General features: G+C 38.8%; 4 protein-coding genes, 1 long non-coding RNA gene and 1 pseudogene across 14 annotated transcripts in view; 3 read left to right on the forward strand and 3 right to left on the reverse strand.

Annotated features, from left to right (window-relative positions):
• Positions 1-10,452, reverse strand: part of LOC104592398 (putative ethanolamine kinase) — a 16,302-nt gene extending 5,850 nt beyond the window's left edge. The window contains exons 1-6 of one of the 5 annotated variants that reach the window (XM_088893297.1): positions 10,123-10,448; positions 9,551-9,642; positions 8,799-8,905; positions 8,085-8,190; positions 5,593-5,715; positions 4,786-4,877 (exon numbers count right to left, since the gene is read on the reverse strand). In XM_088893297.1, the coding sequence (XP_088749423.1) occupies positions 4,786-4,877; positions 5,593-5,715; positions 8,085-8,190; positions 8,799-8,905; positions 9,551-9,642; positions 10,123-10,256 (654 nt within the window). In that variant the 5' untranslated portion in view covers positions 10,257-10,448. Of the gene's footprint in view, positions 1-4,785; positions 4,878-5,592; positions 5,716-8,084; positions 8,191-8,798; positions 8,906-9,550 lie in introns of all 5 variants that reach the window. The other 4 variants (XM_088893295.1, XM_088893298.1, XM_088893296.1 and 1 more) reach the window with 4 other exon arrangements.
• A 7,125-nt stretch (positions 10,453-17,577) lies between these two features.
• Positions 17,578-21,195, reverse strand: LOC148789644 (uncharacterized). 4 transcript variants are annotated; one of them, XR_016079333.1, is made up of 4 exons: positions 20,258-21,195; positions 18,737-18,795; positions 18,495-18,606; positions 17,578-17,883 (listed from the first exon to the last, which is right to left on the reverse strand). It is a non-coding gene; the product is annotated as an uncharacterized LOC148789644 (long non-coding RNA). The 4 variants fall into 4 exon arrangements; XR_016079335.1 differs by having other exon boundaries at positions 17,603-17,883; positions 18,444-18,606; positions 20,258-21,193; XR_016079336.1 differs by lacking the exon at positions 18,737-18,795 and having other exon boundaries at positions 17,669-17,883; positions 20,258-21,189.
• An 18,957-nt stretch (positions 21,196-40,152) lies between these two features.
• Positions 40,153-40,833, forward strand: LOC148789645 (secreted RxLR effector protein 161 pseudogene; annotated as a pseudogene).
• A 5,301-nt stretch (positions 40,834-46,134) lies between these two features.
• LOC104592400 (DEAD-box ATP-dependent RNA helicase 37-like) lies at positions 46,135-51,025 on the forward strand. Of its 2 annotated transcripts, none has more exons than XM_010251753.3 (6): positions 46,135-47,322; positions 47,413-47,496; positions 48,451-48,693; positions 48,995-49,162; positions 49,359-49,472; positions 50,343-51,025. In XM_010251753.3, the coding sequence occupies exons 1-6, from the start codon at positions 46,657-46,659 to the stop codon at positions 50,931-50,933; spliced, it is 1,866 nt and encodes a 621-aa protein (XP_010250055.1). In that variant the 5' UTR covers positions 46,135-46,656; the 3' UTR covers positions 50,934-51,025. The 2 variants fall into 2 exon arrangements, with proteins under 2 accessions (XP_010250055.1, XP_010250056.1); XM_010251754.3 differs by having other exon boundaries at positions 48,995-49,141.
• Positions 51,026-55,349: 4,324 nt separating this feature from the next.
• On the forward strand, positions 55,350-60,204 carry LOC104592401 (uncharacterized protein At2g34160-like). Of its 2 annotated transcripts, XM_010251756.3 has the most exons (6): positions 55,350-55,487; positions 55,595-55,758; positions 56,298-56,346; positions 59,558-59,620; positions 59,712-59,776; positions 59,880-60,204. In XM_010251756.3, exons 2-6 carry the CDS (start codon positions 55,642-55,644, stop codon positions 59,973-59,975), a joined length of 390 nt encoding a protein of 129 aa, XP_010250058.1. In that variant the 5' UTR covers positions 55,350-55,487; positions 55,595-55,641; the 3' UTR covers positions 59,976-60,204. The 2 variants fall into 2 exon arrangements, with proteins under 2 accessions (XP_010250058.1, XP_010250057.1); XM_010251755.2 differs by lacking the exon at positions 55,350-55,487 and having other exon boundaries at positions 55,506-55,758.
• A 1,549-nt stretch (positions 60,205-61,753) lies between these two features.
• Positions 61,754-69,729, reverse strand: part of SHS1 (Mitochondrial substrate carrier family protein) — a 9,199-nt gene continuing 1,223 nt past the window's right edge. Inside the window, exons 2-3 of the mRNA XM_010251757.3 lie at positions 62,536-62,697; positions 61,754-62,446 (exon numbers count right to left, since the gene is read on the reverse strand). Of these exons, the coding sequence (XP_010250059.1) occupies positions 61,973-62,446; positions 62,536-62,697 (636 nt within the window). The 3' untranslated portion in view covers positions 61,754-61,972. The remainder of the gene's footprint in view (positions 62,447-62,535; positions 62,698-69,729) is intronic.

Below are 69,729 nucleotides of genomic sequence, written 5' to 3' on the forward strand. Positions count from 1 at the left end.
CCACAACCATTTCCCTAATAGAGCTTGATTCTTTCTAGTTACCCTCCCAATTCCCAAACCCCCCTCTTCTTTACTTCTGCACACAATTTCCCAATTAACCAAGTGATCCTTTCTCTCTTGTCCCGGCTCCCATAAGAAGTACCTCATCAACTTCTCCAGCTTCCTAGCTTCCCTAACTGGTATCCTAAAGACAGACAAATAATAGGTAGGTAAGTTAGCCAAGGTAGCTCTTATTAGGGTAATTCTTCCTCCTAAAGAGATATAGTTCCTCTTCCATGAGACTAATCTCTTCTCAAACTTTTCTAACACGGGTCCAAAATCTACTCTCCCTAGGATTTGCCCCTAAAGGAAGCCCTAAATAAGACATAGGCCAAGCAGAGGTGGAACACTCAAGACACTCCGCAATAGCCTCGACCTCCCCTACCTCCAAATTTATACCTGCTACGCAACTCTTTTCCAGATTTATTCTCAAATTAGAGACACTTTCAAATCCTTTTATTAGCTCCTTTAGGTTTGCTACCTTTTCACTAAGACCTCCTTCACAAAAAATCATTAGGTCGTCTGCAAACTGAAGGTGGGTGACGGGGACTTGGTGTCTCCCTATTCTCCAACCCCTAATGGCATCTTCGCTGTCAGTCTTAGTAATGATCCTACTAATCACATCAGTTACTAAGGTAAAAAGGAAGGGTGAAAGTGGATCCCCTTACCTGACACCCCTGCAAGCTGGAAAAAAATCCCTCACTGTACCATTTACCAGAATAGAGTAGTGACAAGTACTGATACACCAAAGATCCAACTACACTACTTGTACCCAAATCCACCATTTCGCATAACCTCTAATAGAAACTCCCAGTCCACTAAATCATAGGCCTTTTCAAGATCCAATTTACAAATGAATCCTTTCCTACTAGACCTTTTCATTTCCTCCACACACTCATTTGAAATTAAGATCTGATCTGTTATTTGTTGCCCTTGAATGAAAGCCCCCTGAGTTTCACTAATGATGGTAGGGAGGGCTGTTTTGATCCTCAATGAGAGCACTTTAGCCAAAATTTTATAGATGCTTGTCACCAGACTAATAGGCCTATAATCTTTTGGGTGGTTGGCATCATTCTTCTTAGGTATCAAGGCCAAAAAGGTGGCATTAATTCCAGGGTTTATAGTGTGATTGTCTGCAAATTCCTTAAAGACTTCAGCTAGATCCTCTTTCAACACCTCCCAACAGTCTTGATAAAAACCCATTGTAAAGCCATCTGGACCCGGAGCCTTGGATCTATCCATTAGAAAGACACCTTTCTTAATCTCTTCTTCCTCGAAATTCCTTTCCAGCCACCTTGCCACTCCATCAATTCTTGGCCAATCCACTCTTTCCATGACTGTTCTCTCACTCAAAGGCCTTCTATAAATCGATTTGAAGTGGTCCACAAATTTTCTGGCTATGTCATCCTGGTTGGTAATCACCTCCTCTCCTATCTCTAGCTTGGTCACAAAATTCTTTCTCCGTCTCCCATTTGCCAAATCATGGAAGAATCTAGTATTCCCATCGCCTTCCTTAATCCACTTGTGTCTAGATTTTTGTCTCCAACTAATTTCTTCCCTCAATAACACTTCTTCCAACTCCTTTTTTAATTGTCTCCTTAACACTCTGTCCTCCTCGGTCAGCCCATTGTGAGATTCCTTTACATCCAAATTCTCTATTCGAGAGATTAGGCCCAATTTTTGCTCCTCAATTCTACCAAACTGATCTCCATTCCACTCTTTTATTTTGGCTCTCAACCTTTTTAATTTCTTATGGAACTTGATCCCCTTCCATCTTACCCCCCTCTCCTCCTCACCCCACCACTCCTTCACTTTTTTCACAAAATCTAGATGAATAAGCCACATATTTTTGAATCTAAAAGGTTTGGGTCCTATAGGAAAATACTCAGTTCCTATTTGGATAGGACAGTGATCGGAGGTGACCCTGGGTAATGCCCTAGCAACGAAGTTTTCCAAATTATTCTCCCAGGCAAGGTTAAAAAGGAATCTATCCAACTTCGAGCACAAAGGGGTTTCCTGAAGGTTGGACCAAGTGTAACTAGCTTGCAACAGAGGTATTTCCTTCAGTTCACAATCTTCAATAAAACCATTAAATTTCCTCATGCTTGTTGAGATTACCTGTTGGGGATTACTAGTTTCATCAGAGAATCTAATGATGTTAAAATCCCCGCCCAGGCACCAAGGACCATCCCATAGCCCCTTGATTGCATATAATTCCTCCCACATCTCATTCCTCTCTCTATAGGAATTAGGGCCATAAACATTGGTTAAGACCCATACACACCCACTTTCTACATTCTTGCACTTAATGGAAACTGAGAATCTGCCTATCAATTCTTCCACTACTTCCACCACATCCTCCCTCCACAGTGTTACAATCCCCCCCGAGGCTCCCCAAGAAGGAGATGAGCTCCAACCTAAACCTCTAGACCTCCAAAAACTCCTAACCCATCTCCCATCTAATTCCATCAGTTTGGATTCTTGTAACAGCACAATATCAGGTTTTTTCCTTCGGAGTAGGTCTTTGATCGCCCTTCTCTTCCTTGCACTCCCTAACCCTCTTACATTCCAGCTAATAATTTTCATCGATACAAAAAAGCAAAGGAACCCAATAATAGGCCATATTCTCCTCATTTTAGGCCCTTCCTCCTATCCCCTCTACCACTGAATTCTAAATCCCCCTCAATGTCTGAAATTAGCCTTTCCACTTCAGATCTTTTTTTCTTATTTGTTCCTCTTTTCCCCCCCTTCCCAATTTCTCCATCCTTTCTAGCCAATGTTTGAAAAAGAATTTTACCCTTCTCACACTTATTTTAGCTACAACATCTTTCTACGAGTCCTTCCTTTTTATTTTGTTCCTCCATCATTGTACAGATTAACTCCCAAATTCTATCCGCCTCCCCCTTACTACTTCCTTCCAACACCCTCTCTCCTCCTTCCACTATCACCCTCTCTCTTGCATCATAAACTCCTGGATGGGAAGCTGGGATATCTGTTACAGGCGTAGCAAACAAGTCAGTACCTAAAACAGAATTGACACCCATACCTGATAGAACGGGGGTAGGACTGGAATCACTGGAAATGACTTGCTGACAGGCGGCAAATGGTTTTAAGGCCTTTCCCCTTTTTGGACAAGGTTGTGAAGTAGACATGGTGAAAGAATCACTTCCTGACGACCTACCCACTTGGAAAACCTTTCTCTGTGTTTCCGACACTGGAGTACCCGCATCCATCCTCATGGCCGATTCTTGTCCCTCTCCACCAACATCCTGTAATTCATTAGACTCAGGGTCAGCTCCCTCGACGAAGGGAGGAGGAGTTTTCACAGCTTTAGAACCAATTTCTTCACCATTCCTAGTCTTCCCGCCAGCTGCCTCTTCAGTCTCTTCCTCTAAAAACACCAACTCTGTATGCAAACTTTCTGTTTCAAGAAGATCATTGTTGCTTTTCGGAGACAAACTTCCCAGATTTAGCATTTCGTCTCTATCAGAATTGCCATTGCTGTTTTGTTCACTCAACCAATCTTCAAGCACTGTTCTGTTCTCATCACTAGACTTCAGGTATCTCGGGTTGCGCCTATCTGGTGAGAGACGGTTCGCCAGGTTGGAAGGGACCCACAAATTGTTGCCGCAAGGCCTTGATGATAATGATGGTATCACAAATCATGGTACCAAAATATAAACATAAGCTACTCAACAAAGCCTTATCTCAAATCAGCTACATGAATCCTGTTTCACCACTCTACGCTATCAAGGGATACATCCCTATGAACATATGAGTCAAGATAAATAAAATTGCATAGGGATAATCACAAATGTAGGTCACCAAACAGCAGATAGGCTTGAGTTATTTAAGCATTTATTGGAAGAGACCTACCAATTAAACCATCTAATATAACCAATTATTTTGAAAAAGGAAAAAAAAAAGAATAATTCTGATTCAATTGCCTGTATCACCTATATATGCCTGAGAGTTTCAGACTATAAAAGTTATCTAGAAAGAGGTTGACTACTGAAGATAAATGTTTTGTAGGCAATCGAGTTTAAATTTCATTATCAACATTTTCTTTACATGGTTACCTACTGAAGATACATAAATTAAAAATGGAAAAAAGCATGTTTCCATGCTGTTTCTTCCTGTCCTAAGAACTGTTGAAGTTGGAAAATTGATCAGTGATTCATCCCATCTACCATGTGGACTACTTTTTCAAAACCATGGTCTCTGCAGAGTCTGCAGAAAAAATGACATGAACTATTTGTTGCATTCATATTTCATCAACTACTAGCATAAGTATGGAAAAATAAGCGCCACCATTCTGAACAAAAATGGTTACCACAAAAGGCAGAATTACTTTTTCACAGCTATAAAAAAATTAAAAAGAACTTGATTGATTCACATTTTCAATGAGTGACACAATACATAAATTTTATGACATTCCATTTCTTGATGGATATCTAATCTAGATACAAGCATGGAAACGAAATTTCCACCTGCCTCTTTTGCATGTGGAACATAATAAGCACATTTTAGGACCCCCACTAGTTGATGGATCTTATTAAAAGAAATTCTAGGCAAAAATTAAAACTTTCCAGGCCCATGTTCTGGATGCGTAATATGTAAGCTGGACAAAGGATGGTCTCTTACCATTCTAATCTAAAGATGTTTGACCTTCAAATATAATGACCAAAAAGTTGTTAATAATAATCACAATATACATGCACGTAATTCCAGAACAAGAAGTACCACCTTGAGTTCAACAATCGCATCATGAACTTCCTTGAATGAAATCGTATCATATTGTCTCTGCTTCTCAATTTCATCAAATTTAAGGACAGAAGCTGCAAAAATAAAGTGGAAATAAGAGCATGAAATGCATAACAACACTTTTCTACAATGTTTAAATGATAAAGGTCAAAATTAAAGAAGTCAATTTGCCAATTCAAGGAAGGTAAGAAATGAATGAAATATGCACATACATATAATGGAACTTATCTGAATGTGTCTTCCAGATATTTTTCCTCCCTACCCCATGTGTTGACTAAGAGACATAACTATGTATTTGCTTGAAGAGAAATGGGTTTTCTAAAGGTGGTGTCTAGATGCAATTGCTATCCTCACCTCCCCCCCTCCCTTCAGCCACATGGAAGGAAGGATGATACAGAAGCCAATACAGATTTTTCAGGAATACTTATCAGCAGAAAGAAACCCTCTAGATTTGCCACATGTCATTTCAGCTCTATTTCCTAAACATTTAAGACTCTTCCCCAAGCAGTGTCAGACATTGAAGTTCCAAATTTCTTCAAACAAAGAAAGACCAACAAGGGGCATTCTTTGGCCACGTTGCAGGATGCTATTTTGCTGAAAGTTGCCACATGAGAATGATGTGGCGATCACTGGAGCCCTTTTGGACTGCCACCTAAATTTACTCATTAAGGTTTCAAGGTCCTGCATATCCCTGTGCTAATTTGTCTAGAAAGCCCATCCAAGTATACATGTAAAATGAACAATATTCGGACTGAAATATGCTAGGAATAGGACTAATCAATGAAGGACCTTTCTCAAAAAACTTGAAGATGTCATTCCACAGTTGAGGTTCTTTAGAGCCCGGAATCTCCACCTCGTGGAACTTACGAAGTTGCCTTGCAATTTCAGCAGCCAACTTTGGTTTCCTCATATCTGCAAATAAATAATAGAAAAAATTCACGTCAATAAACAGGTGGGGTACCTATAAGAAGATTGTAGAATTGCATATGCTTAATTGTTCAAAAAAAAAAGTTCTTTGTCGGATTATTGCACAACCTCCACCTTCTGCCTAGTACTGGCTGATCACTGAAGGCAATACCATTTGGCCATCAGGTAGGGGGAAAAAAGTACCTTGAATGTTCAATATGTTTTATTGCTCTTTTATCCTAGTTGGAAACCACTCCTCATTCATAGTAACATAGACTGAAATGCAATAGCTGGAAAAAATCAGAATATTTACTAGGATTAATAGTTCATCTATGTTAACCTTAGTTATAGAAGGACTGAGTTGAAGCCTGAAACAAGTGCTTCATAAATAAAGCAGGAAAAGAAACAACTTATGAATATACTAGCAGGGACCCATGTGCTGCACGGGCTTTGTTAAAAGAATTTGAGGCAAAAGAAGCTAGGAGTGCAACTTGGGTGGCCCCAACCTGGCTCAACCAAAGATTTTGCACAGGTTGGGCTTGAGCTTTTGAACTTCAAGTTGGGGCTTTGGCCAAAAAACTCAGGCCTAACTCAAACTCAGGTTGGGCATGTGTTGAGGTCTTGAGCAGCTTGGGCCCAACCTGACCCAATTTGAGCCCACCAAAATGATATACATATCTACATATTATCAATCTATTCTACTTGTAAATTGGGCTACAAAGCTCAACACGCCCAAGCCCAAGCCCAGCCCAAGATGTTGGGTCAAGCTCAGGTTGGGCCTGGGTTGGTAAACTTGGGCTTAACCTTGAGTTGGGCCAAGCCTGAGCTCAAGATTTAAGACTTAGGGCTGGGCTTGGGTTGACTCTCAACCTGACTCAACCCACCGAAGTTGCACCCCAAGAAGGAGCATTGTGGCATTCCTAGTTGTACTTTTTATTAAATTGTTTTAACTTTTACTAAATTTTTATTTAGTATTAATTTTTGTTATTTTTAACTGGATTAGGGGATTTAAAATTAATAATAATTAAGATTAAAACTAATAACTTTGTTATTTTTTTATTTTATCAAAAAAAAATGTAGTATCATTTTATTTTTTAAATGAAATTTAAATGGATATCAAATTATAAGATTTAATTTTGAAACTAAAATTATATAATCATTTTCTAAGTTAACTAAATCTGTTAATTTAATTAATGTAATTAAGAAACTTAATTAATATTTTCCTACTTTAACTAATAAAAGTAACTAATTAAATAACCATATACAAGTTAGGCATACACAAAGTTAACTAATAACTAATTAATTTAATTTAATTAAGGTAATGAAGTTAATTAATTAAAGTAATCACTTTAAATCAATGAAATAAATTGAGTTAAAACTTATTTATTTTTTAAGTTAACTAATTGAAGAATTATGTAATTAAAGACTTAATTATGTTATCATTAATTAACTAAGTAGTTTAATACTTTAAAAATAGTCAAAAAGGTCACTTGTATGGGTGATTGGGTTGGCCCTCATTTGTCGTTAAATGGGTAAATATTAACCTAAAATGGAAATAATGTATAAAACTATAGATAGCATATCAGTTAGTTGGGTTGACCTTCGTGTTAGCCAAATCAAATTTTACTAAATAGGGCCTAATTTTTACAGAAAAGTGGAGAGAATAAAGAGGAGTTTGAGATAATTTAGAAGTTCCTATAAACCAGGAGTGTAAATGGGTGGGGCTCTAGTGAAGGGAGAGGATAAATAGGAATTAGAGATAATTTAGGAGAGAAAAATGAGTCTGTTTTTTTGGAGATATGGTAGGAGGAGAGAATATAGGGGAATTGGAGTATATGTTCGTTGTTTGTAAAAATGACATGGAATAAAAAATCAAAAATTCAAAAAAAAAAGAGAAAAAAGCAGGCACTTCCTTGTTTTATGAAAAAAAAATCAAAATGAGATAGTGTGGTAAGATTTTTTAGAGAAAATCAAGATGAACCCTTAGCATAAAACTTAGATATTACATAATAACATAAACTCCTAGCATCAAAGGTGAATAGAAGTATCAAGAACAACCAACAGCTAGTTGGAGTGTCAAAAGGGACCAGAAGAATCACTTAGAGAAAAAACTTCCAACAAGAATTAATAAATTCTAGATGTCTCAAAGAAAAAACTCCCTCTCTTCCTCCCTCTGCATGGGTGGTGTGTTTGCTCCAATACTACTAGAAAATTTAGTGTAAAGAACATATTGGAAAACATCTACTAAGATCCATCAATAGAGTCTATAACTAGCATCTAAAGTAAATTACGAGGTTGGCTTTAAATAAATCCTTCATTTCCGGAAAAACTCCATCATTTTCCATACGTGGATCTAGGAACTTTTCAATGTCTACCTGATGGTGAAAGAGTACGAGCATTGATGAAAGATTGCACCATGCCATTTCCAAACACTCCATGCAACTTAGCACCAAATCCTGCAGCCGAGAGATACCCAATTGCCTAAGAATGATAAAAGATAATCAATTAAACATGAGAAGCAAATTAAGTTAAAAGGACACAAAGACTACAAATAGAAAAAGAAATAACTAGGAGACAGGCATTAGTAGAAAGTAGAAACTCATCCTAAGTTTTAGAACAAACATAGTCTAAAATAATTTAGATTTTCGTAATTGAATGACAGTGTTGAAACATGAATGGTAAATTATACTACTGAAAGTGTTGATAAGGGCATGTCTAATTATATCATTTTCTTTGCAGTTCTATCTAAGAGGCCATTACCCAAAGTGGCTATTTTCAGACTTGAACCCATGTTCTCACACTTGTCATCCCAAGATTTTACTATTAAACTAAGCAATGGACTCATTTTCTTGGAAGTTTCGATTAAACAAATAGCTTTTCAGCTTATACTACTAGTACAAAATATATTTGACTTATATGTTCCACAAATATAGGTAGCAACAATAGGAACACAACAGAGCTACAGATTGTTAGCTTCAAAGAGCCTGAAGATTTGGAATAAATCTGATTGAAAACTAATTAAACTACACTTGCAGGATCCATGTTATAACACTTTGGCAATTACGACCACCAAGAACAAGGAAATTCACCTGTAGTTCCCGCTCACGATCAATCACATACTCAGTATTTGGACCATATAGGCGAACTGTCAGAGGAACATCACTTCCGTTGTCTTCTCTCACAGATATCTTGAGCACTGCAAGGATGAATAATAAACTTTGTTTAAATTCTGCATCAACTGAAAAGATGACACAAACACATTTAATAATAAACAGCCGCAATTTATATATATATATATATATATATAGTGGCTCCATTTGTTTCACTTTAAAGGGCAGGGTTTTTCGATCTGAAAATTTCATTTATATCTGCCCCCTTTTACAGAAATTATGTTTTCAACCTCTTTCTTAAGACTAAGATACCCGGATACCTGTACAAGGGTAGTGTCAGATACTTCAATTTTTTGTGTAATTTTCGTATCTGATACTACATCCACCCATGTCCTTGCCATATTCAGGTAACTTAGCTCCTTTCACATGGAAATAAACGAAGCTAATAGAAAAGGGCAAATAGGTATCAAAAAGCAGGGTTACTCTCTTCCACTGAAAGGGAAACTGGAAGCGGGAAAACAAAGTGGCATATCTTCACTCTCTTGATTAAAAATTAATATTCCCTAAAAACAATGACAGAGAATCAGAACAATCAAAAACTACACGAGGAGAATTAAAAAAATGCACATTCGGAACCAGAAAGAAAAGGTAGCCAGGATGTAATTCAACCCAGTACACTGATCAAGTTTCCTTTTTGCTACAAAGTAAACTTTTGTGTGAAATTCACTTACGGAGATTCGTTATGCCACCAGAAACTGTCTCAACTGAAAAACGAGACTCATCTAAGTGCGACCACTTCTTGAATAGATCTTTACACAACCCTCGATCGAAAGCAAACCAGACAAAAATCGTTAATAACTCTCTTGAAAAGGCTAAAATGAAAATGTTCTCCATAAACAATAATGACTAGAACAAATAAAAAAAAAATCATTTTATATATAATCAAGGCCAAACAACAAAAGCATGTAGCATGTTGTTGCATCTATATACATACATACAGGGAGAGAGAGAAGAGAGAGAGAGAGAACATGACAATAGCAGAACACAGAAGCGCTAATTCCAGCAGTCAATGAAATGTTATAGGGACCGTGGAAACAGAAAATTTATATATAATAGAACAACAGATTCGAAACAGATAAAAAAAAAAAAAAACAGAAGAAGAAGAAGAAATAAAGAAAGAAAGAAAGAAAACCGCCGATTCCAGTTAGCTGCCAAGCTAAGGACATCAAAACAGCGCTTCTAAAAAAAATACTTCTGACAAAGAGAACAAGACAGAAACAAGCAGAGATCAGTAATAACGAACATAATTCGAGGTTTCAGTTGAGGCAGAGGGAGAGATGTATCCACAGTGAGAGACGAAGATGGCATATCTGAGCAGCAAGTTTCTCCATTTTCCCCTGTTCCTTCCATGCCGTTCCAGATCTTTACTGCTCCCATTTTCTCCCGTCTTCCTTGCCTTGATCTCTCTCTCCCCTTCACGGCTTCACGAAATTAAGCGAAGCTAAGCTTTTGGAGATTCCGTAATTCCGTTAGTGCTGGAACATTTGAGTGGGGAATTGGGATTTGGCCATTTGGGATCTCTCTTATTCTCTCATATGAATAATAAATATAAACTAGTGAATGACACTGTAATCGGGAAGTTAATTATATATATATATATAAACATTAATGATTTTTATTATCACTTTTTATTACTATTTATAAATCGCCATTTTTTAAGACATTCGTAAAGTCTACGCGTTATATAAATTGACCCTCATATGTCAAACCAATAAAATTATACGGGTCATTAAATTCAATTTGAACCGTTTATTACTTTAATTTAATCATTTTTATTATTATTATTAATTTATTTTAGTATTTAATTTGAAATTTTTGTTATATAGTAATAATAATAACTAAATTTGTAATTATTTAAATATTTACTTAAAATAATTTTTTCCCAACCGAGTATAATTATTACATAATAGATTTGTTAATTTATATTTTGAATTTAAGAATAAACATTAATGATTTGGCTTAACAATTTTAATGACTGTTAATAAATATTGATTCTTATTTAAGGTTTAATTAATATATTCGGTAGTTATAATGAGGCATGCTTTGAATAAACATTAATGATAACTGATGATTGTTATTTCATTTTTTATTATTTACTTAATTAAGTACTTGATGATTGTTATTATTATTAATTATTTTTATAAATAATTGATTGCTATTATTATTTACTTAATCCAGTAATTTTCAGCAAGTAATTATTTGATTTAATTTGAATTATTTTATTTTTAATTATTTATAATAGACATTTAGGGGGGGCTCTTTATTTGATTTAAGAGACTTACCATGTTTTATCTAGACAATGACCCCATAGTAGTAAGGGCAATTACAGTATGATTTAATTTGAAATTTACTATTTAACAATAAAAAATCAATGTCTTGTTGAGCAACACACCCCAAAAAACAGTATCAATAACTTTGAAATCATTAATATATTTATAAAATAGTAAAATTAGATGGATGTTTACAACAATATCACCAATACTGGTTAATATTTAGGGATATATGAATGGATAAAAAGCATTTAAATGATATCCATTCAAAAAGGCAAAGAATGAAGAAAATCATTCAAAGAGCTACTAAGAAAAATAATCCATGCCAAACAACATTTACAGATGCATTCATCCTCTGAAGTAAGAGATGAAAAATATATTACTACAATCAAATCATCATCATGTATGACTACAATCAACTGATAATATATTCAGGACTCCAAAGCCCATCCAACAAAAGAAACATGAAAGAAAGGAGAATAATGAGACCATCCTGAGTATGAAAGTCACATCCAAGTTAGGTGGCAACACTTCTTTTAGTCAATCATGGTTAGACCTGTTCATGGGCTGGGTAGCCCGGTGGCCCGGCCTGCACCCCGGTCGGGGTTGGTCATGTAATTAGGCCCGCGGGCCTAACCTCGGGCCTAACACAATAAGCTCAACTGTGTTTCGGACCAGGCTCGGGACTTGTCAAAAAAGCCCGGCCCAAGCCGACTCAGCATTATAAAATATATAATATGTATTTTATATATTATATAAAATATATAAATAATATAATATTATTAAAATATATATTTATAATTTAATATATACATTTTTTTATTCTTTTCTTTATAATCTCTCCCTCCCTCCCTCCCTCCCTCTCTCTCTCTCTCTCTCTATTCAGCCGCTAACAGTATGGGCTAAATTTTGGGCTCGGGCCCAGGCCCGGGCTTCGGGTTTTTTATGAGGGCCGAGCTCGGGCCTTAGAAAATTCTGTTAATACAGAGTGAAAGCCCGGCCCGAGCCTAGCCTGGCCCGGCCCGACCCATGTACAAGTCTAATCATGGTTATGGATTTTAAGTCTAAGCTCCCCACGGTGCACGTAGACTGACTAGAATTTATATAGAGCCTAATGGTATGTTTGAATTATGGGAATTGGGAGATAGAAATAGCAAATGTAGGTTGAAGTTATAACTTTGGGCATGTTGATGTGTCAATATCAAGTCAATTAAAATATTCATAGATTTTTAGTTCATTCATTTAGTGGTAATTTGAATATTTTTTTTTTATTTCATGTCTTTATTGAGTAATATATATTAATAATATATAAATAATTATGAAATCAGTAATAATAAAAAGTATATTATTATTACTATTATTTACTAATATTATATTCTTATTATGTGTGTATTGATTTTGAAATACATAATATTAAATTATTACTATTATTATTATTAGTATTAGTATTAGTATTTCTTTTTTTACTTTTATTATTATTTTTATTTTTATTATAAAGTAATTAATTTGTTATAATTACAAATTTTAGTTAATTTCTAAAACAGTAATTGCTTTTATAATTCTTTTAGTTTAACAATAATGAATAATTGAAAGTTTATAATTTAACTTTCACTAAATGAAATATTTATTGGAGAATAATAATAGTATTAATTATAATTACTTATAATAATAATAATAATAATAATAAGTAACACTAATTGTATATTTATAAAATAATTAATATGAATTAATATAAATATAAAATGATTATATCCCAATTAAAAATTAACATTATTAAAATACTTATTAATAATCATTAATTAATTAACATTCTGAAGTAATAATTATCATTGTTATAATTAAGGAATTATTTACCAGTAAGTAATTATAATCATTAATTATTTTTTATCAGAATGCATTATTATTAGTAATAATTAATTATAATTATTGACAATAATAATAATGTAAATAAGTAACACTAATTATATATTTATAAAATATTTAATATGAATTAATATTAATATAAAATTATTAAATCCCAATTAACAATTAACATTATTAAAATGCTTATTAATTATCATTAATTAATCAACATTCTAAAGTAATAATTATCATCATTAGTATTAGTAATAATTAATTGTAATTATTGATAATAATAATATAATTATATTAATTAATATAATTATATTAATTAATATAATATTATTAATTATAATTACTTATAATAATATAATTAATTATTTCATATAAATGTATGAATTATAATTTCTGATAATAATTATAATATAAATAATTAACATTAAATATTTATTTTCAAAATGATTAATATGAGTTAATATAAATATAAAATGATTATTTCCAAATTATTAATTACCATTATGAAAATATTTATTAATTATCATTTCAAAGTATTAGCAGTAATTATTATAAGAAATTATTTTCTGAAGTTATAATGGACAATATTATCACTAATTAATTATTATCAACAATTAAGTAATGATAGTAATTATTATAAGAAATTATTTTCAGTAATTAATTATTATCGATGAGTAATTATTATTAGTAATGAATAACTAGAATTAATTAATTAGTAATTAACAATAATTATTATTAGTAATTAATAGCTATAATTAATTAATTAGAAGTAGTTAACAGTAATTAATAGCACAGTTTCCTTTTTTTTTAGGTTTAAAGTGGGAGCTTCCCACTTCTCACAACTCTGCGTGGTGGTGGGTTCAACTCTGCATGTTAGTGGGCTCTTTTCTTGAACTGCCACTAATCAGAATTTGACACATGTCTAGTGGGCTCTGTTCTTGAACTACCATTAATATGAATTTGACACGTGTCCATTTTATTTAAATCTTTGGAATGACAAGTGTTTGAATAGAAGAGAGCCACATGTCTCACTAGGGAAGACTTTTGGCCTGGTTTCATTACTTTATATATATATTAGATGTGGGAGATGCTCCCAATGTGCGGTTAGGATATGTTGTGGAGTTGGTGTGAGGCACGCTCTGTGATTGGGAGCAAATTCAAACTCATGAGGTAGGGAGTTCGGCTTCAGTCAGGGCAAAGCCTATACGGGCAGCTTTTACCGCCTTGCATTGAGAAGATCTCCGTACTTGTGTGCTTTATTTCATGGGGAGATATTCCTAATGCAAGATTACAAAAGGTTGTTAGAATGGTGTGGGCACATATTTACTCAGATAGAAGTCGATCTCAATTTCCATGGGTTCGCCCAATGAAAATTTCATAATTCAAGCAAGGGTCAGCGACTCAACAATTAGAGTTTGGATCAGCTACCAATACACATTGCCAACAACATCCCAACCGGTCTTGCAGGCGTACATCAGGAGCGAGTTTGACTTAAGTCCAGGCACACTGCGTCCAGGCAAAATGCACGCATTCGGAGGACATTACCATTAGTCTAGGTTAAGAAAAATGCGAGTTTTGCTCCTCCTCTCCTCTCCTCTCCTATCACAGACGAACCTCACGCTCTATCTTTCCATCTGCCAGGCGTCGACTGCACACCCATCACCGGCGGCAGGATCAACCTCAGGTATTGTATTTTCTTGCATCTCTTTTAAAACAAAGACAAAAAAAATCACCAACGGTGATGGTTGTGCTAAGATAATTCATGCAGGGGCAATGCCACCTTTTTTTATCAGTGAACATGATCTATTAAGGCTATGTTTGGCTTGAAGGAAAAAGTAGGGAAAGGAAAGGAAAGGAAGGAAAACCTTTACAAATCTTGAATGAGTTTCCCTGCATTTCCATTCCTTTCCCTACTCTTTCCTTCAAACCAAACATAACGTAATGGAACAGAGACTTTTGCCTTCAGCAAAGAAGTGGCATACTTCACTATCAGTTTTTTTTGGACTGGTCATGCTTCATCATGAGATTCAACTAGGAATTACATTGTTTAGTCAAAATGAGGAAGAATTATAAAAGATTCCTCTTGTGAGCACACTGGTTTTCTTGCAAAATTTTGCCTTTGTTCTATGTTATGCAGTTGTTAACTATGAAAGTATTTACAACAACAATGGAGATTGAAATCACTAAAATTATTGGACATCAACACAATGGTTCTATTGAAGAAGAAGCAGAGTTTAACACAGTGGTGTAGTTAAGTGTTGCTGATCTTGAGGCAGGGGAAGATAGTGCTATTTAAGAAATTGAATTGTCAACAATAGAAAGTGAAAGCATTTCTTCATAGGAGGAAGATGCTAAATGAGGAGAAGGATTCCAGAAAAAATAAGAATCTCGTTGAGGGTGAGGATTTTTTTTACTCGGGGAGTTTTGTTGAAATTGTAGAAGGGAGATTGGACAGAGAATTGGGTAAGAGGAGGTCTGAAGCAAGGATGGAATGGTGAAAGAGGATAGTGTTAAAAGTAAATTACCTTTGAACCCAAAAATATCAAAAGGAAGAAATTCAGGGCATCTGGTACATGTGACTAAGGTTTCTCTCAATTGAAATATGGGATCTCGGGAACAGGGCCTTGTCATAACTTCAAGAGACTGTATAATGATGAGATCCTTGATCAAACGCTTGGCGCATCCTCTGAATGCGTGTACGTTGCCTGGACACAGCATGCCTGGGCTGAAGCCGAATTCATCAGGAGCATCTCACAATAAAGAATTGAATCTTTTCTTCACATAGCGCTCCTCAAATCGATCTCATAGCCACATCCCACAATCTATTTAGGAACATGTTCCTCTCGTGAATAATAATATAAAGTATGGGAGATGTTCTAAACAAGTTATTGGAACATGCTGTGAGGTCAGTGTTAGAAGCGCTCTGTGAACAACAGATCCGAACTCTTTTATGAATGACAAGAGAAATGTTCCCAATGTAAGGCCTATTGGGACAGGGTTAGTGGCATTTTGTTGGTAGTAGACCAATAAATGTGGATTGTAATCACATCCTATTTCTATAAATGAGGATGCATCATGCATGCCAATTGGGATCTCCTCTAATTAAACATGTTTTAACACCCTACCAACAAGATCTGACATTGACATCGCATATCTCACCATGAGATTGGGACCCATCATATAAGTGGGACCAACCATATATGAGATCATTGAGATGTGTGGAGTTAGATCATGTTGATAGGGCGTTAACATATTCCATGCATGCAAAAATAACAATAGTCTAAAACATTTTTTGCTTTCTTTCTTTCTTTCTTTCTTTCTTTCTTTCTTTATTTATTTTTGGCTGCAATGCATACTCTCCATTGAAGGGATTGATACTACAAGGGACTTACTTTTGTGTGTGAGAGATGCAATGCATTCCATGCATGCAATGCATACTCTCCATTTTTTTTGGCTGCAATGCAAACCTTGTACAAGGTTTGTAAAGGTTTTCCTACCTTTCCCTTCCTTTCCCTACTTTTTTCTTCAAACCAAACACAGCTTAAGTGTGTGAGAGATTAGAGATGCCCACTACTTGTGAGTTCAGGACTAAGAGGATTTTTTCCTGTGGTTTTGTTTTCAATTCAAAGAAATCTTCATACAAGTAGATAAAAGTATGGAACAAGTAGACTTTCTCACTTCCAGATTGCTGATTTGAAATAGAAAGCAAGATATATTTTATGCTATTTAGCATATATCTAATTTTTATTAAAATAATTATTGAAAAACATTGTTTTATTTATTTATGTGATACATGAATAGTGTGTTTGTATATTTACATCTCAAATAACATAAGGCTCAAGATTTGAACTTCGATATAAAAATGCTGATTTTGTAATTTGTATTATTGTTTTATGGAGAAAGCTAAGCCATGACATGCTTTAGAGTCTAAAGATATTGTTTTGTATTCAATTTATTTTCTTGCTTCAAATTTTGAATCTCATAAATGTATTGCAACAATTATAACTAACAAGACACAATGAGCTAATAAGCTCAAATTAAACCATTGTTGCCAAGGAGAGAAGAGGGCATTGTAAGGGAGAGTTTAGAGGCTTTTCTATTGAACCAGTTAGGATGGAGCACAATTTCAACTTAACATACTCATTGAGCATTTGAGCAACTCTTGGGTAAAGTTTCCTCCATCACCCAGTTAGCATTCGGAGCTCAACCCTATGAAAAAAGCAGGATCTTTTTCATGCCTATAGTTATTGGAGTTCCAAATGTTGTTGTGGACCTTCCTTTGGGTCTTAGACGATTCAGGTACTTTCTATCCCCTATGGGTGAAAACCCAAAAGCTCTTTAGCATGGAAACATGAATTGTCCTACATTTTCCAGAATGCACCCATTTATTCAATTAATTTGACAGAAGAAAACCAAAAACTTTAGGGCTTTGCTTTCGAGTTTCAATTAATTTCTTGGATTATTTAAGCATTTTGTATGTGTGTTAATGTTTATGTATTAAAAGCAAACACCTAATTTGGAAAAAAAACTACTTAAGAAAAAGCATGTTATTTTCCAAGATATCCTAAAAGACATGTAAGATACCATCAAGAGTTGCAATTCAATCATCAAAGAAGCTTTCACTAACAAAGTTTATCTAAGCCAAGAGAATTATTCCAAATTAAATTACATTAAGAACATAATTGCTTTTCCAACTTTAGAACATATTTCACATGTAAGTTTTTTTCGAGAACATTACACATTTTCCTTTTGCACAACATAATCTATTGCAACTTAGAGGTATATTACTAAGCAATAGAAAGGTGTTGAAACACCTTTGCCACCTCACCCAGGTAAAGATGAGGGCCACAAGAGATGTAAAACCTGATAGAGGAGAACTCCTGAAATGATTCATAACATCAAGAAAAATGTCAGAAGTCAAGACATCACTAAATGACAATGAATAAGGCATCAAAACCAGATAACAAGAAAGTTTTCTTTTTCTTGCAATAGTACCCTTTTTCCCCAAAGGTATACTAATACCCTCTTTTTCATTTGGGTGTTATATATGAACAAGATCCAAAAATCCTAGGTCCAAAAATTGAAGTTGATATATATACATAATTGGTATCATTCATAATTGACAAGAAGGAAATTACTCAACCAACCAATGCTACTACTAAGAACTAGAAGAGGATCTATGATTTCTAAATGAAATTGACTCTTGAATGTAAAAGATCAAAAGAAAAGGGTTAAAAAAAGCCCATTGGTTTACACTTCTTTCATTGGGAAATGTGAGGCCGCACCTTTGCATAGCTCACTAACATATATAAAATATTATTCAATTAGAAGGACCTCACTACATAATTTACAAGATATCCATTTATGTTGTTTCACTGACAATGTTTTCTTAATGTCAAAACTTGTACAAGGAAAATGTAAGTAAGACAATGTCATACACCTTAAAGAAGGAAATAGGCCATGCATTCGAGTACACATGCAACCACCTCACCATTCTCATCCATCATGATCCCGGATATGACCAACAAGAGGCTATAAGTCAGATCTTTGTCAAGAATATCCACACTTGATATGGATAAACTATCCAACAACACAGGAATGAGCTGCAAAAAGAGTGATACTTAGTGAAAATGAAACTATATATACCATTAACTCTGTAACTTCAAAAACTTCCCAAGATAGTATGGGTACAGGGAGAACAACTCATAAGGTTCCAGAATTTTCAAAAGTAACCTTCTTAGATTCAGTAATAACAGCAACTAGGAGTATTAGGAATAACATGTCCAAAAGCCCTATAGAGCAAAGATATGAAAACACATTTCAATATTAGTATATCTTTCCACATCTTGTCATGGGCAAACCAAAATTAACAAAACAAATGACAATTTACTATAAACCAAGGCTCAAATTAAACCATCCCAAATTAGATAATAAAAATTTTATTAATTAAAAATCACAAATCCAAGGATGCATACAACTAACTTCCCACAATGAGGCGTGAGGTGCAGTCTCTAAACTAAACTACAAAGCTTACAATTGAGCCCAAAAGAACTGATTCCTATGTACCCCTTGTATGACTAGAAAATTTGCCATCTCATTTGCTGATATTCTTTCCTATTGAACTCTGATTGTTATATTTGTAGTTAACCATTTGAATCTTCTCATACCCCCCTATAGGACCAAGATACAGTTTTCAGCTCTTTCAACAACCTAATAACCAACTTAGAGTCGCCTTCAATTATCAAATGTCCCACATCTAGGTCCTTTGCAATCTCTACTCCTTTTAGTACAACTTGGACTTCTACATTAATTGAGTATCCCTCGGCCCTCGCCAATAAGACTAGAAAATAAAGCTACAATCTAACCTTCAACATTTCTAAAGACTCCCTCATTTCCGGACGACCCTGGGTTATCAATACTATTGTCATCAAAATTTAATTTAAGGGTAAATTTCTTAAGTTACCTCTACTGTTTAGTGTATTGATGCGCGATACCCTTACTATTTAGCTATTGTCTTGCGGTACCCTTAAATTTTCTGACAACTGTCATCGTCGTTAAATGCTATGGAAGGAAACGAAATATTGAATTTACCCTTTAATATTTGTCAAATTTTCAAAATAAAACCCAACTGATAATAAACCCCTGGTTTCCAAGTTTTTTCAAAGATTTACTTGATATCAACTATCAACGGGGCTATTCAACGAGGCCCCGATTTTCTGTTGGAAGTTGCAGCGGTCCCGATATATGCCTGATCCAAACCAATTTTTAATCAAATAGCAGCTTTCACATTCGTGCTCTCTCTTTCTCTCTCTCTCCGTGAAAAACTTCTACCCTTATATTATCTGTTGCTGATTTTCAACATACCCAACATCCTTGTTCTGCATCAGAAGTCAATATTAATAATGATTTTTACTAATAAAGTTCGCTGCAAGATCAATAGTGAACGAAGTGCCTCTTATTTACTCCACATTACTATTAGAATTGATTAATCTCTCCGCAACAAGAGAAAGCAATTTTTGTAGAGACACTTAAGATGTACTGAAGCTCAAATTCAAGTTGTTTTTCAAAAGAAGAACATTACGTATTATACATGAATAGTTTTTCATTAAAAATAGAAGACAAATTTGAAAAAACAGACAAAAATGAATTGATGAAATAAATAAAATCATTCTGTTATAATCAAATCATCTAGTCCAAAAAAAAGCATTCGTGTCAATAACGCCAATCCTTTGAAAAAGAAATGGAAACACACACCTCGCAGTGGCATGAATTGGGTTTTATGACGATGAAATGATATCTCCACATGAATCGATTGTTGAGAAGATGGCGAGGAGTCAGATTTCTTCTTTTTCTGTGTGTGGAAGTGTTGGGGGGACACTGAAGGGAAGAGATCCAACAAAGTAAGGAACGCTATTCTCACCAGAACTAGTGTCTTAGAATAGCCATCTTCCCATAGAAGCAGGGGAAAGCTGAAAGTGATGCACCAAGAGGATTTTCAGAGGAGATGGAGTGGACTTGTGTGATTTTCTGAAGAGAGATGAATTACAGAAGTTCTTGATCAACCGAGCTGTTGTGCCTGAGAGCACCCACAGGTACAAGAACGGCACGGAAGAGACGCCAATGACCAAAGAGAACGAATCTGAAGCGGTAACCTGAAGCAGTAAACGTCAACTCTTGTCTTCTTGTAGAAAAAAAGGACAAATTCGTTCCAATCTCCAAAACTCGGCCTCTTTGGCAAGCAACCATCTCGACCAAGAAAGCACCTTACAACGCTTTGTGAACAGTTTCAAATTGCAACCTTGATCTCCACAACAAGCTACAGTTGAGAGTAACTGTATGGAATTCAATACCGGTGACGGCCTGCAATCGCCTTACCCCTGTTTATTGCGAGCATGGCTTGCCTATAAGAAGAAATGATTTCGAGGAATGGCTCGGTGTTTTACCCATTGTTATCGGTTAAGCTTGCAAGTTCGACTACTCCGACACCCAGGCATGCAAGGCTCTTAAGGAAGATGGATAGAAAAAGATTCTCATCAACTCTAACCCGGCTACAATCATGACCGATCCTGACATGACGGACAATTAACACTCTCTCAATGTTACATGTGAACTGGGTGTGGCAGAAAATTAACCTAAGGTGTTAGATAATTGTCAAAAAAAACTTAAAAGGCTACCGCAAGACAATAACTAAATAATAAGAGTATCGCATGTTAATACACTAAACAGTAGGAATAATTTAAGAGATTTATCCTTAATTTAATAACACCTTATTCAGGAGGCCTCCACTCCACTATATATTAGATCATATATTTCCTACTTCAATTTGGCCAATTGACATTTAGAGATATACTGAGAAACAAGTAAGTAAATAATGTCTTGTACACACTAATTCACTGAATTGATTGGCATCCATCTTTTCTAGCACTACAACACAGTCATTTACCTAAAAACTATTTAGTTTTTTTTTTCTAAAAATAATCAAATAACAAGAACATAACAAAAAATGAATTATTATTATTAAAGAACATGTAGAGGACAATAACCATGACTAAGAACCATATATCTGTAAAAAGGTCATAAACCAACTTCACATCACTTACATATAGATAATAATATCTTTGAACCTCTAGCACATTGTCCCCATATTTGGAACAATGGAATTCTTTTTCTTTTTCATTATTAAGTTATTTGATCCATCTCCCTAATGGGTTCTATTCGAGGCAAGACTCCTAGGCACTCCTTATGTGGTTCTGTTTTCCATAAATTAAATTCCAAGATTTAAGTTTTAACATGTAAAAAAAGTTTAAGGTGCCTGGTCCTTCAAGGATGTTTGCAAATTTTATCAATCACTTACCTACATTCTATGTGAGGTACGTCTTTTTTATGCACGAATGAAATTTAGGGTTGTAGTACCTCCACATAAAATGTTTTTGGGAGGAAGAAATAACAAATGGAAAACTAAAAACACTATGCTAAAGCTCTTCAAAAAAAATGGAAGGGGAAGAAGGAGAGGGGAAAACAAAAAAAAAAAAAAAATAACAAACCCAATCACATACATACGAGTTTAAGAAACATAAAAAAAAAAAAACAAGAATATCAATAACAATAAAGAAATGTAGCCTTTGAAAAACTTTTAGCATATAAAAAGACTATTGGCTCGCATGATCACAGTCGTTCTTGATACAACAATTGACAACAAGAACTCCTAATAATGCGCCTATAATGACATGGTTGACATTCCTTTACAAGTGTGCGAGTCTAAAATCAACATCCCACAACAAAATCATACCCTACAATAGCCAAACTTTGAAGATTAGCAATGGGTTGGAAAGGTCAAGTAGATCCGACGGGAGAAGAAAAAGAAATACCAGACTTGTCGCACCACTGGGCTTCCCATGTTCCTTATTTTTTAAACAGGGTTGTCAATGGTTTGGGTTTACCCAATGGATCCAAACAGACCGAACTGGTTATAACTGATTGGCTTCTAGTTCCATGATTTTGTTCGAAATAAATGATTGGGCCACATGTCCCAAACTAATTTAGACCCAAAACCAATTGTTTTATTAAGTATGCATACTATTTTCTTAATTTTCTTATAATTTTTATCACATTATCTATCTAAAATGGCAAATTTGAAAGATAATATTAGTAAAAAGTGTTTAACTTTTTAGCATGTAAATAATTTAGTATTTTTTTATTAATTTTAATAAGGTTATTATTAAAATTTAAATTTTCAGTTACTATTTAAATAAAAACAAATAGCTTTCGACATAACCGGTTTGATTATTAACATAAGTTATTACTTAAACTTAAATTTCAAGTTAACTAGGACGCTTTTGGGCCTGTGATTTTGTTGACCCCATGTTAAGGGGTTGTCAACAAGGATGGCCACATCAGATGGCCTATCCTTACTCCATTATCCCAGCCATGCAATTCTAGAGGGAGTGCATTATTTCTTTTCAAAGCCTCTAGAGTTGCCACCTCAGCATGACAACCTCTAGAGAATTTGCAAAGTAAATGCATTTTTTTGTGCCCTTTTGAGATGGCTGAGTTGTAGGGGTGGACATAAATGGATCATTTCATGATTTATTAGAGTTTAGCTTGTGAAAAGCTCAATTCAACTTGGTTTAAACCGCGCATCGAGACAAGATTAAGCCCAATGAAACTTTTTCATTAGGCTTGTGAGCCTAATCACAAGCCTTTGAATCGAATCGAATTTGAGCTTGAGCTTAAGCCTCGTAGATTTTCGGTGAGCTGAGTTTTAATAATTATATATTTGGCTCAACTTGGCTGGAATCCACCCATACTAAGTTGAATGCTAAATCGGTTCAACTGCTTTGAGGTGCTCCAGATAGGCTATCTAAAGAGGCTGAAAAAGTCAATGAGTTAGCCAAAAAATGGTTGATTCCCTTTTGGGAGGTGATGGAGGACGATTTAACCCGACTTATGGAACGATGACATGTGGACACTGACTCAGCACGAACAACAACTCAGCATTGTAGCCTAGTGCAACCAAATGACAGGCCCATAAAGCAGCTCATTACATCGTAACTCACAAAAGGAGAAGCTCGCCACAATGCGAGCTCCGGGTTCCCCGAGCTACCTTTGAAGGGATACTCCGCGGCAACTTTAGCTCGCGAGCTAGGGGAACTAGCTCGCCCAAGCTCCCAAGCAGACAAGTCACCCCAAGGAACAATTCTGTTAAAGGTAATCCTGAAGTATTCCGAGCTCGCTACAAAGTAGCTCGGGAATGGGCCGCATGGGCACTCCTCAGGAAGCTTCTCCCAGACAGGAACACACCAATCCGCCTATAGACGCCCTGAGGTGGAGACACCTCAGGCCAGACAGCTCGGCGTAGCTTACCATAGGTAGCTCACCACTTACGAGGTAGCCCAACACAGGGTAGCTCACAGAAGGGTAGTTCAACATATCGCAAGAGGATCTCCTGCCCAACCACCGTACCCGACAAATCTGGGGACAGCAGCCATATCCCTCGTCAGACAGCGTCGTGCCTGCCACCTTTATAGGGTGCCTTACACCTGACAGGCACGTACCCTGCGGTGACGTCCCCGCGCGTGCCACCTCAGCCCAGCCAGTAACGGCTGCGGCAAGCTGACAGTGGCGGTTATACCTGCCCTATCAGAGGCCAGTGGACTGGATACAATGGATTTCTGTTATAAGGAGCGAGTATCAAGGAACGGAGGTATCATCTGCTACTCTTGCGCTATCTGCACTCTTAGCCTTCATCTTCTCCTTGCTTCTCCTACAGAATACTAATTTAAGCATCGGAGTGTTCCCGTCGGGCAAGCCCCCGGGGATTCTTCATCTTCTCCATCTCAGGTACCTTCCAAGAGCCACGTAAGTGCCAACTAGGAGTGACCGGATCGTGCACGATCATTTGGCGTCGTCTGTGGGAAACGCTTCTAAAAGCCTTCCTCTAAACCTTCACAGTTCTTTCTTCTCTGAAAACTCGGCACTCATGGCTTCTTCTAGCAACGTTGGACGAAGCATGGAGATGGGTAACTCCAGGGAGCAGCCCCAAGTTCCCACGGTCTGCATTGGGCAATTGTGGGTGTTCCCCTGCCTTCCTCGGTCGAAACGACCTTTGCTGAACCAACTGTCGTTCCTCTGGCGACCAGCCAGAGCTAGCTCGATGATTTGATGCAATGAACGCGGGCCATGCAAGCCTAAGTGCAGCAGCTCCAACAACACCAGATTTACCACAACAAGTGTTGTACCACGTCTCCCAGTATCACTACCAGTAGCAATTCCCCCAGCTGCCTCAACCCCAGCCTCAACAGTCGTAGCTCCCTCCTCGGCACCCAGCCTCACAGCGAGCTAGGTCTCGCCGCCAAGACGAATGCCCCTCTCGCCAAGGAGAAGCCTCCCAAAACCCTCTTAAGAGCTAGGCCTCCTCTCGCGACAGACAAGAAAGACCGGCCACCCCGGTCTCACCGCGGGCGGTCAGGTCGAGAGAGCCCCAGCTCGCCAGGTCTACATCACCTTGGCAGTCAAAGTTAGAAGCCCCGATCCTGGAGAACTGGTTCGAGATCCAAGCTGCAGAATCCAAGCAGGATCCCTCTATCCGCAGCCATCACCAGCGGCCCGAGCTACTTCCTGCACAAACCATTTCTGACAGCACGGAGGTGAGCAACACAAACGCCAAGCTCGCCAAGAAGCAAAGACGTCACAAACGCCAAGTTCGCCGATCTGCCACCCACAACCTGCCCGAGCTCGAAGGCAAAGAAGAGGTAAGCTCGGGTGAAGTCAAGGCTCCCCTCCTTTCAGTTTCGTCCCCCTTGTCTTCCGAACTCCTGGCAGTCCCAATGCCTAAAGACTTCAAGCTCCCCCCTCTTGACAAGTATGACGGGTCGTTTGAGCCAAATGATCACGTAGAAGCCTTCTAGTCGCAGATGCACCTGGCAAGAGCAGTGAGTCATGCATATGCGTGGCCTTCTCCACCACTTTCAGAGGAGTAGCCCGTACGTGGTACCGGAACCTGGCACCTGGATCGATAAGAAGTTGGGCGTAGTTCGCGCAAGCCTTCACGTCCCACTTCGTCACCAGCAAGCGGTGCCCGCGAACTGAAGAAAGTCTCCTCAACATAGTGCGGAGAGAGGGAGAGTCCATCCGAGGCTATATCAAGCGGTTCAACGATGCGTGCATGCAAATACCGCGCTTGGACCCCGTCGTGCGCCTCGCAGCAGCCAAGAAAGGCGTGACGCATAAAGAGTTCAAATGGCACATGGTCGTCAACCAACTGGCGACCATAACCGAATTTCTTAAGCTCGCAAATAGGTTTATAGCCACGGAGGAAGAGATCAACCAGAAGGGCGAGGGCGTGCCCGAGAAGAGGAAAAGAGAAAGAGAGCCTTCCAACCAAGGGGACAGCCGAAAGAAAAAAGATGCAGCTCAGGGGGCAAAGCTGGGTCAGTCGTTCCGAGCTCTAGTAGCGGACCGAACTGATTACACCCCACTGAACGCGAAGTGGGCCAAAATCCAGATGGCGATCAAGGACGCCCCGTATGTGAAGTGGCCACCCCATTTGGGGGGGAATCCCAATGAAAGAAATAAGAATTTGTACTGCAATTTTCACAGAGATCACGGTCATAGTACCGAAAATTGTAAAAACCTCCACGATGAGATTGAGGAGCTCATCCGTCATGGATATTTAAGGAACTTTGTACAAAATAATAATAATAAAACAAGTCGGCAAGGGGAGCACGGTAAGGATGCTCCCGAGTCCAGCAGCAGGCCGACCGGACAATCACAGAGGCAACCTTCAGAAGAGAGGCCGATTCGGGGCACCATCCACATGATAGTGGGAGGCTCGATCGTCGCGGGTTGTACTTCAGCGGCAGCTCGGACGTCAGTTCGTGAAGCTGCTCGGGAAGAACAGAATCCTCCGAAGCAGCCGAAGATAGAAGAGCCAATTTTCTTCATAGAAGACGAGGTGCGAGGGGTCCACTACCCTTACGACGACGCGCTTGTGATAAAGCTGAGGATCAACGACTTCGAGGTCAGGAGCGTACTCGTTGACTCGGGCAGCTCGGCAGATATTCTCTTCAAAGCCACGTTCGACCAGCTTCAGTTGTAGGGAAGTGACTTGAAGCCCGCGAACACTCCTTTGGTGGGCTTCAGCGGAGAAGAAGTCAGGCCCCTTGGGAAAGTGGCAGTACCTGTGGAAGTCGGCACATGACCCTACGTAGTTAGACTCAACCACGACTTCCTGGTGGTCGCGACCCCCTCCCCATACAATGCCATAATAGGTCGGCCGATCACCCATGTCCTACGGGCGGTGGTCTCCACTTATCATTTGGCAATGAAGTTCCCTACAAATTTCGGTGTGGGTAGCGCGGGGCGACCAGCTTGAGTCCCGCAAGTGCTATGTCACCATCCTAAAGGGAAAGACCAAGGTGGCCGACGGCCTCGAACTGGAGCGGCCTACAGAGCAAGGCGAAGAACAAGCTGCACCGATGGAAGAAACAGTCATTGTTCCGACCTCAGCCGTAGACCCAGCTCAGACGCTCCAGATCAGTGCTTCCGTCTAGGAACCTCTACGATCCGAATTGATAAGTTTCTTACTTCAAAATTTAGATATTTTTGCATGGTCCATGGCAGAGATGCCCGGTATAGACCCCAACCATATAACTCACAAGCTGAATATTGATCCTGTAGTTAGGCCCGTTAGACAGAAGAAACGCAACCTAGCCCCGGAGCGGTGGAAAGCAGTAGACGAGGAGGTCGAGAAGCACCTCACACCTGACTTCATAAGAGAAGTCCATTACCCGAACTAGGTAGCCAACCCCGTTCTGGTAAAGAAGGCTAACGGCAAGTGACGCATGTGCGTCGACTACACCGACCTAAACCGAGCCTGCCCGGAAGACTGCTTCTCGCTCCCCAAAATTGACCGTTTGGTGGATGCGACCTCAGGGCATGAGTTTTTGAGTTTCTTAGACGCCTATTCGGGCTATAACCAAATAAAGATAGACCCGAAAGACGAAGAAAAGACTGCCTTCATCACGGAGTTCAGTCTATACTGTTACAAGGTTATGCCCTTCGGGTTGATAAACGCAGGGGCAACCTTTCAAAGGCTTGTAAATAAGTTGTTTGCGCCATTAATTGGCAGAAAAGTAGAATGCAATGTAGACGACATGGTCGTCAAAACTCAATTTTCGCATGAATTAATACAAGACTTGCATTATGTTTTTGAAGTTTTGCGTAAGTTTAACATGAGATTGAACCCAAACAAGTGTGTATTCGGTGTGACTTCGGGTAAATTCCTAGGGTACATCGTTAACCGGCGCAGCATTGAGGCCAACTCGGATAAGATTAAAGCCATCTTAGATATGAGACCACCTCGGAAGTTGAAGGAGGTTCAGAGGTTAAATGGCCGCATAACCGCCTTGAGCCGCTTCATGTCCAAGTCAACGGACCGTTGTCTGCCATTCTTTAAGGTTATAAAGAGCAAAGGGTTCGAATGGACCCAAGACTGCCAGCTCGCGTTTGACGAGCTCAAGAGATACCTCGCTAGCGTGTCGATCTTAACTCGGCCCGAGGAGGGCGATGTTTTAGAGCTATACCTCTCGGCGAGCGATGAAGTGGTCAGTTGGTACTAATAAAGGAAGTAGATCGGGTCCAGCGACCCATCTATTATGTTAGTAAAGTATTGCAGGGAGCAGAGACGAGATATCCGGAGATAGAAAAGCTAGCATATTCCCTGGTAATTGCAGCTCGGAAGCTTCGCCGTACTTCCAGGCTCACACTATTATCGTCCTCACCAACAAACCTCTGAGGCAAGTCTTACTTAAGCCGAGGTCTCTGGTCGGTTGACGAAATGGGCTGTTGAGCTCAGCGAGTACGACCTCTAGTACAAGCCACAAACTGCCATTAAGGCTCAAGCCTTAGCAGATTTAATTGTCGAATGCACATTCAGCTCAGAAATTCCCAGGCCGGTTGAGCACGAGGTCCCCAGTTCGGGTGGGCCCGAAGCTCTCAGGCCGGTTGAGTCTGAGCCCCGTGAGGTAGCAGCTAGTGTGGCATCTCTCCTAGTTCGGCCAAGAGCGAGATAGGATGAGGAGCCCTGGATCCTTAACGTAGACGGCTCCTCGAACCAATAGGGCAGCGGAGCTGGAATAGTCCTGTACAGCCCAAGTGGCACGAAACTGGAGTACGCGCTGCACTTCGAGTTCGCGGCATCTAACAATGAAGCAGAGTACGAGGCGTTGATAGCTGGACTAGCCTTAGCCAGAGAAGTAAAAGCCAAGCACATCGTTATCTGCAGCGACTCACAGGTCGTGGTCAACCAGGTCACTGGCGAGTACGAAGCTCGCGAGCCAACCAAGGTCGCCTACTTAGCCTTCATCTTCTCCTTGCTTCTCCTACAGAATACTAACTTAAGCATCAGAGTGTTCCCGCCGGGCAAGCCCCCGGGGATTCCTCTTCTTCTCCATCTCAGGTACCTTCCAGGAGCCACGTAAGTGCCAGCTAGTAGTGACCGGATCACGCACCATCATTTGGCGTCGTCCTGTCCAAGTTAGCCAGCACCAACGACATCACCATGAGAACCGTGTACATAGAGGACCTGCCTCGGCCTAGCATTCTTGGGGGGGCAGAGGAGGTCGCTCCCGTCGTTCAAGCAGAGCCATCCTCTGCAGACTGAAGGCACGGTTAGACCGAGCTAAAGGGTTGTGGGCAGATGAGCTACCCAGTGTCCTATGGGCCTACCGAACCACAGAGAAGACCGCCACGAGAGAAACCCCCTTCAACCTCACCTACGACACCAAAACAGTTATCCCCGTAGAGATTGAAGTACCTATGCTACGACTAGAAGCATATAGTGATCAGAAGAACGAAGATAAGCTGCGTACCAACCTCGATCTACTCGACGAAGTAAGGGACCTCGCGTACATCAGGACCGCTGCCTACCAGTAGAGAGTAGCTCGGTACTATAACGCCAGGGTCAAGAAGCGAAACCTCCGCATGGGAGACTTGGTCCTTCGTAAAGTTATGGTACTTGAGCCTGGCGCTGGCAAGCTCGGGTCCAATTGGGAAGGACCTTACCGAGTGAAATGAGTGCTCGGGGAAGGAACGTACGAGCTCGAGACCCTCGAAGGGAAACAAGTACCTCGGGCATGGAATATTGTCAACTTAACACAGTACTATCTGTAACAACTGAGTAGGCCACGAGCCACTCCCCGAGCCTAAGGGCCAAAATACCGAACTAATATGACCTCGGCACAACAAGACTCAGTTGTCCCCATGACGTGGGCGAACTTCAAGGGTAGACTACAAGTCACCCCCCGGCTTACGGCCAAAGGCACCGAGCTAACCGACACCTCGGCATTAAGGAGGACTTAGCCAGTTTGACGATGGGGGTAAAGTATGAAAAGCGTGAGCAGCTCGGGTTTAAACACCGACAAGCATAGCTCGTTCCTGTACGGTGATCGAACTAAAGAATAACCGACGAATATATGGTTCGAGCACACATGGTGATCACTTTGCCGTGTACCCTAGAGATTCCTTGAATGATTTAAGGGACAGTTCGCAATAACGGTTATCGAGAAGTCCTACTTCAGGTATGTAGCTCTAATAGCTCGGGTGTTGAGACCGCCTTAGCAAAGATAAAGAACGCACACCATACTTAGAAAAAAAAAAGAAGAACTTTCATTACCATTTCAAAAAAAAGAGAGAGAGAGAGAGAGAGAGAGAGAAAAATGACAAGGCAATAACCGAGCTAAGCAGCTTGGGAAAGTTTAACAATCACAGGGCATAACCGCCCAACCAAAGATCTGTGAAAGATCGGGTTTATGGCACCCGGGAGCCACCAGAAGTCTAAGAGAAACACCGCCTCAGGGATCCGCCTCCTCATCCTCATTCTCTGAGGAGTCAGGCTTCTCTTCCTCCGCTTGATTCGCCGTCTCGGGAGACAGGCCCTTCATAGTGATGCCGTCAAGGTTGAGCCCAGAGAACTTCTTCCGAACCAACCACAGGCAGAGCTTAAACCCAGAGCGGTACGAACTCGAGCCATATTCCACCTAGAGGTCGTGGTATTTTTGGGAGTCTTTGAAATCCCAGACCGCCTTCTCTCGTTCGGCCTCCACCATCTGGTCCAAATTTTGAGTCCGATCTAGAAGAGTGGACTCCAAGTCCTGTACCTGCTGCCGAAGGAGCTCCCTCTCCGCCGCCACCCTCGACGACTCCTCCCGGTAATGAATGCTCTCTTTAGAAAGTTGGGCAATTTGGGCCTCCTAGTCGCGGACGAGCAGCTCCTAAGATTCACTCCCCTTGCGAGTGTGATGGAGCTCGCCCCGAATCCGGTCGAGCTCGCCCTGGAGCTTCTTATTAGTAGCCCGCTGGTCGAGGGCATCGACGTGGTGGATGTGCGTCTGGAGAGCCATAGCATGGATGGCGATATTCACCTGCCAACAGAAAGAAGATCAGAGGACAACAAAGGGAAGCGAAATGAGAGAAGAAGGGAAAGAATCACTTACCACCATGCAGTGGGAGGAGGCAAACGCGGCGAGGTCCCCGGGCTCCATATTCCCCCAATGGGTGACCTCGTCGTTGTTAATCGCCTACCGGATCCTCCGACGAGCCACAATGTAGTCGTTCACCCCTTCCCAGTTCCCCACTGGGAACAGAAGGTAAGGGGATGGCTGGAAAGGGTTACGGAGAGTAGCCCCTTGCTGTGGGAGCTCACTCCCTCCGAGACCAGCCCCACTAGTTCCCTCGGATGGAGGTGGCGGGATCTTAGGCGGAGGGGAGGATAAAGCTGGCTCGGCAGATCTGAACTCAGCACCCCCCGAGGTGGGAGTTCGGTCGGGGCGCAACCTCTTCACCTTGCGCCCCTAGTTACTTGAAAGAAGGCGGCATGAGTCGATACCAGACATGATGGCTGCCAAGAAGAAATAACAGTATCAGTTCGGTAAGAACGAGATACATATATGCATATGAACACAACATCGTGACAAAAACCACCCAACCTAAAAGGATAACCTACTCGGGTTCAGGCCGGCCTGCACAAGCTTCTCCTCGGCCAAGTAGTCCGAGCAGAGTCCTGGATAGCGCCCCTCCAAGAAGTAGGGAAGGGCCACCCTTCGGGGTTGCGAACCAAAAAATAATCCCGCTTCCAGGCGGGGATTTTCTTCGGGAGCTCATGCAAGAGCTTGTAGCCATGACGGGGAGAGAAGTAGTAAAGAGCCTCTTCGGCGGGGCCCCGGGAGTGGCATTTTTTATACAGAGGATAGCGGAGAAGATGTCCAGACTCAAGGGAAGACAATATTCCCAACACAAGGATATCGTCCCAACCAAGTTCCTGATGGCATTGGGATGGAGCTGGTCAATAGTGACATTGAAGTGGTTTAGCACCTCCACAATCAAGGGGTGCTGGGGGAGACGCAGGCCAGCCTCAAGCTGCTCCTGGTAAATGACTATATCGTTGGGGTCATGCCCCCACGGAAAATTAATAGTGGGGATACAGTAGAGAAGGTCCCTAGGGAGGTGGAAATAGCTAATCAGAGACCTAAGTCTCCCCTCTGTCATGGAGGAAGGGCCAAAAGTATCGGGCTCCCTTCCCCGCGAAGTAGAAGCTCCTTCGTCAGAGACCTCCCTGGCCCCCGGAACCTGCTCCTAAGCTCCCCCCGAGCTCGAGGGAGCATCATCGTCTTGGTCACTGCCTTGGTAACGGACATGGTACGGGTATCCCGACACGACCGACAATAAGTAAGACTCACCGAAAGGGGACGGGATGAAATAAGTTGAGGAACTCAAGTAGACTTGACAGGTGCGCGACATCAGAATCCGAAGACAGCATGATGGCGTGAGGGGAAACGGGGACCAGACGACCCTCCTATTTATAGCCCTCACGTTTCCGAATCGACGGTCCAGATCAAAGCAAATCCAATGACTCACAGGTGCACTGACCGCACGCCTTCTGAAAACTGAAGGTGATTGGCGGCACGTCTTCCACGATTAAGGCAATGACGGCTGCACGACGCTCGAAATTAAGAGCTACTTCAGGACGTTTTGGGAATCCGAAAAGCCAGAAAAGTCAGGAAATCTCTTGATTCTCGCGGATGCCTTTAATGTGAATAGTCAATCAAGTTTGAATTTCGGTCAAACCAGTCCATCACGCTTCATGAACTCTTCGCGCTAAGACAATGCTCTTAGCTCAAGGAGTGGGGGGCAATTGATGGAGGATGATTTAACCCAACCTATGGAACGGTGACACGTGGACACTGACTCAGCACGAACAACAACTCAGCATAGTAGCCTAGTGCAACCAAGTGACGGGCGCCCATAAAGCAGCTTGTTACATCGTAGCTCACAAAAGGAGAAGCTCACCACAATGCGAGATCTGGGTTCCCCGAGCTACCTTTGAAGGGATACTCCGCAGCAACTTTAGCTCACGAGCTAGGGGAACTAGCTCGCCCAAGCTCCCAAGCAGACAAGTCACCCCAAGGACCAATTATGTTAAAGGTAATCCTGAAGTATTCCGAGCTTGCTACAAAGTAGCTCGGGAATGGGCCGCATGGGCACTCCTCAGGAAGCTTCTCCCAGATAGGAACACACGATCCGCCTATAGACGCCTCGAGGTGGAGACACCTCGGGCCAGACAACTCGGCTTTGCTTACCACAGGCAGCTCGCCGCTTACGAGGTAGCCCAGCACAGGGTAGCTCACAGAAGGATAGTTCAGAATATCGCAGGAGGATCTCCTGCCCGACCACCATACCCGACAAATCTGGGGACAACAGCCATATCCCTCGTCAGACAACGTCGTGCCTGCCACCTTTAGAGGGTGCCTTACACCTGACAAGCACATACCCTGCGGTGACGGCCCCGCGCGTGCCACCTCAGCCCAGCCAGTAATGGCTGCGGCAGGCTGACAGTGGCGGTTATACGTGCCCTGTCAGAGGTCAGTGGACCGGATACAACAGATTTTTGTTATAAGGAGCGAGTATCAAGGAACAGAGGTATCATCTTCTACTCTCGCGCTATATGGACTCTTAGCCTTCATCTTCTCCTTGCTTCTCCTATAGAATACTAATTTAAGCATCGGAGTGTTCCCGCCGGGCAAGCCCCCGGGGATTCTTCTTTTTCTCCATCTCAGATACCTTCCAGGAGCCACATAAGTGCCAGCTAGGAGTGACCGGATCGTGCACCATCAGGAGGGTTGCAACACAAGAGCTCCTGTATTTTTTAGGTGGATTTTGCATGAATATCCTTTAAGCTCAGTTTAGTGAAAAATCGAGACAAATCAATTGCTAGTAAGTCATTTTATTGGGGGGTTGTGTTTAAACCTCTTTAGATAGATTTTCTATAGTAACTCAAAATAGTTGAACCAACTTAACTAACAATCTATTTGGACTTTCCTGATTTTTCACCAACACAATTGATAGCATAAAGGTTATTTCTGTAGGGTCCATCTTGAAAATGTAGAAGTTGTTGCATTTTAGCCCTCCCAAATGGGCACTTCATCTCAAGGCTTTAGGCCCCATTCCTTTTCACTTTACATGAGTTTACTTGGGCAAGTGCTTCCCAAGATATCCAAGTAAAGGGAGAGGCAGAAGGGTATTAACATTATTGGTGGGAAAGTAAGCAATTTATTTACCATCCAGTATAGTATCAACTAGCTGGGTAATTGATACCCTAAAAAAAATTGCTTACCATAAAACCTAGTATAACATTTGTCAAATGAAGGGATCATGGTCAATTACCTGGTTGACCAATAAAACCCAGCCACTTTATTTGAAGGCTCAGAGATGGGGATCAATAAATCCTAGAATTTTGGTTCATAACTAACATGGGTAGTTTCAATATCTTAAGGTCCAACTTAGACTTGAAACAAGGAACTATGGGTCTATTTCAGAGTCCATACAATTTCTAACATGGAGGAAGAGGAAACAAGAGCCTTTAAGCTTTCTTCTAAACAAAATGTAAAGAAAATTAGCAACCTGGAAAGCCTCTTGTCTTTCTTATTCTAGGAGGAAAACTTTAATTTAGTCAACTCTGCAATCAATTCCCATGTATTGTATGATTTTCAATAAAAAACGTGGAAAGATATAGAGAAAATCCAGTGGAAGGGCTCAAAGGAAACAAAAGGTTTTAAGTGGGCTAGTTGGAGCAAGTTAGCTGCCTCAAGGAGGGATGGATGTTTGGGCTTTAAAAGAGTTGATCATTTGAATAAAGCTTTCCTGTGCAAATTAGGTTGGTGATTCCTCAAAGAACGTAATGCCCTATGGGTGAAGGTTTTAAAAGTAAATATTTGCATCAAAATGACCTTATACCCCATAGGATTCCCACCTCAGCTTCTCCCATTTGGAAATCAATTTGTAAATCACTCTGGGTGTTACTACCAAAGTTAAGAGTCCAAATCTGCAAAACTTCAAATACTAATGTCTAGAATTTCCCTTGGATCAAAATTCTAATGAGTCCTCTAAATTGTGGGGATAGACATTGTGTAATCAGTGACTTTGTCTTAGATTCAGGTTCTTAGGACATCTCAAAGTTATCCCAATTGTTTTCCACTCACATTCATAGATCTTTGCTTCGTGATGAATTAATTTGGCTTGGTTCAAGTGGGGGTAAGTTCTTGATGAAAGGCATTTATGACCATTTCTGGCATGAAACCAATAAGACCATAGCTGATCCTATTGGGAAACTCCTAGTTTGAGAACTCCCAAATCCTCCTAAATTTAAATGATTCCTTTGGAGGCTAGTTGGAGTATTTGTGATCACAAAGAGTAAATTATGTCAGCTCGGTCTCCCTTTTGATTCTCTTTGCCTGTTTTGTGGTTTTGAGGCTATTACATATTTTTGTAAATTATTATTTTGTTAAAGCAATGTTGTTTGCTTCTCCCTAGGGTTTTAGGTTTGAGCCAACACAAACTTGTTCTTTAGACTGTGTTTGTTTGAGGTGTAAAATCAAACTAGGATAAATTTTATACCCAGGTTTGATTTTGCAGGTATTTGGATAGAGTGTATATTTACACCTTAAATCGGTGCAAAACTCCATTCTGAAATCCTTTTACATCAATGTAAAAAAATACATCGAAATTATCGATGTAAAACTTACCCATTTATACTGTCAAAGTAAAAACTCCTCTCATTCTAATGTCACTCTTCTCCATTTTTTCATTTGCTCTATTTCTCGCCTGTGTCGCTACTTCTCTATGGAATATCCAATACGAGATTCTACTCTCTCTCTCTCCCCCGAACCAGTGAACAGAAAAAATTCGGAGAAGCAGTACGAAAGACAAATTGGAGAAATCTGAACTAGGTGAATCCCTCAGATTGTTGCTCCTTTGTCTACTTCTCAACAATCCATTAATCGCCAAATTCAGTGGAAGAAAACTCCAGGTTCATGCCCTCCTCGGACCAGAAAAACGACTGTAATGTCAAACTCGTCCAAACCAGTGAACAAGAAAAAAGTTTCAGCTTTTACTTATTCTCTTCTCTACCTTCTCCTCGCCTCCTCTGTTTTCGCCCTTTCTCCCACTCTGCTTTATTCTCTTTCTTTTCTGCTCTAAATTCATCTTTTTTGGTTCTTCACTCCTCGCAAAACCCACTCCGAAGACGCATTTACGATTAGGACACTTGCCTACCACTAACTTAATCTGGAATGTTGAATTTACAATCAATCACATAGTTGTTGTCAACTAGTACCAACTTTGTAGAAGAAACTGTTGTTGGATGTATTGGACAATAAAGAGCTTAACCCTTCTAGACATAACCGCCACATGTCAAATTCCATCTCCCTTTTCCTCCACCCCAAGCTTGTTCATTTTACTCTCTCCCTCCTCCTCAATATATTGATATTCAATAGTGTTACAAGTCAGTGCATCCCCTCATTGCATTTGAATTAGTCAAGATTATGTTATGTTTCAATAATTTTATATGTTTTTTCTTTCTGTTAGTAGTTGATTTGGTCTTTGTCAATTGAGTAAAATTAGGAGTCATAAGTTATCTCAGTTAGTTGAGAAATGTTAGCAAGTCAGTTGAGTAAAATTAGGAGTCATAAGTCTTAGTTAGTTGAGAAATGTTAGCAAGTCAGTTCAGCTATTTAATTATAAATAAGAGTCTGTAATCTCAAGTTAATTGGTGAGTTGTTTTGAGTTTATTACCTCCTAATCTGTTATATGTTTTTCACTGAGTAATAAACAATTTACTACTCTGTTCTATTTGTTTTTTATGTTATGGTATCAGAGCTTGGTTGCTCACTACGTGTTCTTGAAATTACTCAGTGAATTGTTGGGCTGTGTGCAGCATTTTTTTCCTCAGCTTTCAAGATGAACGGAGGTAGTGGTGCTTCTCAAATGACCATTGAGAAGCTTGTTGGTACCAATTATCAATATTGGCAATTGTGCATGGAGGCTTATCTTCAAGGACAGGATCTGTGGGATCTTGTTACAGGCGATGATACACTTCCTGATGATACTCCACAGCTTGTCGATGCAAGACAAAAATGGAAGATAAAGAGTGGAAAGGCTTTGTTTGCTCTCAGAACTTCAATCAGCAAGGAATATATTGATCATGTACGCAAGCTGGATTCGCCGAAGAAAATTTGGGATACTCTTGAAAGATTGTTCACCCAGAAAAATACAATGCGACTGCAATACCTTGAAAATGAACTTGCTTCTTTAACTCAAGGTAATATGTCCATTTCTGATTATTTTCTCAAAGTCAAGAATGTGTGTGTAGAAATTTCAGAATTGGACAGTGAAGAACCGATAAGTGATGCAAGGCTATGACGCTATTTGATTCATGGCCTGAGAAAAGAATTCATGCCATTCATCTCATCTATTCAAGGGTGGACGAACCAACCGTCTATTGTTGAGTTGGAGAATCTATTATCTAACCAGGAAGCTTTGGTTAAACAGATGTCTGGCAAGTTTTCAAATGTTGAAGATGCACTTTTTGTCAAAGACAAGGAATGCTCACAAACACTCATCAAGCGGTAGTAAGCAGCAAAACGCTGAGGGGGAGCAGTCGAGCACTTCCAAATTAACATATTATTGGTGCGGAAAGGTGGGACACATAAAGGCAAATTGTCGCGTGAAGATAGTGTGTAAAAAGTGCGGCAAACCTGGCCATATTAAGCCAAATTGTCGTGTTAAGCTTGCAGAATCAGATGCCAATGTTTGTCTATTGAGGTAATTGATCAACCTGATAATATTGCTTCAGTTATGTATCAAAATGACCCAAATGCAGGTAGTTGCATTGATTAAGAGAAAGAGTGGATTGTTGATTCGGGCTGCACACATCATGCCATCGGAGACGCAACATTACTCTCTGATGTTCGTCCCCATCTAAGAAATCGAGTGACTGTGATTGCTGACAATTCACTACACTCGGTAATGAAGGAAGGACAATTCAATGTTAAAGCTGAAAATTCGAATGGTGAAGGTCTTACTCTTGAAGATGTGTATCAAGTACCAGGCTTGAAGGAGAATCTTGCTTCAGTCTCTCAAATCACTGACTCCAGAGAGTTTGTTATGTTCGGTCCAGATAAGGTATGGATCCTTAAGAATTTAAGGTGTATTGATGCTGATGTTCTATTCATTGGGAGAAATAAAAATTCTTTGTACGTGTTGTCCACTAGTGAAGCTTATGTTGACAGGACAAGTCAAAATACCAGTGTCTCTCTTTGGCATGCTCGACTTGGGCATGTTGGTTATCAATTGTTGCAGCAAATATCAACAAATAGATTGCTCAAGGGTGTTCCACTCTTCAATTCAAAACGTTCAGGCAGAGTATGTGCTGGTTGTCAATATGGCAAATCTCACCGTCTTCCATTCCAGAAATCCATGAATCGTGTGTCTTCAATGTTTCAGCTTATTCATTCTAATCTCATGGGACCAACGAGCACTCCAAGTTACAGTGGTCTTCGCTATATGATGGTTGTTGTGGATGATTTCTCTCGGTACAACTGGGTATATTTTTTGGAAAACAAGAGTGAAGTTCTCACCCACTTCACGCAATTTAAGATGATGGTGGAAAAAGAGTTCAGTTCAGTCATAAAGTGTCTACGAACGGATAATGGGGGAGAATTTCTATCTCATGAATTTTTAAGATTTTGTAAAGAGCATGGCATCAAACGTCAATTTACATGTCCAAATACCCCACAACAGAATGGGGTTGCTGAGCAGAAGTTGGCACATCTTATGGCAGTCACCTTATCTTGGCTGCATGATAAAAATCTCCCTCGAGAGCTATGGGCAGAAGCTATGCAATGTGCTTGTCATGTGATTAATCGGTTGCCTCCATGGCCAGGTACATCAAAATCTCCTTTTGAGTTGTTGTTCAATACCAAGCCTGATGTGAGTTATTTTAGAATTTTTGGTTCTCTTTGCTATGTTCATGTACCTAAACATAGCCGAGCTAAGCTTGACCCCAAAGCAAGAAAATGTATGTTTGTTGGTTATGATGCTCACAGGAAGGGATGGAAGTGTATGGATCCTGTCTCTAAGAAGATTGTTACTTCTCGTGATGTTATTTTTGATGAAGTCTCAATTTTTTATCCAAGCTCTACTCAGGGAGAAAATTATGAATTTGTGCCTTTCACTGACTCTAATCTTGAATCGCCTCCTACTGAAGTTGGTTCTAGTGAAAGGGGGAGTCTGGAGTCCATCTCTCAAAATGATCCACCACAAGGTGAAGTTACACAAAGAAGAACATAAAGGCAATGAAGGCTGCCCACTCATTTAAATGATTATGAAGTCCAGCTAAATCAAGGTACTGCCCTTGCGTATTTTATGATGGAAGACACACTTGAAAATGAACCCACATCTTATCTTGATGCTCAAGGAAAGTTTGAGTGGGAAAATGCAATGAGGGATGAAATTGCAGCCTTGATGAAGAATTCTACTTGGGATTTGGTTCCCAAACCAAATGATGTTGATGTCATTACATGTAAATGGGTTTACAAGTTAAAGAAAGCAGCAGATGGAAGCATTGCAAGACACAAAGCTCGCTTAGTTGCTCGTGGCTTTTCTCAACAGTATGGTTTGGATTACGATGACAGTTTCAGTCCTGTTGTGAAAATGGTTACGGTTCGCACTATTATTTCCTTGGCTGCAAGCAAAGGTTGGACTCTTTGGCAATTTGATGTGAAGAACGCCTTTCTCTATGATGAACTAGATCGTGATATTTACATGGAGCAACCACAGGGGTTCGTGTTAGAGAAGTTTCCCGAACATGTGACTTAAAAAGGCGCTTTATGGCCTCAAGCAAGCACCTCGAGCCTGGTACGGAAAGATTGCTGAGTATTTTAAATTCTGTGGCTTTTATCCTTCAAATTCAGATCCTAGTCTCTTTGTTAAGGTGAAGGCATCTCTGTCCATTATGATTCTTCTTTATGTGGACAATATGATAGTTACAGGAGGTGATACAGCTGAAATCATGCGCCTTCAAGAAGCTTTATCTGTTCGTTTTGAAATAAAAAGCTTGGGTGAAGCTCATTGTTTTTTGGGTTTAGAATTAGAACGATCAGATGGTTACTTCCTTTCACAAAAAGGATATGCTGCAAAGATTCTAAAACGGTTCGGTATGGAGAAATCAAACTCTACAACTACTCCCATGGATCCGGGTCTCAAGTTACAGAAGGATGAAGGAGAGTTTTTTGCATGATGTAACAGAATATCATAGAATGGTGGGGAGTTTACTGTATTTGACAATTACTCGCCCAGATATTACTTTTTCAATGGGCATAATTTCTCAGTTCATGGAGCGATCTTGTGTTGGTCATATAGCTGCTGCAAAACGCATATTGAGGTATGTGAACGGAACCTTGAATTATGGCTTACTTTATCAACACAAAGGGATTTTTTCTCTGCAAGGTTATGTCGATGCTGATTGGGCTGGGAATGTAAATGATAGACGCTCCACCACAGGCTACTATTTTAATATTGGTTCAGCAGTTATATCATGGTGCAGTAAGAAGCAAGCTACAGTGGCGTTATCAAGCACAGAGGCTGAATATGTTGCAGCCACTTTAGCTTCTCAGGAGTGTATCTGACTTACAAGATTTCTTCAAGATGTTAATGAAGCTTCAAAGTTTCCAATTCCCATTTTTTGTGATAATGAATGTGCCATTAGACTTGCTGAAAACCCGGTGTTTCATGCTCGCATGAAGCACATTGCTGTTCACTATCATTTTATTCGAGACAAGGTGTTGAATCAAGAAATTGAGTTGCTTGCCATACGCACAACTGAGCAGGTTGCAGATGGATTTACAAAGGCTCTATTTAGAGCTAAGTTTGAAGAATTCCAAAGAAAACTTGGTCTTGTTGATCGAGGGAATGCACTAAGGGGGAGAGTTACAAGTTAGTGCATCCCCTCCTTGCATTTGAATTAGTCAAGATTCTGTTATGTTTCAATAATTTTATCTGTTTTTTCTTGCTGTTAGTAGTTGATTTGGTCTTTGTCAGTTGAGTAAAATTAGGAGTCATAAGTTATCTCAGTTAGTTGAGAAATATTAGCAAGTCAGTTGGGTAAAATTAGGAGTCATAAGTCTTAGTTAGTTGAGAAATGTTAGCAAGTCAGTTCAGCTATTTAATTATAAATAAGAGTTTGTAATCTCAAGTTAATTTGTGAGTTGTTTTGAGCTTATTATCTCCTAATCTGTTATATGTTTTTCATAGAGTAATAAACAGTTTACTACTCTGTTCTATTTGTTTTTTATGTTAAATAGCTCTCTTGATGATGCTGACAACAACCCGTCGAATGTAGATATCTCTCCTCTTCCATACGACTTCTCATCGACTACTCCCGGTTACTCGGTTAATTGTAAAAGCTAAAGAGGGATTCACATGGGCGAGAAGTGAACACCTCTCACCGAGAAAATATCAGTCCAAGCCGGGTAAATCCATTATTTCATCTCTAAATCCAAACATCGATGTGTATAATAATGACAAAAAAATTTCATCAAAATTTATGCCTTGACAACCAAACACAATCGGTGTAAATATTGAAAAAAAAAATTCTAATTTTCATCCATCACTGTATCGGTTCATAATTTCCGTCAATGTAAAATTGAATTTACACATAAAATAAAACACATCCTTAGTTGATTTCTTTACTCACTTAATGCAAGCTTTTACAAATAATGATAGCTTGACATGTGCTTTAAGTTGGATTGTTGTAGCTGTTTATCAAATGTGGTCTACCTGCAACTCCATAATTTTCAATTAGAGCTCTTCTTTTTATGATCAATCCTAAATGCAATTATGAAGCTTTTTCTAGAACGTGGGCTTAATGCTATCGATGATCACCTTTCTTCTGTGGATGACATGCTGCCAGTTATTCAAAACCTCATTTACCCTTCATTTGACCTATTTGATGTTATTCTCAAATGTGATGGGGGAGTTATCTAAGGTGGAAAAGTTTCTTGTAGCTTTTGTAAAGCTTCAGTAGCGTTGGTAATTTTGACTTTAACCCATTTGATTAGGGATGGCAATTTTTTCCATTCCCAATAGGGTCCCAATTTCCCTGACCTCATCGGGTCAAGGATGAGATTTTTTTTTTTTTTTTTTGGGGGGGGGGGGGAGACGGGGATGGGGATTAATAGGATTCCTCAATTGGGGTCAGGGTCGGGGATGGGGAATGCGGTCTCCGCCCCACCCGACCCCGATTATATATATATGTTATTTACATTAAACATATATTATTTATATTATATATCAAAACATATTTAAAATATTATTTATAATTTAAAATTTTTATTTATTTTATTTTTCAAAAAATATTATTATCTAAAAAAATTTTGGGTCCCTACGAAGAACCCATCCCCATTGGGGATCGGGGATAGAGAACAAATTTTATCCCCAGCAAGAATCAAAGACGGGGATGGGGATTAATTTCAGAATCGGGGGCGGGGATGGGGAATATGATCCCCGCCCCATTGCCATCCATGCATTTGACCCATCCAACCCACCTATCTCTTATGTGAGTCGAGTGATCCATTTGGGTCAAGAGAAAAAAGGTCAAGGTGGGGTTGGGCCAAAGGTACCCATTGGGTCATAACATTAATGATTGAATGAAGAGAAAGGGTTTGGTTTGCAACTTTGCATAATTGAAAGGTGAAAGGAGATGTAGCGGTGGCCAGTGACTGGCGAACTGAGGTTCGAAACTTCGAATACCTCCATGAAGATCGAGGTTTTCTTCTCTACCACTAACGGAAGGAGTGAGAAGTGAGATGAGTGGTGGTTGGCAATTAACAAACTAAGGTTTGAATAGCTCCACGAGGGTTGTGCTTTTATTCTTCACCATTGATAGGAGAAAGTAGGGATATGTAGCAACAATCGACGATTACAAACAATGGTTCGAATAGCTCTTATTGATGTTTGTGTTTTTATTCTTCATCTCCAATGGAAGAGAGAGCAGGTAACTGAGAGTTATGTTTTTGCGAATACAATGTAGCTGACTGACGAGTGAGGTTGAATTCGCATCGAATCTGGTCTTTTTGCCATTATAGAGCAAGGCCATAGTATATTCTATGTTTATTTATTTATTTTTTATTTATTTATTTTTTTTGCAATGGCATCGATAGCCAGCGACGAAGGTTGAAGATCTGGTGCAAACCAAATGTTGTAGAACACAGTCTGCATTTTCAACACTTTTATTATTTGTAATTTTTGTTGTTTTTATAATCTTTATTATTTTTTCTACATTTTATATTTGTTTGTATTTTTTACATTTGCTACAACTTATGTATTTTCTTATAACTTATGCTTTTTTTTTGCAATTTTTTGCAACTTATATAATTTTTTGCTTTGTAACTTTTATATTTTCCTGCAAATTCCTGTATATTTCTTCAGTTTGTTTTTTGTGTTTTTATACAATTTTGTTTTACTAGTTGATTTTTTTTTAATTTTTATCATTTTTAATTTTCCATGAGTTTTGGGTTGAAATATATAATGATTTTTATTTTTTTTGTCAATTTAGGTGTTTTATGCAATTTCTACTTTTTAAAACAATATCTGTTTTTTTAATCTTATTATTTTCATTTTTCCTACAAATTTATGTCAATTTTTTCTTTATTACTTTTTACAATTTTGTGTTTTTATTAATATTGGTATTTTAATATTTTTCTTAATATTTATATTTTCTTAATACTTGCCTTGGATTAACGGGTTATATGGGTTGTTGGTTAGAGTGGGTCAAGGTCAATGTGGGTTGTGACCCACCAAGACCCAATAAATAGGCCCATCAATGATACCCAAAAACCCGAGGCTCGATCCGACATCCGATTTGATTAAAATGTGTAATCGGATCGAATTCAAATTTGATCCCAGCCGATTCAATTAAAATCTGAGTTCAATTAATCTAATATTTATTAATTTTAATATATAAGATTTATATAATTATATTTAAAATTATAAAAATATATTTTATATATTATAGTGTATGTGAATTTATATATTTTAATCAAACTAGATTCGGATTTGACCCCATCCGATCCGATTAAAATATGAATTCTATTAATATAATATTTATTAATTTTAATATATAAGATTTATATAATTATATTTAAAATTATAAAAATATTATATATATATATATTAAATTTAATGTGTTATATTTATATTAATTTTATTATATATAAAGGTTAAAAATAAATAATTTTATTTTTTTGGTATTTTAGAAAATTTATAGCGGACTTGGATTAAATCTGAATCCGTTACGATTTGGATTCGAGTCCAAGTCTTTAAATCCGATCGGATTTCATATCAAATTTGGGTGTATGCTATCATTAATCTGATCGAATGCATTCGATCCAAGTCCAATCCGATTACAGCCCTACCAATAAATAGGGTAGCGAAGGGTCAATGTGGGTGGGTTGATACTCAATCCTCACCCAGCCCAACCAACCCACCCATTTGCCACCCCTACTTCAGTGTAACGACTTAAGTACAATGGCTGAACTTTTGCTAAAGAGCACGGTTGGAATTTTTTTGTTGCGTGGACAAAATTCAGTCTTTAGGCTGTGTTTGGAACTGATGTAAAAATGTCATCGTTGATGTCTTACTTTGAACTGTTTGAATTTCAAAAAACATGATGAGAAAAGCAGAGTTTTACATTGATTTTATCGATGTAGTATTTACACCAATAATCGATGTAAAACTCTACTTTAAATGAAGTTTTACATCAATTTACAACATAAAACTCCACTTCATCCCAACGTATACAAACCGAATCGGAGTGGAGTTTTATGTCAATTTTGATTTATAATCCTTTCAAACACTAACAAAAATCAAACTGACATTAATATTTACATTGGTCTTGATTTACATTGCTTCCAAACTCAGCCTTATTTTCAGTTTTATCAGTTATAAAGTTTTGTTATATTGCTAGGAATTATAATTGGGCTGCCCATTCTAAGTTGTTTGGATGTTAACTTTTCATAATAGATAGTCCTCCAGCTTGTATACAACGGTTTATTTCTGATTTTTGTTAATTATAGTTTATTTACTTATAAAAAATAATTTCCCATGTGAAATATTCCATGATCTCCACTTAGCAAATGGATTCCTTAATGATGTAGGATTAAGAATCCATGTTTGTTATATTTCTTCTCCACGATCGAGTTGTATTTATATACACGAAGGCCAATTATACACCACCTCGGCGTGGAGTCCGGATATGCTCCTTAGAAAGTGCGCTTCACACGGACATCACAGTATGTTTTGACTGCACATGAGCGTTTGTATTTATTATTCAAGGGATGTTCTCAATAGAAGGTGGGATGTGGTTGTGAGGCGCGCTCCAGGAGAAAAAGATGCTGATATATAATCTACTCAGACTATTCTTCATGTAGCTGACGTGGCTTATCATAATTGGTCCAACATTCGAGCCGACTATACAGGATTCGAAGTCTCTCCGTAGTCGTGAAACTACCTTGACGTGTTATCCTACGTGTCTGTTTCAATTGCCTTGATGCTTCAAAAAAGAAACAAAAATAAGAAGATCTGAACTCCGTTTCACTCCATCCAATGAAAAGCCGACACGCTGGAATAATAGAACCTCTCATATCCTCTTCACGTTCACAATATCACGATCTCCAGCTTTATGGGCATTTCCGTCATTTCAAACTTGCGGAGAGAAGGAAACGTCGCAGACTCGCAGTCCTGCAGAGGAGATCTTCGATTCCCCGTAATCGACCGTACATCGTTCTTTCTTTTCTATTAAATTTTTAATTAATATTTCTTCCGTGGTAGGTTCGAACGTGGATTCCGTACTCACAAGACAGTGCTCACTCCGTCATCACGCCATTTGAAGCTGTGCATTGGGAATATCTCGCATTAAAAAACATGTAAGTACGGAAATATTCCCAATGCATAGTTAGAAGTGGCGGTTTGACTACCGATCTCGGTAGTCCCGTATCCTTTCCCTTTAAAACGCGAGGTGCTTTTCAAAGGCGTGATGTATAGAATGTTAACGAGCTAAGGAGATTTGGTACTCCACGCAGATCCTGGTTGTACATCTATACATTCCTCAACGAGAGAGGCTAGGATCTATGGACATGAATTTTTGATGCATAACATACAGATATCCCCGTTTCACCATAATATTCGTTCGTAATTATTAATTAATTAATAACTAAAATACACATCTTCGTTCCGGTGAAAAAAAGCGCGCATTCGTGATGATCTCCAATTCCTGAAAACTCTCTCACTTCTCGCATGACGCATCCCACTCTCTTCCTCGAGCCGGAATGATATTTATTCTAGGGTTTACGAAAAGCATAAGAAAAGCAAACACCATAGCTACTGCTACTTCTAGGGTTTATATACATCTGCAAGGCTCTATACATTGCGACATTGTCGGATAAGGATAACAATAGCAGCTTTCCTGGTTTGATCTCTCTAACGTCGTTTTTGAGTTTTGTAAAAAGTCATACTAGAGTCCCACTAGTTTCAGGGTTTCTCAGTTCGTCATTAGCTATAGAAGCAGAGTAGAACCGTCGAAGCAACTGAACTGGGTCTGACTGCCTTTCTGTAGGAAAACTTCCGGAGTTTTCAGAGTTTTCACTTTTGTAGTTGAAGGTTTCCGGAATTGTAAGTGTTTTTAAGGGTTAGAATTCAGAATCTTTGGATATCGGTCGTAACGTTTCTGGGGTTTAGGATTCAGAATCTTTCTATCATTGATCATTATGACTCTGTCTTTGGCTGATGAGGCTTTGGAGAAGACTTCTGGCTCTTCTCGCCCCACTCGCGCTTGCTATGTTCCTCCTCATCTCAGAAACAAGAGTTTTTCCACACCCGTATCATCTCAGATTCCCTCCTCTAATGAAACTTTACCTGGTTCTCAATTGAACCGTTCCGGGAGTAGAGAATCTAGAAGGTCAGGGAGGTGTAGATGGGGGGACCGCCAGAGGGGAGGAGGCCATGAGACAAACCCATTTGATGTTGCTGATAAATTTGCTGATTTGGAGGTTTCCCAGGACGAGACCGGTGGTGGTGGAATTAACTTTGATGCTTACGAAGACATTCCTGTTGAGACAAGTGGCTCTGATGTGCCCCCGCCGGTTAACACGTTTGCCGAGATCGATCTCGGGGATGCATTGAGTGAGAACATTCGGAGATGTAAATATGTCAAACCGACCCCCGTTCAACGCCACGCAATTCCCATTGCCGTTGCCGGGCGGGACCTGATGGCTTGTGCGCAGACAGGGTCGGGAAAGACGGCAGCATTTTGTTTCCCCATTATTAGTGGGATCATGAGGAACTGGATGCAGCAGCCGATGCCACCGCATGGAGCACGGACAGCTTGCCCTCTTGCTCTTGTTCTCTCCCCAACCAGAGAGTTGTCTTGTCAGGTGCATTATCCGATAACTATTTGATTTTGGAATTGTTTCACTTTAGAGAATATTTCTTGAAGCATCCCATTCGAAATTGTGATTGTATAGATACACGAGGAGGCCAAGAAGTTCTCTTATCAGACAGGGGTGAGGGTTGTTGTTGCCTATGGAGGAGCTCCAGTGTTTCAGCAGGTCTTCTTGCTTCTGTGAATTTCAAAGTCTTTCCATTCCTTGTTTAGTTGCCTTGTTTCAATAATCTGTATTCTCTTGTTTGTGTGGATGAAAATGTTTTGCATTAACATGCATCGAGTAAAGCATTTACTTGTGCTGCTTGACAGGCTTGGACTGCTATTAACACTACCTCATAAATTACACTTGTTTATTTCAACTTTTTGAATATTCATAATAAACATTCTATTGCATCTGCATATTTAATGATCAGAGGAAGAAAACGAAAAGGAACTAACCAATAAGGTTATTGGATCTTATATTTGTTTATCATTTATTTTTATTTGTCATTTTGGAGTGAACTCGGGGCATGCCTCTCTTTGGTCTGTTTGGGAGGGCTTTTAGGCAGCGGCTTCCGGCTTTGGTAGGTGGGCCCTACATGGACAACCTTTAAGCTATGCTTGATGAAAAACCAGGAAAGCCCAACTACATTGTCATTCAGCCAAAAAAGTGGCTCTCCTATGAAGGAAGCACAGCTCAATCAAGCTTCAGCCCTTCCAAAGTGACCCTAAATAGATATTAGCAAATATAAAGGCATGCAATTACCGGCTGAATCCATCGGAGGTCTAAACCTTGATTGTTTTGTAGTTTATTATAAAGCCATTCTTTTGATAGAATATAGATTATTTATTATCTTGAGTTATTTCTCTTTGTGGATGTCTCTTTAGATAAAGATCACACAGGGCAAATTTATCTTATGGTTTTGCGAAATGTCAATCCCCTGTTTCTTGTCCCCTCTGTTCTTGATTGCCAACCCCTTGTTGCAAATTCCTTGTTTATCTTGAGTTATTACCGCTTGAGTCTTTTTCTCCATATGCATTTTTTTTGGTAATGAGCTTGTCTTTGGATAAACATGCAAAATGTTGAGATTATAGACACAGAATTTGTTATTCTGATCCTTGGTTGTTAATTTTATAGTTGCGTGATTTGGAAAAGGGTGTTGATATCCTAGTTGCTACTCCCGGACGCTTGGTGGATTTGATTGAGAGAACAAAGGTTTCACTTAGAATGATAAAGTATTTAGCTTTGGATGAAGCTGATCGAATGTTGGACATGGGTTTTGAGCCCCAGATCCGTCGGATTGTTGAGCAGATGGACATGCCTCCACCAGGTGTAAGGCAGACGATGCTATTTAGTGCCACCTTTCCAAATGAGATACAGGTCTGTTGCTTTATCTTATCCTTTTCTCTCTGGAAAGAAGCCACTAGACTTTTTGTTGGTAAAGCATATGTTTGTCTACATTTTGGTTAAGCATTTGGCTGATGTAGAATTCAAGATGCGTGTAGGCATTTGATCGCGATCTTCTGAGGTTGAAATATTGCAATATGCACACCATGCATTTTACCATTAGCTAACCAGGGACCTTAGTGCTTCTTGTTGTATCATTATGCTGTCATTACAATTATTCTATTCAATTTTCTTGACCTATGTGTGCCTAATTTATTTCTTATGTACTTTGCAGAGATTAGCTTTTGATTTTCTTTCAAATTACATTTTCCTGGCTGTTGGAAGGGTTGGTTCAAGCACTGACCTAATTTCTCAAAGAGTTGAATTTGTTCAAGAAAAGGACAAGAGAAGCTATCTATTGGATCTTCTTCATGCCCAAAGTGTAAGTGGAACCCATGGAAAGGTATAGTGATCTTCCCTTCTGAAATTGCATTGCCTGTAATGAACTGATTTTTGTATGTGGGCACCTTCCTGCCTTTTGCCATTATTTTCTTCAATAGATGATTGGGGAAAATGTTTTCTCTTGTTAGAGATATAATCTATAATATACAAAACATTTTTCTTCTTTGGTAATAATTACTATATTATCTGTTTTGCAGCAAACATTAACATTAGTTTTTGTTGAGACAAAGAAAGGAGCAGACTCGTTAGAACATTGGCTTTCTACAAATGGTTTCCTTGCAACAGCAATACATGGTGACAAAGTGCAAGTGGTTAGTAGAACTATCCATCTTTCACTTTCTGTCTGTCATATGCTTGCATTCAATGTCCTTTATGCTTTTGCAACCTCAACTATTGTAGAAGCTTTCTGTCACCAGTGTGATGAATTTATTTTTCTTTCTTGTTGTAATTTCTGGGGGAGATGGGTTTAGGGGTTAGAGTAATTTAACAATGGACATGGCGTTGAACAGAATGTAATGGTAAAACCGAATCATGTTGCTGACCCCATATAGTTGTGATAAGGCTTGGATGATGATGATGAGTTGGAGCTATAATGTTGCATAGATTTTTAATATTTTGTAAAGCTCTGGGCTGTTTTTTATTTGTAGCTTTCAGTTAAGAAATTGGGTTTTTGAGAACTATGTGGGATAAAAACGGTTTATTTTGCTTTATGATTTGATTGCACATCATAATAGAAAATGACTTCATGATTAGAACAACTTTGAAGTGTTATAATTGCTTTAAATCTGAATTCTGTTTTTATTTACTGATATGTAATGGAACCATTTCAAAAGATGAATTTATGCTCTCAGTTTTTGAGAATAGAAGGATTTAGATGCATTGGTGCAATCCATGTGGTTTCCTAATGAACAAACAATTAATACTCAGACATGATTTGGCTACTTCCCCTCATAATACTTGGCAACCATATCATATACGGATGACATTTACTATTGGTCAGTGTGCTCCAATTTTCTCAATAATACAACTACATGCTACTTTGCATATTAGTTGCATTTATATGTTAATAAGTTCTATACCTGGTTATAAAATGTTGAGCCTTGAGTTACTTATATGGGTGTTTTGGCTTTTCTTAGATTGGTTTTTTTAATACACGCTATTTCTTGTCTTGTCCATTTTAGGAGCGGGAAAAGGCCCTGAGATCCTTCAAGAGTGGGCATACTCCAATTTTGGTAGCAACGGATGTGGCTGCACGAGGTTTAGACATTCCTCATGTTTCTCACGTAATCAACTTTGACTTGCCAAAAGACATAGATGATTATGTTCACCGAATAGGAAGGACGGGCCGTGCTGGTAAGTCTGGCCTGGCAACAGCCTTCTTTAATGAAGGGAATCGGTCCATAGCAAAGGCACTGTCTGAACTCATGCAGGAAGCACATCAGGAGGTCCCTGCCTGGCTCAGTCAGTATGCTGAGAGGCATAGCGAGAGGTCATCATTTTATGGTGGGGGTGGAAGGAGTTGCAAGTATGGTAGTGGTAGGTTTGGAGGCCATGATTACCGGAGGGATGCCCCTCCAAGGGGTGGGAACTGTTACTACTATTCGTATAGGTCTGGGCCTGGTGGAGCTGGTGATGCTCCTCCAAGGGGTGGGAAATGTTACTACAATTCTTATAGTTTTGGACCTGGTGATGCTGGTGATGGTCCCTATTCGACCACTTCTCATGTGTATGGATTCAACCATGAGCCTGTTGTGGCTAGTGGTTGGGACTAATGCCCCTTCCTTTCTCTTGACAATCTTTTCTAAAATTTCTATAATGGATTTAGTATATGACACATACAGTCCTCCAAGCAGTATTCCTCTCATGACAGTGGTGTGAATATTTTTAAGCAGTATATTAGGATATGACATGTAGTCCTTAAAGCGGTATCCTTCCTATGACAGTTTTGTTTTATGTCATTTCTTTAAGCAGTATATTAGGATATGGTAGGTACATGGTATACTATACAGATACACAGTAGTTGATTACAGGATGAACAGAGAGATGAAAATGGTGATCTTTATGGAAACCACTGGGATGTGGCTTTTTTATGTGGCATTTTTTTGTCTATTCTCTATAGTTGCCAACTGTTGTACTAAGACGAAAATGCTGATTCTTTTGGAGTTGGCAATACGACAGTTCTTATCTTCACTGTTCAAACTTGTGCCATTAGCTGGTTGTAATCAAGACTAGTTGAGATTTTGTAAAGCTTCAGTATATATGTATTCCTGGCTATTTTTTGGCAAATTAAAGTCGACTTTTAGTTTGTTTTGCTTTTTAATTTTGTTATCTTTTCCAATGTATCCCCTGTTCATTTGTTTTGAACATGCTCTATCTGGTTAATGAGAGCAGTTCACAAATGAAGAACTCGGGTGATGGTATAAAACTTTTAGGCTGTATTTGGTTTGAAAGAATTCCCTACCCTTTCCCTTCCTTTACCAACCTATTCTTTCAAAACCAAATGCAACCTTATTTTCTATATGATTTGTAATGGCAAGTATTCTGTAAGCTCAGTTTGGAAAGCGTACAAATATAAATATGTACAGTGCAAATACATTACAAAATCATGCAAAATATAAGGTTTTTACACTCTACAAATTTGTATTTGTATTCTTAGTTTCAGTTTGGAAGGAGTATATGTAGAATTGTACCGTCTCCTTCCAAACTGGGTCCTAAGAATTTAAATCATGATTGATTCGAACTGCCACGTGCAACCAGAACTTGGCAATGAGGAGAGTTGTGGATGCGTGAACCCGCCAATGAGGAGACCTCTCTGCCCCACAACGCCTCATAGTACATTTTTGCCATGTATTTGGAACTTTTAGTATGGTCATTTGTTCTGGTATTGTCATTGGAAGATGTTTTGAATACACTGGGGAGATTTGAACTGGCCAATGAGAAGTGATCATGTCGGTTGGATGACAGTGAAGATACATTAACGGGCCTTTAATCATTAACTGAAGTGGCCGGTTGAACCGGACACAAAATATGACAAAAGTTGGAACTCTCTCACTCGTTCCTCCCATTTTTTGTTTTTTTCCCATCGAACAAATCGGAAGCCACCAGCGGAGAGAGGGCTTTCATTTGGCAGTACGTTTTTCCGGCCACCGTTCTTCCTAAAACCATAAAGTTCACACGGGTGTGGATTGAAGTTATTGCAACATAGAAATATTGAAGTTGGCTTCATGTTAATTGCTTACCTCGGAATGTTGTAGTCCTTACCTTCCCACTTCCACTTCTCGTACTCAAAATTTGCTCGCCCGTTCCTTCGGCAGCTCACTTGGTCGCTCAGGAATGGGCACTGGGTTGCTTCATAAAGTGGTTTTTCGTCTGGGACGTAAACCCATTGGCCTCTGAACATGTTGCAGTACTTCTGTTCGATGTGATGACTTTGATTCATCTGTTGAGCATTTTTATAATCAATTCCGGTGTTGGGCATCAAGAACTCTTCCTCAGTATTGTGGGTTTCATTGCGATGAAACCTGGACGATGATGAAACTTCTGTTGCTGTGGTGGTTGTTTCTGATGAAGTCTCTATTGCCTCCAAGAGATGCAAATATAGGGACAGTAGTGTGCTTGTGAGTGTAAAACCAGGCTGTAAAACCTTATATTTTGTATTATTTTGTATGTATATGTACTGTACATATTTGTATTTATATTCTTTTTAAACTGAGCCTTGAGAAAAAATAGAGCTGCGTTGGTTTAAGGACATTTTTTCCCTGTTTGTTCTGCTTACGTTATTTTTCACTTCATATCCTTTCATGATCTATGCCATTACGCTTGAAGCCGAACTCGATAGTGGTAACTTATTATAATTTATAAATTCCAATAGCATATTTCGGCCCTAGTTTCACCTTGGTTCTGCATGTTGCCCATGTAGGATTATGATTATTTTGAACATGTAAACTTGTTAGGACGTGTTTTATTGAGCAGTCGGTGGAAAGAACATCAAGAACTCCTTTTAAGTAAATTCGACTGTTGTGTATTTGCTTTTTTATTAAAGTAAATTCAATTGTATTAAATTCATAAAGTTTGATTTCCTTTCTCAGCTTGCTCGTCATTAGTGGCTTGACTTAGAGGATTAGTTTAGATTGAATTATGAGCTTCCTTCATCATCACCCGAATCACTGTTGTGAATTAGGATTCTATTTTATCATCAATTAAATCATCGTTATCGTTTTAGTGTCATATTAAATTAGCTTAATTAAGAGGTTGTTCTATAACATGGATGAAAAATTAGGAAGTGTTAATTGGTCCTTATCAGGTCATGGTTCATAGCTGTTCTAAATGTAGACTGGTTATGTGACTTATTTGATTCCATGCATTTTACTTACATTTTATGAAATGTTTTATACAGTCTATCATAAATGAATAATTTTTACACTTTACATCCAAAATAAATTGGAAAAAGCATTGTTAAATTTATATTAACAAAATTAGGAACAAAATAATTTTAAAATAATAATCTTATTGGTAAAAGCATTAAGAAATTAATATTCAAGACTAAAATTAAACATAATTCTTGTAATTTAAAAAATTATTGAACTATTTAAAACTAGAAGAATAAAAAATATAAAAAACATAATTCTTTCATTGTGATGGAGCACAACAGTGGAGGAAAAGAGCTATCTTTGAATGGTAAAAGGATGTAGGGCAAAAAAGAAGAGGTGTGATGTACCGTATCAATAGAAAGTTGTAAAATGGGTATTGACCAAGTGCAACTTTATATGGGAAAATTCATGTTGAAGAGAAGTTGACTATAGATGGGGCTGATCCACAATATATTATAGACCAGTCTTGGTCACACTACACTAAACACACAACAATCCATGAGATAAACACAATTTCGAACACCTCATAAAAGTCTCACATTGTATAGGTAGAACTGTAGAAGTTAGGGGCGAGTTAGTCTGATTGGAATCGGGGTTCTGAGAAAAAAATAAGACTATACACAAGCATTACCCAGTGAATTTTCAACAAGCATTACTCTTTTATTTACTTATTTATACTTTCTACCTTGACCGTAGAAGAAAAGGCCAAAGGATTAAGGTTGGATAAAGCTCAAAATAGCACAACGTATTGATGCATAGACGTTCATTCATGGGTTTGATTTTTTCATTAGGGTGAACAAGAAAAATCAAACTGGTAATCGGTTTGGTATTTTAAAAAATCAAAGGTATCAGTTCGATTTTGATTAATCAAATCGACTAGTATACATATATTTATATATTTTATGTATATTTACACATATTTTATATTTTTATATATTATAAATTAATAAATATGCATTATATATAAATATATATTTATAATATATAATATATTATTTATTATTGAAAATATCATATTATATATACTTTTTTAGTGTTTTATTATATATTTATAATATATATTGTAAATAATAAAAACCGACAAACCGATGAATCAAACCAATGGTTAACCGAATCGGCCAACTGGTTAACCGATCAGCTTCGATTCAGTTTCAGTTACTAGTTTTCCAAAAATCAATAATCCTAATTCAGTTTAAAAAATAAGCCAACCAAACCGTGAGGCCGAATTGAGTTATGTTGTGGTGTCATAAACTGTTTTATTTGAATAAAATTTAGGATTTGTAATTTTAAGTCTCAATAGCACGATACCCCAAATTTACAGAATGGTTTGGGGCTTAGAAGTGTTTTGGTTTGAGATTGTAAAATTTTTAAAGAGAAAATAAACTATGCTGTGGAAAGGCATGATGCCAGAAGTGCTTTGACCAATAAATTGGATGACATATTTTTCGGCTTAATTTTGTTTGTGACGGCCCAAAGCTCAAAACCAAAATCTTTTCCAAACAGAACCTAAGTGACTATTAGGTAAGTGTTGAATCTCCCGTCATTTTTCCTAAAACCGTAGAAATAGAGAGATACATTTCTCTTGGTTCTGGTTGTTGCATTATTCTGTTCTTCTCAATTCTACTTGGGCTTGGCCTTACAACAAATGGGCCAAACACCAAATACATATAGCATCTCGGGCTGAGAAGGTGGTATTTTGGGTTAACCCAGGGTGGGCTGGGTTAGACTGGTCCGACCCAAAATGTAACCCTAAATCATAAAAATGCACGAGAAATAAAGGAGTTTTATTATCTTGAGCCCGGTCCGGTCCGGTACATCGTGGTTTAATTCGAAGACGATGTCAAGAAACCCTAGCGAGGGGATAGGGAGAGAAAACGAATTCCCTCCTTATCGAGCACAAAGAGGAAAAAGAAAGTGTGAGGGTACAAAGTTTCCCGCTATTTAAGTGAAGCTAAGGTAGGGGTTTGAGCTTTTACTCATTACTCTTCGAATCTGTATCTGTCTTGCAATTTCTTCTGTTCTATTTGTCTCTCTGATCCCTGAATTTTTTTTTCTTCTATCAGAAAAGAAGAGCCTTAGGGTTAGGTTTTTTCTTCTTCTATTTTTTACGATGGAGGAGGTCACAGAAGGAGTGAATAACCTGGCAATCTCCGATTCGCACAAAAAGAACCGCATTCAAGTCTCTAACACGAAGAAGCCCCTCTTCTTCTACGTCAACCTCGCGAAGGTAAAACCTACTCGGTCTGAATCTCTTGTTGATTGTGTTTTAGTTTTAGAATCTCTCCTCTTCAGCGTTCCTGTCCCTTTTATTCACTAGTTCATTGGTTGTCTCTGTTTCAGATCACTTTAATCAGTTGTTCTTTGTTTTGTTTGAAATTTAACTCAGAAATTGTGTTCGATGCCTTCCAGTTTGTTTTTAGGGAGTTGCAAGTTTTGAGTTTTGACGGTTGTCTTTGTTCTTCCACTCTATCACCGTGTCCAATATTACCAGTAGTGGTTTTGAAATTCTTGGTTCCGATTGTATATTTTTGTTTTGGTTTTCGTTGTTTTGGGTTTGGATTACGTATTATGTGCGTTATTTTTTTTTTTGACGCCGGGTCAGGGTTTCGGTATATAAATCTGGAACTTCCAGAAGTTGTTTCATATGTTGTTTTTATAGAACAGAGTATGATGACCATCCTTTTGCCATCAGTATCTTGTTCTGTAGAAATTTACCATCGGTGCCAATCTATTTATTACGGTTTGTCTTTATTTTTGTTTCCGCAGAGGTACATGCAGCAACACAATGAGGTGGAGCTTTCCGCCCTCGGGATGGGTATAATCCCTTTCTCCCTGCATCTTGTTCAACTTTTATTTTGTTTTTGATATTTTCTCATCCCTCTTGTTGATACAGCCACTTGTTTGTGCTGGTTGGGTACAATTTATGCTCTGGATGGTTTTGATGTATACATGTATGAGGTGGGGATGTTAGTTTGATCGGTGAACAATGCTTTTGTTGTAACTATTATCAAATAATGTCATGACTTTCTAGTTTAGGTTGCATTAAATTGGCATAGAATGGTTTATATCATGAAAGTTGGAAGACATTGTCCTTGTTCAAACATTTTCATTTTTTGTCTAAAGTAGTGAATTAATGCCCTTGTTGGTTCTCCCCCTGGGCATTTTGCCCTTATTTGGTCACTAGGTTCTAACTTATGACATGGAAGAGATCATTAAAAACTTAACTGTTAGTGTTAGCTGTTTAATGGGTGTTATCAGCCCTGTTCACACGTAGGATCCCCCAAGAACTGTCTATCTGCGTTGGTTTTATTCTTTGTTATTAGGTTTATAATCTTCTTTAAAATGTAGTATGAGAATGTAAACTCTCCAAATGGGGTTGCTTGGATTGGGCTTAGAAGAGGCCTTAGGTAGAGGTTTATAACCTTTTTTTTTGTGGGACCTGTTTGCTGCTCTAGATGTGGTTTGAATTTGATCTACTGCCTCTTCAGGGTTTCTTCTCTTGTGCATTGTTCTTCAGCGTTCTGAGACATTTTCCTTTTCAGCTGTCCCCTTCATCATGAAGGAGGTCTGGAGTAAGCCAGTTCCTCCTAAGATTCAGGTTCTCTGTTGAGGTTTGCTTGGTAAGATTAAAATGTTTGGTATGCTTCAAAAAGGAGGCCTAAAAGCTTTCTTTCACCCCATTCGTGTCCTGTTCCATTCCACTGGCAAGACTATATCCATTTACTTGTCTCTTATTTGTGCCTTTCATTTAGGTATGTTTCTATTCTCTATTTTGTTTCAGGTGGGTTCCACCCTTAGAAGCTATTAATCTGTTTATGGTCAGTTTGGAATCAAGGAATAATAGACTGTATACATGGTAGTGTAAAACCTTGGAATGTTTAATGGAAAGGATTATGTTGATGGTAATTTGCTGGGTAATGGTAAAGGCTAAAGACAATGGAGAACTTCAGTGGCTATACTATGGATGACCTTATTAGAGGGCGGGATGTAACAGCAGCCTCATCCACTTTGAAAGTGACTGCAATAATTATGAGCGCCCTCCAGCTGTAACAGAATATAACACAACTTTGATGGGAGTGCCTATTGGCAATCTGGTCCTTCTGGTAAGGGGGGTCTTCCGGGGTGGATTGTGATCCATAGTGGCACTTAAATCATGTTCTTTAGGGGTTGGAGACTCCTTAATGTCCAAAGTCTCATCTCTCCTACAAGGATTAAATGTTAAAGGTATCTAAGCCAGATCAAGGGGACCTTATGCTGGTAGTGGATTGCATGATTAATAACAGTCAGGTGTTTTGGGTGTCCAAATAGGTAATCAAGGAAATTATAAAGTTAGCAAGAAAGGTTGAGGCCTCATTTAGATGGGTTAAATGGACCCTCAAATTCTTTGGCAGGCACTTTTGTGAATCAGGTGCATCTAGGGAGCAACTTTATTGGGTCTATTTGTACTCATACGATGATATTGGGGCCTAGATCTCTTTGAGAGCTGTGTATTACTACTTAATACTTTACTATTCTAAATTAATACAAATATTCAGTCAGCAATAAAAATGTTTTTAACTTTTAAGGACATTCTTTTGACAATTTTTTTACTAATGACTTTCTGTTCTTACTGGTGGTTAATGCAAACCTGGATTTAAGTCTCTTGGAGGCAATTGGTTGTTTTCCATTTTAGTTTCTTATGTATTATGACTATGCCTGGAAGATTGTATGGTTGCTTCTGTCATCCATGCCTTTGGCCCTGCATCACTTGCTCTGCTTATTCCTTTTGGAATCATTTGGATTTATTTGTATCACCCTGTCCATATGTTAAGAAAAAGGAAAAGAATGACTTGAACTTATGCTTGTTATAGTGATTCGGCATTGAGAGATTATGGCAGTTGCCTGCTTCATAAATTCCAATAGAGTTAATGATTTATTGCTTGTCTTTGGAATTTCATCCAAAAAATTGAAGGGCTTGTTTTTCTCCCTGTTTTATCCTGGTTCTTTGGTCTTTGGCTGTTTTCACCAGAAGAAAAAAAATCAGTTCTTTGTTTATAAAGAAATGCAGCTTTACTATTTTAAGTCCAGAGTTCCTTTTTTCCTTTTTCTCGAAGCCTTGAATTTATTAATGCATTTATGACTTCTAATACCACTAGTGCTGCATGGACATTTCTAAGTGGATGTGTCTGCATCAGACATGTGTTGGATTTTGACACTCGGATTCTTGACAGAACTTCTACATAATATTTCTTTTTTTATCTCCTAGTTTATTTTACAATAAATTAATAGCTAATGTACAAGATGAATGCAATTTTTTGTATCAAATATAGAAAATTCTTTTATTTTTTTAATTTATTTTAATCATATATTTGTATGCCTTGATCATACAAACATTAGTGTTTGAAGTTTTTGCTACTGTTCTTATCTGTTACATGTCAGCTTATCCCTTCTGGATTTATTTACCATAGAGATGTTATAGGCATTTCATTATTGGTTTTGCCTTTTATTAGGTTGACGTGAGATTTGGGGCAAATGCACAGACTGCTGACTTTTGGGACTGTCAGCAAGCCCCAAAATAGATTGTTAATAGTACTATGAAATATTGGCCTTGGGTTCCTCAATCTATCATTTTCACTCTTGGGTTTCTCTTTTTCAGTAGACCATCTATTTCAAGCCTTGCCATGATGGAGTGAAAAATAGTTGTAAACCCATTCACTTTCAGTTGGCTAATGGCATGTATCTGGAAGGTCATTGGTAGAAGTAGTAAGAAATGGTTTAAGCACTAATAATTTAACAGTGGATATGACTTAAAATAGTATGAATTGGTGAAACATGATTCATGCATCCAAATCCCATGAGCTGGTACCTTGTTTGTTGTCCATTATATGATTATGTGACTAGATGGTTTAGACTAGTGGTACCCTGTTTGTTGTCCATTATATGCATGTTTGTTTCTTTTAACTGCATTTAGCTGGAAAATTTGAATGAAAGGGCTATCAACTTAAAGTTTTCTTTTGATTTGTTTGTGTATTTTTGTGTTCCTGCAGCCATTGCAACAGTAGTCACTATTGCTGAGATCCTGAAAAATAATGGACTGGCTGTTGAAAAGAGTGAGACTTAAATCTTTTACCTTCTACTATTTTAATAAGCAGGCATTGGATTGCTAAAATTTGAGTTTCTATGAAATCTAAACATATGCAGAGATCACAACATCAACCGTTGATATGAAGGATGAATCCAGGGGGCGACCCATCCAAAAGGCAAAGGTAAGAAGTTTAGGGGTTCACATGTCTGATGTATTTTAGTTGTCCACCTGAAGTCCCATATATCTTTAAGACACTTGTGTTAATGTATGATGCTGTGTTTTAGATTGAGATATTACTGGCGAAGACTGAGAACTTTGATGAATTGATGGCTGCTGCTGCTGAAGAGAGGGATATAGCTGATGGTGAGGAGCAGAGCTGATGGACAGATGCTCACTTTGTTTGGGTTTGTTGTCCTTCAATGTGCTGATACTGGTAAATGTGCTTTTAACGATCAGTTTACTTGACTTGAGTGTCTGAGCGACGATGGTCATTTGATGAGTAGCAGTAAGAAGAGTTTGGTAGATGTGATAATAGTGGTGGGTTCTTCTGTAGAAACGAGATTCGTACATTCCTTGCCTATTCAAAATTCGATTTTGTTATTTTTGTCATTCTTTTAGCTTATTTTGTTTGAAGGATACAATTTTGTCTTTAGTGTTTAATTTGTGGATCTGCCTATTTTGAGGCAGAATTAGGATTTGATATAGATGAGATGGTTTCCGTTCCCTTGGTTTTGGATGCATATGAAGCGGGGTGAAGGATGATGCATTAGGCTTTGTATCAACCTGAGTTACAGTCTTGTTGAAGAGAGCAGTTCCCGTTGTCCTTTTATTGATTTTCTAATATTTTTAAAATTTGGCTCACGAACCATAACTTTCAACTTAAAACCAATCAATGCTCATCTTCTGTGTACTTGGTCGTGTAGCCTGTTGTCATTTTTGGCTGAGGGCTTGTGTTTTGGATTCAATGATGTGTCATGGCCTAGTAGTCTACTATAAACTATATTTTTTTCAGTCCACAGACCAAAACTGATTTAACGCAAATTGATTGGGATGTATCCAGGTTTCTGATAACCTGCCGAAAGTCGGTGCACTCGTATTCAAGTAGCCCAGGTAATCATCTATATGGTTAAGTTTGGGGGTGTATTTAGTTTACCAACTGATGAAATTTTAATTGTACATGGGCATGAGCGATTTATTGGTTGTCGATTGTCGGGATTCAATCAAATGAGGGGCCGATCCACATTGAATCTAATTAAGTATACCGATTGATTGAGATTAATGCCTAACCCCTATCGGGTTCCAATTCAAATTTGGACAAACGGGTACTGCAACCTCAGGGAGCATAAAAATTATATGAAACAGTAGAAAAAAGAACTTCGTACAGTAACAGAGGTGCCTGTTTTTGGCTACCCATAAAGGAGCAAAGATCACCTTCTATTCTTGACAAGTATACACTCGGAATAAACAAATTTAAGGGAAAAAATCTACTCTTCTATGTTCCTCTTTCTTCAAGTATATACAGTGGCAAATCTAACTATAGAGATTGGGGGAAGAGTAACATGAGACTCGGAATCAGAAAAAAGTAATGACTCGGTTATACACTTGACTCGTTTAACGAGGTAAGAATGAAATTTTCATTTTTTTTGCACACAATTGATGACTGTTACCGAGTCTGGTTATACACTTGCGATTTTCTCCTCTTTGCAGTTAAAAACTCATTGTTCACAGGTGCATTTTAACTGCAAAAAGGAGATAAGTCCTTAAGATAAGGAATGCCAGATGCAGCCTTATTTAAGGTTCAAAATAATATATATTTTCTCTCTCGTTTTTTGGTAAGGTTAGAATGTTCTCGTCAAGTTTAAGCAAATGGTATAGCGGTTTAGGATAGGCGTATTTGCTCGACCAACCTCATCCCAGCGCCCTTTAAACATGCTGCACAATTACCACAGTTTGTGAAACTGGACCCACCCAAGAAGGAGCTTCCAACAAGTTTCTTCTCAACCATGTGAATGGGTCTTGCATTTTTACTTTCGCTACAAAATCTGTGGAGGCATGAGAGAGAGAGAGAGAGAGGACAATTGGGGCCAAAGAGAAAAAAAAGGAAGGCTTCAAAATCGGTTCCAGTTCTCACCATAACATAGCGCATTAAATTTGGGGCTTGGGATGAATTGAATGAATCCTTTGACAAGGGAAGAAAAAAACAGATGAAAGTTGTATATTTGAATGAACCCAAAATAAATGTCATTGTATGTATGCGCTTCCTCATTTGTCCACAGAAGCATATAAAAAATAACTCAGCGTCGTCACTTATTTCTTCAAAAAGCCTCTTCACCATTCACCAATGCCTCACCCACCTTCCTGTTTATGGACACTACTACTATGCTTCGTGCTCATTCTCCACCAATATCCTCTTGCACGCCTCATAGCACATGAATGAAATCCCAGCTGCAGGGACCAACTTCATGCAGCTTGGGCCTAACCCCTTGTAAAGGCCTGGGAGCCCTTCCTTTTCTAGTATGCTAATCAGAGCATGAAGCATACTCTTGTATACCTGCCTGCCACTCACATTCCCCACCTGCATGTGCTTGCGAGCCACCTCAAGTGGGAAAGTTGCACTACTTGAGATTGCACCAGCTGCAGACCCAATAAGGAGGGTTGCAAGGTTATCGATATCCTCCCGCTTGAAAATCTTCCGGTAAGCTTTCCGTAATGTATCATATGCACAGTAATTGGTGGCAGCATATGGGATTACGCCGATTAGACTTGGGGTGAGACCTCTGTATAGCTCTGCAGGTCCCTCCTCTTGCACAATTTTCATGAAAGCATGGAGCAAGCTGTTGTACACATCCCCCTGCAATTTTTCCAAACAGAAGAGTAAACTACCATGTAAATAAGTACAAATGAGGCATTCAATGGAGGTCCTGTTCCAAGTTTACCTACCTGTATGGTTAATCGAGTCTTGAGTAGCTCAAGAGGGTAAGTAAGCAAGGTTGAGCTAATTCCTGCACAAGCTCCCGCAACCAATGAAGCTGGGACAGGGAGTTTGGGTTGCTCCCCGGGTTTTGGTGAGAGGTGCTTTTTAACTGTATCATAAGCAAACAACTGCAAAAGGCAGGCCTTCAGAAAATGGAAATATGGCATCTAGGGAGCATATATGCTATAACAGTCAACCAAATTATGCATGGGATAATTATTGAAAAAGGAAAAAAAAATATAGCATGCAATATATATATATATATATGTATATATTAATCAAACCAAGATCAATTATACTGAAATACCAAGCATTACAAATTTATCATCATGTCCAATATTTGTTCCTGAGTTTTGTTAGTCACATATTACAGATGTAACAAAGAGAAGAGTCACCTCAAGGGGCATTCATTAAGTTTACGTCCAAGTCTTCTTATAATTTATCATTCATGTCCAAGCTTATGTACAAGTCTGGTTATGATTTTTCTTGAAGATCTTTTGTATTTAAATTTAGGTGTTTGTTGGGGATGTGCTACCCCAGGGCTTCTGTAGCACCTTTCTCTTCCAATTAACCAAAAAGATCAGTTTGAAGTTTGTGTAACAAATGTAACGGTTAGCAGGTTAGGCATCAATATCAGAAGTACCCTTCCCCCCAATTGGGTTGCCTACAATCCACCAGAAAGGACCCAAAGCCTGTCCATGAGGCAGATCAATCATTGAAATATTACAACATAAACAGACAGTAAAATAAAGGAGTTGTATTATGCAAATTTCAAAGGGTATTAATTCCCAAAAAATATGATGGGCCTGAGATTTCTCAAAACTCTTCAACAAAAGTTGATTAAATTCCACGGGATCAAATATCAGAAGTTGCAGAATCTTTTGGGCCTTCAATTTGAAAGGTTTGCTGCCAACTTATTGGCCCTCAAATCTAAGATGTTACTTTGGTAACTGTAACAGTTAATGACGGAGCAATCAATACAAGATGATCCCTGTCTAGATAAATCCAAGACTTTGACTCTGAGTTGGAAATAAGTACTACTGGATGGAGGAAAGCCATTTTTTTGGGTACAAATATGGATTGATTGATTCCATCATTCACTTACTACTTTAGAAAGACGAGGTGAAAAAAGAGTGAACTGACAATGAAAATAAGGAGACAAAAGACAAAGATGAACAGCACGAGTGTTGTTGATGATAAGGCACATGTGCTTCTCTAATGATTAGGAATATTGGCAATCCTTGAAACTATATGATACTTTAATCTTATTGAGTAAAATGACAAAACTTCACTTAGATCACATGGTTTCTACAGTCAGGTTAAATCTTTCTCACATGAGACCCTTGTTCTCATGCTCATACCAATGGGTCTTTTTGAAAGCCTTCTTCCTCATAGGTTTCCATGTTTTATGGTCCCCAAAAAAACTGATCAAAATTTAGGTAGATAGATCACAGAATTCTGCGAAAAAAAAAAAACATAAATCAGTAACAACAAAAAGTGACGATTCAAATAGGTCATGCTGAAGGTTCAGTCAGCTGAGTTAGTGTGAGATAGGATTAGCTGAACATTTCAGTTGTTCAGCAGGCTGTGGAACCAATGATAAGACTCCACATCAGTCTTAAAATACATGGGGCCCACAATCATTCAACCTTTCAGTGTGGGCCCCATGTATTTATAACTGGTTTGGAGTCTTATCATTGGTTCGGTTAGTGCAGCATAAACCCAGCTAATTCAGTTAGTGCCACACAAAAGATGGAATGGACATTTTGCTTTAACCATGCCTTTAGCATTGAACCAGGTTATCCCAAGTATCAAGTAAAAAAAATGGATGAGCTATCAAGAGAAATGAACAAGACATTAGAAGTTATCAGAATAAACCAAGAGAGGGGTTTGGTAATAGAGAAGGTAATTATTTCAATGGAATGATCAAGCTTCACTGAAATTTGTAGGAATACAAGGGAAGAGAACATCAATCCATTGAAGGAATACAATGGAATGGGAGGTAACTACTTGATGTTCCTGATGAAAAGAAGATGATCCTGATTGTGAGTTTCAATTCCTGAATCCAAGACCACCTATCCTTCAGTGGTCTTTGCCATTGATTCTTCTCTGGAGATAATTAAGACTTAACTTATAATTAGCTGTTAGCAAGAGGTTGAGATCCCCCCACCCCGCCTCAGAAAAGTAAAAGCTCCCACAAGCAAATAAAAAAAAATCTTTTTTGAAGAGTAAAAGTAAGAAACAGTATACAACCCGAACAGGGGTGTTTTAAGATAACACCCAAATCACAAAACACAACAGGGTTACAACAGCACACAAGCTAACAAAGAAAAACAGGGCACCCCCACTTTAAAAAAGTGTTGAATCTTCAGGTTCAAATGCCTCGTCACATCCGTCATTGTCCTCGTGCCAGATTTTTTCTTCTTTCCGTCACAACTTCTTCTCACTCTCTTACCTCTTGCTCTTTTCAAAAGCTTCAAAAGCTCTTCTAGCAAACTCTTCACCTCCCCAAAAGAAAAGCCCTAAAAACTTGCCGATTCTAACCTCCCTGTCCACCAAACTATTAAGCTCCACTTTATCCCCTTCCTTAACTTTATCAGCTTGTTGAGACAAATCGAATACTCTCATCAGCTTGAGTGCTTGACTTCCTTCCTTCTCATACCCTGACCCTGGCTTAACCTCTAGACCTACCTTTGCCGGGGTCAACATTACCTCCCCCACTGCAGCTTGATGGGAGGCCAGAGGCGGAGGATTTTTGGCAGGTTTGAAGTATGGTAGTTACCCGTCCAGTGTTGAGGTATTCACAAGGGCTTGGTGTGCACCGTCTCTCTCTCTCTCTCTCTCTCTCTCTCGCTCTCTCTCTCATATGGCTTGGAGTCGAGTAGAATTTTTTGGTGATTTTGTTCACTTGTCAGGTGGTTTGAAGGTTGTACTTGTGATGTCATGGGAATGATTAGCTGGGGTTTGGATGTGTAGAAAGGATGGGGCTCACATTTTATTCTACAGATCCAATTAACTGAAAACAGAATTGTTTTTTCACCAAGCAACAGAATGAAGTCTCTAAGAAAAACTCTCCACTCCTTAAAAATGCAATACACCAATACCTGTAATTCTCCTAGAGAAAGAAAAAAAAGTATCCCATTCTGTATCACAAGTTAGAGAGATGTTCAATTGATAAAAAAATATGTTTTGCTGCTTCCCATTGTTTTTATCTATCACAGCTAAGATGAGGACAATGAAACGAATTCTATCAAAAAACAAGCTTGCTACTTCCTTCAAAGAACAAAAAGTAACAAGCTTGGTGGTTACACACCCTAGAACCTCATTTATTACCACCTGACTTACAAAGATTGAAAGGGATGCCAACAATATGATTAGAGGCTGGAGAGTTGGAAGGGATGAAGTGGCGATTACACATTTACAATTTGTAGATGACGTTATTATGTTTTGTGAAGGGAAAACTGAAGAACTCATGAACCTAAAAAGGATGGTCCATAAATTTGATAGGATCTCTAACCTAAAGATCAATTGGGGCAAGAGTTGTGTGGCAGGAGTAAACTTAGGGAGTGAAGAGGTGATTCAATTCGCTGGAATATTGGGGTGTGGGGTAGGAGATTGGCCATTACAGTATCTGGGACTACCTTTAGGAGGAATCCTAATATGGATAGTTTCTGGTACCCAGTGATTGAGAGATTTACAAAGAGACTTGCGTATTGGAAGAGAATTTACATTTCTTTGGGAGGTAGGATAGCCTTGATAAAGTCAACGTTGGCTAACTTACCAGTGTATTTCCTGTCTACCTTTAGGATACCGGTGAAAGTAGCAAACTAGCTAGAGAAGATTATGAGGGACTTCCTTTGAAACCAGGAGACACCATAAGAGACCACCTAGTGAAGTGGGAGGTGGTTTCTAGAAGTAGAGATGAAGGGGACTAGGAATAGGAAATCTTGGGCTAAGAAATACAGCATTATTGGGGAAATGGTTGTGGAGATTGCCTTTGGAATAGGATAGACTTTGGCATAGAGTGATTATTAGCATTCATGGATTGGCAAACAATGGTTGGGATGCAGGACTCAACCCAAGGGCTTCCCAGTGCTCTCCCTGGAAAGCTATTCATGGTATTTTACCTTCATTCCTTCCTTATGTCAAATTTGATGCTTGTGCAGGAAATAAGGTCTTATTTTGGGAAGATGCTTGGGTTGGAGACACTCCCCTTAATGAAAGGTTCCCTTTTATTTATTTACTCTCTAAAAATAAAAGAAAAGTTATCTCTTCGGTCTTTACTGATAACTCTTGGGACTTGGGTTTAAGGAGAGGCCTAAGGGAGTCAGAAATGACAATGGTGGATGGATTAATTAAACTTCTAGGGTCAACTTACCAGGATCAATCTTGTGTGGACAGTAGAATTTGGAAACCTTCCCCTTCTGGTGTATTCACTTGCTCTTCCTTTTTTGATATCCTCATTCAATCATCAAACCCTATAAGAAGCTTTCCTTCAAAGGAGATTTGGTGTCAGCCTATACCCCCAGTTCTGGCTTTTTGTTGGGAGGTGGTTATCCAAAAAATCAATACTCTAGATTTGTTGCAAAGAAAAAGGCCAAATGTTTGCCTATCACCCCATGTTTGTAGCCTCTGCTTAGGATCTGGTGAGATGATCACACACCTATTGATTTCTTGTCCATTTGTATGCTTTATTTGGACTTGGTTCTCTTCTATCTTTGATTGTAGGTGGACACCTCCCCCAGATGTGGCAAGCCTTTTTGACCCAAGCTTTTTCAGGCAACCGAAGAGGCGTGAAAGATTAATGTGGAGAGCCACAAGAGCAGCTATCTTATGGTCAGTTTGGGAAGAAAGGAATAATAGAATCTTTAAAGGCGTGGAGAAGTCCAAGGAGGCAATTGTAGAAAGGATAATTATTATGACTATTCATTGGTTGAAAACTTTGGATTTGTTTAAAGACTTCTCAGCTGAAGACATTTACAGGAATTGGGAAGTGGTGGCTTCTACAACTTCCATGAAACCTATTGTGCAGGAATTGTGGTCCCCACCAATACAACAAAGAGTGAAATTGAATTTTGATGGGAGTTCAAGAGGCAACCCGGGCCCTTCAGGTATAGGAGTTTTCAGAGATGAAAATGGCAGAATTGTGGCTTTGTTTTCAGGACCAATAGGAGTGGGGGACTCATTGAGAGCGGAGGTGATGGCCTTGCTTCAAGGTGTAAGATATGCAAAACCGTTGGGGTTACACCAAATTGAGATTGAGGGAGACTCTAAATTGTTGATTGAGTGGCTGCAATCTGGTAAGTTGGGAGCCTGGATTTATAGACAGCCCATAAGGGAAATCCACAATACAACAAGGGAGATCGGTGCATGCTTCAAATGGACAAGGAGATCAGCTAATGGGCAAGGGACTGTGAGGGAGAGTATGTTCTGGGCAGTTCTGTAAGAAAGATAACTGGGGCTCAACACCTACTTGGGGGTTGACAGCTGTACTTAAATCTGGAAAGTTATTTAATGAAGTTACCGTTTCCAATAAAAAAAAAACTTACAAAGATTGAAATAGAACTCACAGGGTTTGAGATGATAATCCCAGATGACAAACTAGTATTGGAAACAAATTGAGAATAAGGATCATCAGTTTCAATGCCATAGCTTAAAGTGTCATGAAGTTTAGAAAAGCAGACTGATACTTGTACAAAACTACCACCAACATTCCAATTATAACAAATACCAAAAATACATGCAAATTTTTTTTACAGATTTTTGCTAGGCTTCTTTTCAAGAGGCACTGAGCACAGTAAATGCCTACAACTAATAAACCCAGGATGGTCCATTTTGTCAAGTGTTGTTGGCACATTGCACATCATAGCATACCCAGATATAGGTTATTAAGGGAAAATCTACAAATAAAGGATCTTCGTTAGGTCCTTCCTCTGGAACAGATCATGTCAAATCAGTGCTTAAAAATACAGGAGTGTGAAGCAAGGCACCAGGACCTTTTATTAGTTTGAGGTGTAAACCTTGATGCATGAGAGTTAATCCTAATGGGTTCTCATTTTACAAGAAAGCACAAAACTAAAATGATAAAAATGTAGAAACATGCACAACAGAAACATATTTTACATAGGACGAGTTTATAAATGATTGGTTGATCACATAAAAAAGAAATATAAAAATATAAAAAACTTTAGAGTCGTCACACTATTATAAACCATTTAATGACCGGAAAAAAAGATTGAAATGCAAAATAAGACCTCTTAAAATGTGTTAAAGCATAGATACGAGCACAAATACATGGATATACATATACACATAGATTTATTAAACGGAAAAATACATATACATATGCATCTATAAGCATGCATAAGGCATTTAGGCATCTGAAGGTGGATGTGCCTTGTACTTTAAGCCATAAGCCAGAGGTAGACTCACAAGGCATTTCCCACGACCCTCAAGTCATAAGCCTTGTATACTTTGTAAGCACTGTCAGATTACATAGTGAGCTCACATATTTTTGTTTCTCATTTCACAGATGGGTTTCCATTCCTCCTGCTCTTATTCTGGAGAACATGGAAGAAGAGTAAATAAAGGATAATAGATAAACACCTCCTTATGCTAAAATATTTTCTGAAGGTTAAAAGCTTCAGAACTTAGTTGGATTTTATTTCTCGAAATGGAAACCCAACTAAAAAAATGCTAGTTAAAAAGCAATGATCAATTAATGAACCAAGGTATCTGCTCTTTAGGCAGATGGGTGGTGTGCTTAAATAAAATATGAAGTTCCTTTATCAGTAACGCCTGCTTCAGTGATTATAAGCTACAGAAAACAAATTTAAACTTGAAGGAATAAATAATGACCTTAAAGAGAAAAAAAAGGGTAGTTGTTGCAGGACAAACAATATTATACATGATCATACTAATGAAGGTAAAGGTATCAGGGGCTTGAGACAGGGCATGTTTCCACTTTAAATGAAACCTTGAGCATCACAAATTCACAATGTTTTAGGCAAATGTCACATCTTGAGATAAATTGACAAGGCAGCCAACTCATTAGCAGGGGAGAAAAATGCTTAACCCATATTTTCCTTACATGAGTATATCACTTATCAAAGGGCATCGACAAAGGTGAATCAATCAACCACCAGACAGAAGTAATTCTG

This window comes from Nelumbo nucifera, chromosome 8 (assembly GCF_055504915.1).
Source record: "Nelumbo nucifera cultivar China Antique chromosome 8, China Antique-T2T, whole genome shotgun sequence".
NCBI classification, from domain to species: domain Eukaryota; kingdom Viridiplantae; phylum Streptophyta; class Magnoliopsida; order Proteales; family Nelumbonaceae; genus Nelumbo; species Nelumbo nucifera.

Excerpts from the sequence above, each read along its gene's own strand:
- LOC104592400 (XM_010251753.3), top strand. The coding sequence starts at position 46,657 with ATGACTCTGTCTTTGGCTGATGAGGCTTTGGAGAAGACTTCTGGCTCT. Across the intron at positions 48,694-48,994 it reads CCTTTCCAAATGAGATACAG|AGATTAGCTTTTGATTTTCT; the intron begins GTCTGTTGCTTT and ends TGTACTTTGCAG. Across the intron at positions 49,473-50,342 it reads ATGGTGACAAAGTGCAAGTG|GAGCGGGAAAAGGCCCTGAG; the intron begins GTTAGTAGAACT and ends TGTCCATTTTAG.
- LOC104592401 (XM_010251756.3), top strand. The coding sequence starts at position 55,642 with ATGGAGGAGGTCACAGAAGGAGTGAATAACCTGGCAATCTCCGATTCG. Across the intron at positions 55,759-56,297 it reads TCTACGTCAACCTCGCGAAG|AGGTACATGCAGCAACACAA; the intron begins GTAAAACCTACT and ends TTGTTTCCGCAG. Across the intron at positions 56,347-59,557 it reads GCTTTCCGCCCTCGGGATGG|CCATTGCAACAGTAGTCACT; the intron begins GTATAATCCCTT and ends GTGTTCCTGCAG.